At 39.2% G+C, this 60948-nt stretch overlaps 3 protein-coding genes and 1 long non-coding RNA gene across 5 annotated transcripts; 1 reads left to right on the top strand and 3 right to left on the bottom strand.

The window, feature by feature from the left end:
- Positions 1-2750: 2750 nt before the first annotated feature.
- nudc (nuclear distribution C, dynein complex regulator) lies at positions 2751-8442 on the bottom strand. Its single transcript, XM_023344436.1, has 8 exons — positions 8244-8442; positions 7081-7158; positions 6142-6351; positions 5972-6049; positions 4647-4760; positions 4205-4483; positions 3981-4099; positions 2751-3039 (listed from the first exon to the last, which is right to left on the bottom strand). Exons 1-8 carry the CDS (start codon positions 8316-8318, stop codon positions 2988-2990), a joined length of 1005 nt encoding a protein of 334 aa, XP_023200204.1. The 5' UTR covers positions 8319-8442; the 3' UTR covers positions 2751-2987.
- A 1087-nt stretch (positions 8443-9529) lies between these two features.
- On the bottom strand, positions 9530-14668 carry LOC111610636. The gene is made up of 5 exons (XR_002753739.1): positions 14568-14668; positions 14304-14449; positions 12664-12766; positions 11573-11709; positions 9530-10935 (listed from the first exon to the last, which is right to left on the bottom strand). It is a non-coding gene; the product is annotated as an uncharacterized LOC111610636 (long non-coding RNA).
- Positions 14669-18683: 4015 nt separating this feature from the next.
- On the bottom strand, positions 18684-26318 carry LOC102238143 (keratinocyte differentiation factor 1-like). Of its 2 annotated transcripts, none has more exons than XM_023344421.1 (4): positions 26118-26318; positions 23649-24559; positions 23471-23557; positions 18684-19713 (listed from the first exon to the last, which is right to left on the bottom strand). In XM_023344421.1, exons 2-4 carry the CDS (start codon positions 24547-24549, stop codon positions 19619-19621), a joined length of 1083 nt encoding a protein of 360 aa, XP_023200189.1. In that variant the 5' UTR covers positions 24550-24559; positions 26118-26318; the 3' UTR covers positions 18684-19618. The 2 variants fall into 2 exon arrangements, with proteins under 2 accessions (XP_023200189.1, XP_014326951.1); XM_014471465.2 differs by having other exon boundaries at positions 23649-24555.
- Positions 26319-27432: 1114 nt separating this feature from the next.
- LOC102237883 (palmitoyltransferase ZDHHC18-like) lies at positions 27433-42768 on the top strand. Its single transcript, XM_005806190.3, has 9 exons — positions 27433-28456; positions 30687-30847; positions 32301-32450; positions 32642-32779; positions 34009-34060; positions 34333-34435; positions 35238-35347; positions 36099-36201; positions 40006-42768. The coding sequence occupies exons 1-9, from the start codon at positions 28200-28202 to the stop codon at positions 40363-40365; spliced, it is 1434 nt and encodes a 477-aa protein (XP_005806247.1). The 5' UTR covers positions 27433-28199; the 3' UTR covers positions 40366-42768.
- The last annotated feature ends 18180 nt before the right edge of the window (positions 42769-60948 follow it).

Raw genomic sequence — 60948 nt, 5'->3', positions numbered from 1 at the left:
ATTCTGGTACCTGGGTGAGACATTGCTCTCAGCTGAGCAGACTCTGGCTGCTCTGTGCCCTCGGCCCCTGAGCAGTCCTGCTGCCGCCCCGCCCAGCCACAGAAAACCCTCTGGGCCTCCAGCCTGGACTTTCCTCACACTTATTTGCAGCTCTGAATAGAACCTCTGGAAAGCAAACAAAACAAATAAATCTGATACTTCATTGTCTTAATGAACCAAAAAGTTCATAAAGTCTGCTCTAAATTTATTAAAATCAAAGATTTATTTTTCTCAAAGGGAAGTTAAGGATCTTGGTAGCTCATATCATCAGCTCATTGTAAATGTTGATGAAGGACTTCCATTAAAACATCCAAATATAGTAAATCCCATTTTAAGGCCTCAGTCTGTCTCCGTGTCACTGGGGCTCTTCAGGATTTCATTATTTGTCATGTTACGTCTCTAGAACTAGTATTTACTCCTCTCAAAGTTTTGGCTTTTGCGATCACTTCTTGAAAACTTGGGAAAAACTCTAACCCCGAGTAAACATGTTCACATCCTTGCCAGTGGTGGCGCTGCACCAAGAATCACTGAAGGAAATATTATAAAAACCTCAGAAGAAGACATTGAGCGCAATTTTCTACTTTGCAAAAATTAAGTGGCGATAGACAGGATTTCTCTTTAGTCGTTGTTAAAACAGTAATTTCTCCCGCTAGCGTTAGACACGCGCGTTTGTTTTGGTTGTGTTTACCCAGAATACCCTGCGGGGCTTTTTTCAGCGGTCTCCAGTCTGCTTGGCCTCCACGCGCATGTTTTCAAACTGAAACAAGAGATCACTTCAAGCGAGACCGAGGTCGGGACTAGAGTTTCCTTTTTGATCCGTATTGTGCATTCACGCCAGCTCCGCTTTAATCAAACTCTGGTTCGTTTCAGGAGGTGTGAATGTGCAATTGAACTCTGACGCAGATCCAGTTTCAATATCTTTTCCACAATGACAAACGAAAAGTGTGCTGTACGCCACACTGCCTAAAGTTTCCAGTTTCACCATGGTAACCTGCGTCCTGCACAGATACTGTATCTAGTCTCCGGTTGAACACCAGAGGCTCAGGAGCTGGCTGTTTGAGGAGTGCTTTTGAACTACATGAGCAATTTCACACATTAGGAAGAGTTGCTAGCCAGCATAAGCTAATGTATGTTCCTCTGGTCGCTGCAGTGATGGTGACAGCCTCTCACCATCCTGACATGCCCTGTCCACTGCGCCGTGGACGGTCACACAACCAGACAAAACTTGTCTGCAAACTGGAGCTCTGTGATGTAGCATTTAGCAGAGGCTCATGATATCCAGCGTGACTGGAGAGAGCAAGAGAGGCCGGGTTTCACTGATCTGTGTTAGCATGCTGCTACTCCTCATTGTCACTATGTCCTCACCCTTAAAGATTTAAAGTACCATGTGTGGATAAGTTGAGCTCTCAGTGGTAAAAAGAGAGCTGAAGGTTATTCAAGTTTCACAAATCAGATAAAGGTTTCACAAATCCCAACCATGGTTTTAAACATTCTGCTATCAATTGAGAATAATCTAGTTCAGGTTTGAAGAGTCGAGGTGTTGTAGTTTTGGAATTAGAGAAGTTCTATCGTGACTAGAAAAAAAGGACAAAAATAGTCCTTTAATGAAGTTTCACAAATCAGAAAAAAATTCACAAATCCCAAACATGGTTTTAAATATTCTGCTATTAGAGCAGAATAATCCAGTCCAAGTTTGAAGTGTATAGGTGTTGTAGTTTTTTTTTTTTTTTTTAACTAGAGTAAAGATGCGTAAGGTAGTGAAAAATTAGGTGGAGTCGCCCTTTAGCCATTTCCCGAATCGGAAGCTGGAATTAGAAACTAACTTCAGCTTCGTCAAATGAATCAGGATTTTTTTTTTTAAATTACAGTAAGGTTGTGAGGACGGTCTGATCTCGCCTGATTTACACGTCAATCACATTCCTTCCATTTCCTGATCATTGATGGAAGTGAACTCGAGTGGACAGTCACTTCCTTAATCTGTATCCATCCTTTCTTTTCAATAGCCTTTCTCTGATTGGTTGACATGTTCTTTAGTGTTCATATTTGATGTTTTAGTTTAAGGTTGAGCAGGTAAAACAAAAAGCACAAAATTAGTAAAAATAAATAAATAAAATAAAAATAGAAAAGGGAGCTCAGATTTCTGCACCCCACAAGTTTGATTTAATGAATTTGGATCATGTGGCCAAAAGATTGGATGCCTTTGATCTAAAGTATTTAGTTTCATAAAAACACTACACTACATTTCTCCACATTCAATTTGTTAAGATACTATATTTAAAATATTGCATAAATCCTGTTCTAATTTGAAATCCATCTTGTGCTTGTTGAAATTAGACAACAGCCACGTGGCTGTTTGAGTATTTGAATTCAATACTCAAAGTCAATTCCAAAATACTTCATTGATCCCAGACCACTCCATCTGACACAGGCTCAATTTAAGACATGTAGGAAAATACTGCCCTCTGGTGGCCAAAAGTGTTCATTTCTGGCCTTTGCACTCACCTGCACATAATTTCTATTTCCCCATGAAAAGAAAGTTCTATCTGTGTTACTTACATGTGGAATCTCCTCTCATACAAATGTCCAATTAGCTTTTGGAAACAATTTAAACATAAAACACAGTTTACTGCTATGCGTCTGGGTTTGAGCATTCAGATTTATTAGTAGGTAAAACTACAAAAGGCCACAGGAAGTACAGACTTTAAAAGCTCTTTGAGTTTAAATTCCTTTATTTAAAAAAAAAAGCAGATACCTTTAAATATCAGACATGTTGCAGAGAAGAAACGCTGTGTTCACACTTATCAAACACACTCTCCAGCAAAACAAACACATGAATCTAAACATTTAAGACGTGGAAGTCAAATATACCGCATCCATTAAAGAGATGATGTTTCAGCGCTCCACGACGGCTGCAACAGGAAGCAGGAAGTGGACTTCAACAGCAACTCTCAACTGAATTTGGCTTTAGAGAAATCCATCTCTGGGTGCTGGGCCATGAACCTGCAGAAAGAGGGAAAAGTCACGTTAGGAAACACAGAGGACGAGCGTTTTTACCAACAGCTCACTTCTCAGACGTTATTGTGGGAAGACCAGACCCAGAGGGAAAACGTCACACAGCTGACCTCCAAGTTCAGTAAAACATAAAGTCAACTTTGTGGCATGTTTGGTTTTGTTCCCATCAAACTCCAAGTTTATCATTGCAGGTTTGTTTGGTTGTGAAAACTAAAAGAAGTTTCCACAGCTGACAATACTCTGAGCTATGACAGTCCAAAGAGTGCATTAGTGAAAAAAACCCAAACACATCCAGAATCACTTTTTCATACAGGGCCATGTTTGGATTTTTTTCCTCATTAACGCCTTTAATTAAAAGGATTTTATGTTTACTTTTGTTGTCTTTGGCTAATATTTGGACGGATTTGATGTTCTGAACCATCAAACCACCAAACATTCTGAAATGTGCTAAAAAAATAGAAAACCAGGAAAGAGGCAAACACTTTTTTACACCACTGTACACTGGAAGCGCTCCAACAGTAGCTGTGTTTCCATTGACCTTAAAATTGCACAATTTGAAAATACATTTTCTGAATGGAACCACTGCAATTTGTTGATAAAAAGTTTTGCTACTAGAAAGAGGTGGATTTTTCAGCCATGTCAAAACTAGCGTATTTCGCCAAACTGCTATGGAAACACTTTTTTAGCATCACACATCACATGATCAACAACCGGACGTTACTACTGGTGGAAAAGATGAAGAAGACGACAGGAAGTGGTAGGAGGATCACAGTGCAGAATGCTTTTTAATGACTACTTGCGTGAACAAACGTATTAGTGTGTGATTTTAATAGCGTCACAATTTTAACGGAAACAGAAATTTGTGCATTTTAAACTTCAGCAGAATATGGACAAGGTTTTGCGTTTAAATCCAGCTGGTGAGGACTCACTTCTGCAGAATGTCTTGTTTCTTCTGGTCTTCGGACGTCGGCAGTCCCATAGACTTCTGCCTCTGGTCGTACATCATCTTCTCCACCATCCCACGCGTCTCTCCGTCCAGGTCCGACAGCTGCTCAGCGGGTAACAGAAGAACAGCAGAGAATCGGCGTTACGTGATCCCTGTTGCTTAGCAACAAACCACCCAGCACAGAACGCAGCGCGCTGCTGTTTTTACCTTTGAGTTCTCGGGGCAGATTTTCTTGGTGTTGATCTCTGGGTCCGTGGTAACGATCCTGCTCCACCACTCCATTTTGTTAATCTTCTCCAGGTGGACTGTGACCACTTTGCCGTCGTCAATGAGCCAGGAACTCTCCTCCACCTTGACCTCGCTGGAGAGCTGACCTTCCATAACAGGAGGGTGACCTTTCAGGCCGACCTTGATGGAGCGACGCTGGATGTCCACCACCACGTCTCGGCCCTTGATGCGGAACTTCACGTCGAAAGGCACAGCAATCTGCAGCAAGCCAAAAAAAGATCCACTAACTAGTGAAGCATACTTTCAGCACATTCTCTTAACAGACTCCTAAACTAAAAGTTTAACATTTCACACTCTCTACTTCCTTTGATTGTCCTAAAGGAAACAGTGACACACAGTCAAGCACAAAAGACACACTTACATCGATTTCTGACAGCGTTTGTGTCCATTTGTAGTTAGGAAGGTCTGCTCCGTTTCCTGAGTTGGGCTTCAGTTTGTCTTTGTCCTTCTCGTCCTCCTCTGCGTCCGAGTCGGACTGGATGGAGGAGAAACAGCTTTTAGTGCCGTTCCACATTATGGAACCATCTCCTGTTGCATACTCTGGGTTTCTGAACATTTCAGCAACCCACATTTAAGACTTTTTAAGACCTTAAGACTATGATGACTGAGATGTAAAATCTGTAACACCACAAATGTACACAAGAAAAATCACGTAACTCTTTTCACATTCTTACTTTAATTGAAGATACTAATTACTGGTCCTTTTAGTTTTCACTCATCCTTCAAATTCAGTTTTCAAATGCTGCTCTTAGTAGAGGTGTGTGATGCTGCATATTTTAGCATCAGTCCAATAACAAAGTAAACACAGAACCATTATCACCAATACTTAGTGTGATATATGAAACTTCTGATCTCTAGACGTTTTTATGGTTTTTCCTTTGAATTCATTTTGTTAAAACCTACAACACTTTAGACACAGCTTATAGGTGTCTAAAAAATACCTTAATAATAACGTATTAACACAATATACGGTAGAAAAACAAAACAAATTTTAGTGAATTATTTTCTAAATAAAATACAAAAAACTAATGATCTGAGAGAGAGTTGAGAAACTAGAAGAGAAAAATAAAATACAATTTCAAGAGCAAATCTGAAAGTATCAATCTTATCACGCCGGCATCGATCCAATACTGATACCCACAATGCCAAGCGTTTCTACACAGAATTCATGTAGCGCCGTATGGGCTGGTAGCAGAAGTGAGCGAATGGTGAAGACAGACGCTGTCCAAAAGACATCCAGCTAGCTAGGGTATGTTAGCAGCTAATTAGCCGCGGCCTCAAACGAAATAAAGAAAGATGTCTGCTGGTGACAAACGTTTGACAAAAAAGTCCCACAAGAAAAAGTGAAACAAAGAACTACAGTACAAAGAAAATGTGAGATTAGCTAGTCCTGCCACAACATTTGTGATTAATGTATTTATTTAAGGCAAACGTGACTCTTTTAAAATGCCTTAATTTTAGTCCATGAATCCTTAAAAAAAAAAAAACTTTTTAAGGATGAGTGGACACTCTGACACTAGACGCTCCACTTTTAAAATTCCTCAACACTTTTATTCCTTGACTATGATATGATTCTGAGACTTCTGTTTTATTACTCGTTTTGTTGTTTTAAATGCATTTAAATTTCTGAAATGTTCATTGATTGTACGTGAAGCAGTGCTCCAAAGTGCCAACCGGTTCACTCACCCCCTTCTCTTTGTCAGAGCTCTTTTCTTCACCTCCTGTGTCCTTCTTTGTCTTCTCCTCCTCTTCCTTCTTCTTCTTCTATCACATATAAAACCACAACAAACAAGTCAATCACTTCTGGCAGTGGTTTGGTTGCAAAAGAAGCCTCGGTGGAAGCGGGCAGGTCAGACCTTGTCCAGCTCAGACTGTAGCTTCTCGGCCTCCTCGTCCGTCAGCTCCTGAATTCTTGGACCGTCCTCCTTCTTCTTCTTCTTCTTCTCCTCGGCGAGCTTGGCAGTTCTTTCTGCTTTCTCCTTCTTCTCCTTCTCCTGTTTCATTTGTTTCTCTCTGTGGGCCTTCAGCGCCAGCTTGCTGTGGTGCTCGAAGGAGTCTTTAACCAGCTGGAAGTGACGCAGGAGTCAACATTGGACAGGTGAACACATTCGTAGGGTTAAGTCTGACCAAATGGTACCAGAAACCAGAGAGTGGAGGTGGGACAAGTTACCAAAAACCTAACCCTAACCCAAACCCACAGTTTGGTTTGGTAAACATTTTTTAAATCAATACAATACATTAACAAGAGATGTCTGTTATGAAATAGACATTTCCTTCATTGACCCACACTTATGAAACTCCGGTATTAACAGCAGATGTAGGTTCAAAAGATCAATTCTCCAGAATGAGACATGTAGTCCAGTGATATTAAAACTAAAAAAAGACAGTTATCATTATCATAACTGATACAAAATAGAGTTAAAGTAGGATGTGATTGTATGATCTCAGAAAACTGAATAAGGTTTTTTTTTTGCATCTACCAACTTTTACTTTATAATATCACAGAATATTTTTGTTTTAATGTGATAATTTTCCTGCTTTAAATCAAGGAAAATGATCATTTCTTTCTTGCATTTATACCTAATGAGATCAGAGGATGTTCAAATGTTTTCTAATAAGCATTTAGATATTCTGCTTGTTTATTATCCAACTACTTTACCCCCTCACTGCTATTGGTCCAATACTATTTTTATGCATGTGCTCATCTAAATTTTATATGCACTTATAATTACTTTATTTTTTTATTCTTTATTTTATTTCTCTTTTTAGCAACAGTTCCATCCCATCTTTCTTACCTTCTCTGCAGCTCCTTGATCTCCGCCTATGAAGAAATCCGTCTTGCGTCGGAGGAAACTGAAAAACGTATTTACTAGCTGTTGGCGGGTAAAAAAAACACATGTATTATTAATTTTCTCGTACACAGAAAGAGCATGAAAGGTTGTGCTTCAGTACTTTAAGTCTGTAGGAGTGCAGTGTCGTTATAGCCACAGTGTGACACATTTTCACTCTCTGGAAATTAGGAACACGTGTGTCCTACATTTACACACATTGTAAAAGTATTCAAACTCATAAAACCTTTCCACACATTACAGCTAAGCCTATTGCAATAATCAATAAATCGATTAATTGCACGATTAAGTAAAACAAACCCAATCATTTCAATTTGCATGGTTAGTCTTCTGTTTTCTCTCTTTCTACTGGATGGCAAAGTCAGTGGAAGGAAAACTAGAGTTTTGAACCATTTTGACTTAGTGTTGTCTACTAAGTATGGACTGAGAGCTAAAATTGAATGGCTAAGATGTTTATCAAAACGGCCCAGTTAAAGTCTAGATCTCAATAAAAAATTGCAGTCAAAACCTCGGCGCCGGTAGAATCATAACCAGAACATTTTTACCTTTAATTGAAGCTATAAAAAATACAAATATTCTGAACACTAATATAGTCCACATATGTATTTTTTCATTTACTAAAAAACTAAAACATATAATCATATGAAGAGCATATCCATAATTTGTGTTGGTTTATCAAATAAGATCCAAAACCAAACAGTTTTTGATGGTCATGACAAAATGTGAAAAAGTTCAAATGACATCAATACTTCAGGAATCCACTGATATTTGCTGATAAAAGTAACGGACCCTTATAGAAACATCGGTCTCCAGTCCAGAACAGCAGCATCACACTAACATGAACATATATTATCAACCTTACATTCACAGTTTGTACCGTCTGAATGATTTCAAGGGCTAATCTAATTTTGTAGCCATTGGTACGAAGAATTGGCCACAAAGAGCTGGTGGTTATTGTTTAACGCGTCCCAATATCAACGCGGTATTAATATTTACATTGTATGACAGGCGATTAATTTAAATGCCTCAGTATTTCTGCCAGTACAGGTCGAAACGTGTCTTAGCCTGTTAGCATCATAGCATCAGATATTAGCAGCACGCTGGTTTACCTCCTGTACTCCTCCTTCGTGTTGCTGAGCCATGACGAGCAACATACCGTCATACTTTTCTTCTTCTTCCCCCATATCGCTAGAGGTGAAACACTGAGCTTATCGTTAAGTAAGCGAGTAACAAATAAAGTTAAAATAACGCTAAAGATGCGCTCTTGCCTGACCCTGTTGTCACGCGACTCACTTCCTGGAAACTAACCCCGCCTAGGCTAGTTTGGCCAATCAGAAGGGCGTATTTTAACTGACAAGGACAATCATCCAATTGATTGAGAGTATTTGTTCGGGGCGGAGTAAAGGACCCAAGTAAAACAGAATTTTCTAGAGAATATATATCTATATCTATATAAAGCTATAGATATAGATATATATATATAGTTTGGTGTCTCCCAATGATAATTTCCCCCCCAAAAATCCAACTTTTTCTAATGAAGTGAGTTGCAATATGAATAGAAAATATACTCAGCACATTGACAAGGTTAGAAATAATATGTACACAAAATAATTCTCGTCCTTCAAACCTTGCAGTTCTGCTTCCTGATGGACCTCCTGTCCACCTCTAGACCACTGCACTCAGAAGTGATGTCGTAACTTTATTTTGGAAAATGGAAACAAGTCATCGTGCTTTGAAACAAGATTTTCAGAGTAAACAAAAATTAAGGTTTAAGTTCAACCAACTTTTACATTGGTTGAACATTGGTTTTAATAATAATACTTTTTTCTGATTGCAAAAGTAACAAAGTGCTGGTCTGTGTGTGTGTTTGTGAAAGGGGAAAAAGCAAGCAAGGAGATTCTAGACCAAATACATTTTTATTCAAATTACAAAAACAATTCATTTGTTCCAGATTTAATATGTAACCAGTAAAATATTTGACCACAGTCATTGATTAAAAAGCAACCTTTTGAATGTGAAAAATGCAACAAAAAGCCCTATATTTTCAACCATTACATTTTAATTGACCCAAGAACATTATATCAAACACAAATAGTAATCAGTTTAGCAAGAAAACATAAACTATTTATGTTGGCAATAGGATAAGAATAAATCAATTTCATACCTGAATAACACATCAGATTAAAAACAGTAAGTAAATAAAAGCTATATTAATTTCACCACAGGTTTCCCATGTCATGTTATTGCTGATAACCAGCAATAACTGCTTACTATGGTTGCTGTTAAGTAATGAGAGATTAGATGCAACGATGTGAAAATCTTTTAACTAGGAAATTAGATTTGCATGTTGTATATTTGTATGATATGTTGCTGTTGGCAACTATTTTGTGCCTAGCACTCTGAAAATACATATCTACATACAGCAACAATTAGGTATGAAATACAACTGACTAAGTGTCCAATGTTTTTAAAGTAATGTAGTTTTACTCTTTACCAAAATATATGTTGTCTTGGAAAATAAAACTTTCGCTTATTTACTGTGAAGAATGAACTGATAATGAAGGTTTCTGAGCAGGTGTTATACTTATGGAACTGATGAACGAGGTTTCAGTGAAAATGGTTTTTCTTCTCTTTCCAACCAAAGTTCCTTTGAACCAGATTTGATTTAGGAACAGAATTGCAATTCACCAGAGCCGGGAGAAACTCAGAGAAACTCCCTACAGGAGAGAGATGAGTGGAAGGCACCGTGTATGAGACTGATAAGATATAAAAGGAGAATTATATGTTTTAAGTTTCACTTCTCTCTTGCTTTTCTTTTCTCACACGCTGATCTCTGATACTTATTCTGAATTTCTAAATAAAATGTCTAAAGACAAATGCGCATTTCTCTGATTGATTCAGTGTTTCGCTCACTCCCGAAAATAAAAAAGATTTTTCCTAAACAATGTCTAAAAGTTGTGCCATTTCTGGAAAAAGATTTTTAAATGAAACAAAACACTGATTAGATATCCAATAGAAATAAATTCTCACTTACTAGTTGTTAACAGTTCTTAACAATATTTCCCTTATACATTTAAAAAATTATTGACACACATTACAATTGAAAATAATCTGGTTGTTAGTTATACAGTAATACAGTTGTTGAATTTGTGGATGGAGCAGAAGCCAAGAGGCTTTCAAAGACTCGAAGATTATCACCAAATATAAACATAAAACCAGAGGAAACAGGCAAAACGCTTTTTGATTTCTGAAATGACAATGAAGATTTTTCCACTGATTAATAGCACACATTTCTGGCATGTCATTTTCTAAATAAGATGCAAAGAAAACCAAACAGATTTTTTCAATATAAAGGCTAATTTTACTTTGGTTTATTGTCTTTTGGGAGAGGTCTGTCTCATTTCCTATCCCAACTCAAACTATCTTCTTGTTTAAATTAAATTAATTTAAATCCATATCATAGATGTGTGAATGATTTTGGTCTTAACTGTTTATTGCCTTAACATACAATAATGAGACAAAACATAAGCCAGTGATTGTGATGCTTATGTCATTGACTTATGTAACCTTAATAGTCTTCTTGTTTGAAAGACAAGAAGATATTCTACTCACAGAAAGGTGAGAATCTATGTTAAAGTATACACAGGGACTGCAGTGATGTGATTGAAGTTGTTTGGTTAAACGTAGGTCTCAAGTTGTCTTGTACGATGTGCTTTCACCCTGGACTTCATTTCTTGGTCTGGCTTTAGATCAGTTCTTCTAAGAAGAACCTTTGGTTCAATAAATGGATCCCACTTGCACCTGTAAAAGAATACACAGTCATTGACAAATTCTACAAAGTACTATTCTTAACTTTTTTATGTACCTTCCCTGTCCTGTTCAAGGTCAGAGTCTTAGTTATTAAGACCCAGACATACAGGTCATCTGGGTTCCTGCTTCCACCCAACTGTGAAACTGTTCTCTAAGTAAATGCTGCCTCTCAAAATACACTTAAAGAGCAAAACCTCAGTGCTAATTTAAGTTATTATATATGCATTTATCCCCCAAAATCCACCCATTTTGATTACAGTTTATGCAAATTAGAGCAGGAACTATTTGTTTTAGATTCTCCATGACTAGTGAGCACAGATGACACCCGATGACAGAAACCACAGATCTTTTCTATTTACTAGATAAAATAATAAGATGGCAGCAATTTACATTTGAGATCCGATTTCTTAAGTTGAAAAATAGAACTTCAGACTCATTGTAGGACTTGTGGCCTAAGAACCTAAGACTGTGAGACTTCAGTTGAAATGTTTTTAGATTTACTTCTGACCAACATGCACCAGGACTCTCAGGAGACAAACAACGTTTTAAAATGTTCACTTTACAGAAGGTAAAAATACAACTCAAACTCTTCAATGTGTTTCAGACACTGTATGTATCTTATACTCACTTTTTCAGATGTTTTTCAATGGCTCTTCGTTCATACACTGCTCCGCGATTTGTTTTCACTGGATCAGTGAACATCTTCTTGCTCAGTGGACAGATGAGAAGTGGAGGTATGTATGGTTTCTCTTGCTCCACTAATTTCTTTAAAATATAAAGAGGCAGCAAATTATAAGCATGTCATTTTGCTAAATAAATAAATGATCTAAAATGATTTAATTTATATTAAACATGGTCCTCCCTGTTTTTATTGAACAGGATATTTTAAGAGACTCAGATGAAAATATGTTTATTTTGAACTTGACATGTTTTTATGTTGGAATCTTATTGCGAAGCCAGACAGGAAGCTGTTAAGTAGTTACTTTTACTCATCTGCCTCAGAGATATTCTGTTAGCACTGTGGGATATTAATATTGAGGGAATCTTAAATAAATATTCAGATGGAAGAAAATAACAACGAGGACACTCTGCCTGGTGAAAGCACACAAGAACGTCTGATTGATTTACTTTTTCCCTGATGACTGTAAGTCTAGCTAGTCTACTAGAAAACTTATAAACAAACTCATCACACATTCTAAAAATACAGATAAGTATTTCAAATGCCTTGAAATGGTGATAATTTCAATACATTTGAAAAGAGCGTTGTCAGACAATCTAGATTTTTTAAATTCTTTTTTTCCTTTTTTGTATCAAGGAATACGTAAGGTTTTCTCCTACCCTGAAAGCTCAACACTAGAGTGTAGAGGACTGGGTTGAGGACTAAGTTTATTAAACAGACATGCATTAATAAATATTATAGTAACTCTCCCACCTCCAATCAGAACACACTATCTACACTGGCTAAATGTCACCCAAACTCCACATTTGCTGTATTTATGTTGGGATTGTTATTTGAAAGTGAGACATTTAGTAGTTCACAAATGTCTTGTTACTCAGAGTGGTTGTGATTTAAAATGTTTCATTTTTTAGCCATATATAAAAATATTTGCAGATCCTGACAACACATTAAAACACACTATAATCACAATGCACAGTGATTATAAGGTTTGGTTTTTCTCTCCTTTGCCTTGCAGCACAACACAAAGAATAATAATTTACCTTCTCCTTAGACTCCAATGATTCTGCTGCAGCTTCTTCAGTTTTTTTTCTGGCTTCTTGATCATATGATTCCTTATTGGTTATGTATTCCTCTGCCAGAATGCTTCAATAGAAAACAATACATATATTTGTAAGAATTTACAGATGAGTATTTTGCATTATTGGAGAATGTATGTAGCCTATGTTTCATGTTACAGAAAACACTTACAGTTTGAAAATTGTAATGCAATGAATAAAGCATTATATGTCTGACATTGATGACAGTCACATTACAAATAATTTTACTAATTTCAAATTCAGAAAGACCAAATAAATAAATAAAAAACACAGTTATTTAAAGAATCTTGTTCATTTTTTCCTAACATTATTTAGTCTGTATGGTTTGGAACAATGGTTCTCTATGTTTCAATCCATTCAAAGCATAGAACGTTCCTTGGAAAGAAAGGAACGTTCAAATGCAGCTTTCCTTGTGTCAGTTTAGGAGATGTAATGTTTTTGATGAACCCCCAATGCTGACATGCTCCTCTGTTCTGTATGGTACTGGATATGATGAAATACTTCTGGTCAATATGGTTTAGGTTCATTTAACTTACATCCAACTTATTTAGTGGCCTAGAAACGTCTTAATTTGCGTTTGACCATTATAACAGCTGGTAGAGAACATAAAGAAGGTAACAGAGATAAAACACTTTTCAGAAACAGAACGTGTCATACGTCCCACAATATGGTGGTGATTTAAGACCGTGGGCTGATTCACTTCTTGAATTGCCATAATTGTAAATTTAAGTTTTGCTCTCAGTCACATCCTGGACTAGAATGTCTAGCCATCATTACAGTAACTTAAACCAGGTCACACTTTGACTATGCAGCAGAATAATGAACCACAGGAAGACCACCTGAGTGACAAGGCAACCTCAGCATAACCAAAGAAAAACAAAATGAAATTTCTGAGTGACCTAGTCAAAGTCTGGACATAAATCCAATGCAGATATTGTTGCATAACATTAAATACACTGTTCATACTCAAAACACCATCTAATGTGGCCGAATAAAAACATTTCTGCCAAGAAGAATGGGCAATAATTCCTCAGTGGTGAAGTTGAAGGTTCAATGCCAGTTGCTGAAAACTCCTGATGTCAGTTGTTGCTGCTAAGGGTAGCACTGCACCATTAGCAGCAACAACTAGTTTGTGTCCTAAACTAGTGAGGTTTAGGACACAATTATTTCCTCCAGAGCACCAGGGTCGTTTTTTAAATTCCCTTAATGAATTAAATCGTTATTTGAAAACAATGTTATAATGTTCCAAAAGACAGAAAAGTTTGTAAGGGGGCAAACAAACCCTCTCTCACACAACTCTTAAGGCATGCCATGGACAGGTCACATGTCACACTCACTTTTTTCTACACACAATTCATTTCATTTGTCAGTTTGGCAGGGAAGACGCCTCCTAAATGATGTAGTTTAGCTTGGACTGAAGTCTGTATTACTTCTCTAAAATACTCAGCAAAGGGCTCTGAATAAAGTGATGTCAGTTAAATAGGAACAAACCTTCACAATCCTATGGGAAGATACTGTTCCTCTGCAGCAGACTGTTGTCTGCCAGTTTCAACATAGTGAATACTATGTAGCAGTAATGTTACCTGTCCAGTGGATCCTCTGGTTCAGGATGCATCAGCAGTCCGAACACAGCTTCAAGAATTTCTCTCATGGTGATTAGAGAATTGTAGTTCCGATCAAGAATATTGTGGCAGATTCGCCCCACGTTGTTGATGTTGCAGTGATATATCTTTAATTAAATTAAGGAAATAACTGCACAAATATTAAGACTATTTATGCATAAAACAATTTACATATGCAAATTAAACAGCAATGATTAAACATGTCCTGCTTCTTTGACAGGATACTGGAGTCACAAAGCGAACTGTTGGAGGCTTCACTGGGTATTCAGTGCCAAACTGACAATAAAGCTCAAATGTTCCTTTCTCATATGGAGTGTCAGCAGGGCCCTCCAAGATAATCTTCCAGAAAGCTGCAAAGCAGAAAAAACTATTAAAATAATAAAACAAAATGTTTGTTTCAGTTAATTAAGAGATAGGAGGTTTTTTTTAACTACAGAAGTCTTTGCTTCAACTTTGTTTAGGATAACAATTACAACTGTTTGCTTCAGATACCAATTCAAGAGATTTCCCACTGATAATTCTTCAAAAGAGGTCTGTGCATCTGTGCAGTAAAGTATTTACTCTGTTTAATGGTAGACCACGATATATATATATATATATATATATATATATATATATATATATATATATATATATATATATATATATATATATATATATATATATATACAGTACAAACCAAAGGTTTGGACACACCTTTGAATTCAATGAGTTTCCTTTATTTTCATGACTTATTGACATTGTAGATTCACACTGAAGGCATCAAAACTATGAATAACACATGTAGAAATATGCACTAAACAAAATGTGTAAAACAACTGAAAATAGCCCTTATATTCTAGTTTCTTCACAGTAGCAACCTTTTGCTGTGATTACTGCTTTGACACACTCTGCATTTTCTTGATGAGCTTCAAGAGGTCGTCACCTGAAATGGTTTTCACTTCATAGGTCAACCTGCCCTGTTAGGTTAATAAGTGGGATTTCTTGCCTTATAAATAATCATGAAAATAAAGAAAACCCATTGAATTAGAAAGGTGTGTCCAAACTTGTGGTCTGTACTGTATATATACTGTATATATGGCCTGCTTTACAGTCTGTATGCTGCACTTAATGATTAAACAATGACCATTAATTAAATAATTGATTTATCATAATATCTGATCAATTGTTCCTGCCCTATATCGTGCATGTGTGTGTGTGTGTGTGTGTGTGTGTGTGTGTGTGTGTGTGTGTGTGTGTGTGTATACATTTTATAGGTGTACAGAAGGAGATGCTATCACCTTGGGGTTTGTAAATTTATTAAAGACTAACAGGTAAATATTGTCACTTACTTCTGGGTCACAGTCACTTTTGTTTGCAGCTGACTTGGTAATACAGCCTCAGGAAGTGAATCGTAGCCATTTGTAGCAAAGAAGCCATTCAAAGCACTCTGTTAAAAAGTGAATAACAAAGTAATTATTTTTGCAGTGTTCAAACAGTCAGATTTTTGTTTTGCAGAGGAAGTCTCTTAACCTCAGTGATAGATGATGGGTCAGCTTTGCTTCTGGGCTTCCTAATCACCAAAGAAAGAACAGTTTCAGTCTCAAAAAGCTTGAGACCATCTTTGCTCGTTTCTGGTTTGAAGCAGCACCCCCCTAAAAGTGAAAAATAAAACCATAAATAAATAAGTCCACAAAATTAATGTATGTCATTTACCAATATAATCAGAAATAATGTGGAACACAATACAAAATAAAACTACATAATTACTCAATTATATGATTTTCTGTTGCTTATTCCACTGCACACTTTCATGTTGATGTGCTTTTCTCAGTTTCTTTGAATCCTATAGAGACGTCAAACAATCCTGGTCTGACATGTTCAGGCCTATTGGACATTGCTGCTTTCAAAATGAGATTCATATCCTAGGTCTATGATACCAAATTTGAACCATCTGTAATTTTCCATTGTCTCAGGGAAGACTCAAAATCTTACCTTAGAGAAAAGGAGTACCGTATTTCTAAGAGAAAACTAATTTTGTTATTAAGTAAAATATAAATGAATTGCCATTTATTGACTTTTGTTATTACTAAAATTAATTCAAGTACGAAAGACAAAAACATAAACTGGAAGAACTAGTTACTAAGGATATTTGGTCAAAATAAAATTAGAATCATGCTAAAAAATACAATGTTTACAGCATTTATATACTGTATGTACAGAGATAGTATGCTTATTTACATAAGACTACCTGTTGCAATGCTGATTCCATGAAGGATGTTATTTGCCACTTTTCCAAGAAGAATTGAATCCACTATTATGTTGGACTTTATTAAGTCTGCTGCAACATCTGCAGACTTTTTGACGGATCTGTTTGAAAAGATTCATATTTGTTATTAAAGACATCTTGCAATGAGTTCTGTGCATTCTTATGTAATTATTCCACAGGCAGAGCAAAACTACCTGAGCTTTTAACTCCAATACCAACAATGTGGCTGCTGGACTTGAAGGAATAATAATGAAAAGTTTTTATAGAACTTCTCTCTTATTATAAAGAGCATCTAAACTAATAACCTGTAATCAAGTATTTTCTAAAATTACATACATATAATTGCTTGCAATTATTAATTATATATATTATTACACTATTAAAGAGTAGATACAATTAACTGCTTATCAAATCTAAGTATAATTTACTTAAAGGTTGAGCCAAGAAAATGTATGTGCATCAAACAAGTAGCCCTTCCTGTTACTCTGAACCCATGAAGTAGCTCCCAGTTTCAAAAAGGTACCGTCCAACAGCTTCAGTTTCAGTCCAACAGCAGATGTCACTAAGTGAGCAATGACAGCATCCAATACTGAACCATTGGTCAAAGTAATGGCTTGGAAAGGCACATTGCTTCATATGGCTATTGCTAGCTGTAAGTGCACCTGTGATAAAAATGCACATTTCAGTAAATGATTGAAATGTATTGAAATAAATGTCCCTTGCATCTGAGGTGGCAGTTTGACTGCTGTGGCACTGTCAGCACTGCTTGGGGCTTGAACACGAGGATTCAGCTGCACCCAAAACTTTTGCATCTCTGTCTGATAATTACTAACATCTAAAGAAACATCAGACTTTTTTCGCTACTGTCTGTTCTTAGCCACTGTAACAGTGGTCACTGCTGGAGTTCACTTTACATGTCATAAAAAAGCAGGACAAAGTTGCAGAAAACTAGTTTGAGAGGACCTTTCTATTACATTTTGAGACCAATTATAAAGAAAAAAAATAAAAATCTGTGCTTACAAACTTACATTTTAAAATATGTTATTGAATTCACACATATATATTTTTTACTCATAAAAAGATATGTCACATGCACTTTAAGGCCACATGAGTGTAATGTGATGAATTTCTAACATTTTTAGATTTCATTCATCCAGAAGCTTTTCTGTGGAACTTTTCCTATAAACTGTTGCATGTCTCCCTCTTGTGGTCATATGTTAAGTGGCAACAAAAGAATGCTCACTTCAAATACCAATTAGTTTTACAATCCTTTTATTTATATACTTCTTTATCTCCAATGAGATGACATTGAAAAGACTCATTTTCAATATCTTCGTTTTCAAGAAGAGATTGAAAACAAAGATATAATTCAATACACTCTCAAATATGATGCAATCAAGTAAAAGTTAATCAACTCAGTTCCATTTTGTGCTTTTAAAGGAAAAATCAGAGCCAGTTTTACATTTACTTATGACAACATGACTAATGCAAGAAAAACATCAAACATTTAAAATACAAGAAAACCAAGAATAACCACTAATTTCACACACAGAACTGAAAAAAGTCTAAGAAGATAGACTGGGCTGTTAAACTTCTACACTTTTAATATTGATATTGACAAGAAGTTTGATTTATTATTATTATTATTATTATTATTATTATTATTATTATTCACCTCCTCAACAGAGAAAAATCAGAAAACATTTGCTGTTTAAGGGACAGAAGCTTTGCAAAAGGCAGAAAGTGAGAATTTTAGAGATTCCCCTTAACAAGCAAGAGCTACCTGTTAAATATGAGCTTCATATTTTAATATATTGCATACTCCAATCTCTCTGAACATTAAGTATAGTTTTATGTGTGTTTTAATCATTATATATTACTTACAAAAGACAGACATTCAAGTTCCAGAAAAAGAAATGGAGTTCCAGCATGTTAGCTTAGTTAGCTACAGGGGTGGGCAACTCCAGGCCTGGAGGGCCGGTCTCCTGCAACTTTTAGATGTATCTCTACTTCAACACACCTGAGTCAAATAATGAGGTCATTAGCAGGAGTCTAGTGAACTTGACTGCACTTAGGAGGTGATTCAGCTGTTGGATGTTGGACCAGGGAGACATCTAAGAGTTGCAGGACACCGGCCCTCGAGGACCAGGAGTGCCCACCCCTGGCTTAGCATATTACTCTGAAAAACGGCAGACAGGGTAGGATATTTTTCTGTCAACTGTTGAAAACAACCTTAACCACAGAATGAGGTGCTGACTTGTGATTAACACACTAAAGAGGTGTGTGTCTAATAAAGTATTTCTATTGCACTGTTAGTAATTGACAAGACGATTTAAATGTTTTTGTACAGGATACCATAAAAAATGAGAATAAATTAATGGTTGGCCATGATTAAAAATGTTTTATTAATATGAAAGTGATGTAATTTTGATTCTTACTTATACTGATATCACTTTTAAATATTTGAAAAGATCTTCAACAAATTCTTCATCTCTTAGACTATTGACATTATGACCACTAAAATGCCTCTAACACAAATTAAATCAAGAAAACTAAGAATGTCATTCATAAACAAAGAAAGCAATAATTAAAATGAATTAAAATCGACTCTATGAAGGTAAAGATATGGTGAAATGTGTACTAACAAAACAAACAAACAAAAAGCAAAGAAAAAACTGTGAACTGCGTAACAAGGGCACGGGTAAAGGACAAAATCAAACTGTAGAGCCTCAAGCTCTTCACAAACAAGCGGATGGTTAATTGTCATAAAAAAATTAACAACTGTTTTACAGACGAAGTCCCAATTAGGTGATCCTTCAAATGCACAGATACAATATTTACATTCATAAATATCTGCATGCAGAACCCTGAGTTCACTGTAGCCTTCACATAATTCCAGCCTTCACATTTTTCTCCTTCCTGTCAAAGGAGCTCGGCTCAGACGGACACTCCAGTGCAAGTAAAGTCGTCCTTCCAACACCCAGTGCGTGACCTGAGAGAGGCAACCGGGTTGATCCGTCCCGCTGCTTCATGTCCTCACCGAAGCGTGTAGCAGTGGCACACCTGAAGACTCCATCTCTGAGTGAGAGGGTGAGTAGGTTGATGGAGAACTTGAAGTGGGATCTAGTAGACCAGAACCACAAAAATAAATAAATAAATGCTGTCAACCTTAAGTGAATGTCAATCTGTTTCATTCTGACTTGCAGAATTAGAATTTGAGTATTGATCCTGGGGAGTTGAGATGTTCTTAATCTGCCTCTCAGAACATTAAGGTTTTCAGCCAGGGCCGGCCCAAGCCTTTCTGAGGCCCAAAGCAGATTTTTTTCTTTTTCTTTTCTTTTTTTTGGGCCCTCCATACCAACATGTCAACACCAGATGCTTTATCATTTCTAAGCATGTCACATACCAAATATCATTAGCATAATTTGTAATTAGCTTCCATCATACCAGTGTTATTATGGCTACTGATTTTAACTTTATTGGAGTAACAAGCTAAAGAAATTATTTGGAATTTGAAATGCAGAGAGGCATTTCAGTATGTCATATTATTTTAACTATTTGAAAGTAACATCAGCTGATGAACAGTAAATATACGGTAAAAAAAATGGACAAGTTTGATATCTTATATTTCCCCACAGGGGCAGCAGCCATGAACAGGAAGAGATTTACCATTATTTATGTAGCAACTATAAAAACAATACGGAAATTGGTTTTACTTATGTAATAGCATGTAGTTTGTATTGTTCAATATTATACATATTTCAGCATATATGTTTTCCTGTAATTATTGCTGGTTTGGTGCTCTGGGTCATTTAGCTCTGAATGATAACCCACACAAAAGTAAAAACGTTGCTAAACTGTGAATGCACCATGAATATCCTACACCAGGGGTCTCAAACTCGCGGCCCGCGGGCCAACTGCGGCCCTCGGGACGATAGTTTGTGGCCCCCGCCTTAATATGAAAGTTTAATGTTAGTGCGGCCCGCGAGTTTGATATAATTGGCACTTTTCAGTGTTGTGTGCGGAGCTGAACGAACTTACCAATCACGGTGGAGTATATTGCTCTCGGGGGCGGGACATCGGCCGGGCCTATTTGCATTTTCTAGTTGTCATTATTTGCATGCGGTACATGCGCAATTTCCGCGGCCGCTTCCGCTTCACGTGCTTCAGCATCCAGTCTAGACCCGGAAGTTGCTGATCAGTGTAACGTAATTAAGGTTAGGCGCTGTAATGCTTGGGTTGTGTTTAAGGAAGGAGAGGAGGCGGCAGATTCGTCAGGACGGTCAAAAACTCCCAACCACACTGGTACTGGGAATTCCCCAGTGTTGTCCTTTAATAAATACGCTCTTCACCAACCTTACAAAGCCGGTTGAACGGCTGCTATATTATCAGACATGAAAATTGAGCAGCGTCCAAACAACCCGTAACATTACTAAAAAGTTAGGGAGCTAACATGTCCGTCTAGCACGTTTCTCCCACGCTCTCTACAGAGAAGCCTTGGCGCATACTTCTGACATCATTAGCAATATTAGAGTATCTTAAAGAGACACTACACAATTACGGCTGTTACAGCGCCTGACTACGGCCAAATATGGTAATAGGCAATCAGAAAGGTTTGGCTGAGGAGACAGTGTGTGTGAATGTGGCCCAGCCTCACCCAGACTCTACCTCCAGCGGCCCCCGGGTAAATTGAGTTTCAGACCCCTGTCCTACACAGACTCCTTCCACATAAACATTTTCATGTTTTCTTCTCAGAAGAAGACAATCTGTGTCTCTTTCTACTGACATTTTTAATAAGGTTTTTGAGAGAACTCCTGATCAATAAAACACATATTTGATCTTATTTTATTAGCATAATGCTGATCACTGAATTACCAGCACCCGAGGTGAGCCCTGCAGCAGTTTGCCCTTTGTTCACTTTCTGTTACGCAGTGTATGTTTACAGTGCAGCTGTGTAGTAAACAGCAGGAGCCTGCCAGGCATGACTCAGGTGTTTTATTCCAGCAAAATTTTAAAGGCTAACACCTTTTCTGCTGACACAGCAGTCTGTAAAGTCACAAATTATTTAATGCTTCTTATGTGAGCCTGCGAATGCAAACTGTTCAGGCTGGTTTTGTTGTTGTTGTGTTGATATTAAAGATATGTGCAGCTGCATTACACTCTTACATTTAGTGAACACAGAAGAGGTCATGAAAGTTAACCCTGTTTATTGTCTTAATCGAAATAGATTCATGATCAGTCATAAGTATGACAATAAGTTATACATTTATGTGAAACGCCGAAGAGTGTAAAATACTCTGAATGTGCAAAAATATTTGGTATGCTGTTTGAGTCAGTGATCTTTAAAGAACATCTAAAATCATATTAGTTGGACCACAATGTTAAACAAATTAACAAACATCATTCACTAAAATCAGTAAGACAAGACCTGAGATAAAACAAAACAGACGCAAGTTAAAATTCTTTGGATCCTGAGTTACCGTGCTATCAATTTATTTGTTATCAATCAACTCAATGCAGTTTTTATATGTTTACTGCCAAATTATATCAATCAGTCCCTCCAGTTTCTTGAGAATTATTGTGTAAATTCACGCAAAATGTCACTTTTTTGCACTAATACATAACTGGGAGTTTATTGCAGATTTTTCTCAAAAATTGTCAAAAGCTTGTACTAAACAGCTGCCTCATCCTTAGCTGATGTCAGATTACAGCCCACGATCTATATAAAAGGTCTCATTTACAGTCAGTAATTAGTGCAAATATCACAAATATTTCCAAATACAAATACTTTCATTTTTATTACAAAACAAAACATCACAAAAAGTATCACAAATTCCTGGAGGGACTGAAAAGATGTTCAATAATATATTTTTTTAATTTTAAGAATTGATATTTTAACAGTTTGCAAACAGGTTTTATCAACACATTCTGGCACAACCGGCCCTTTAAGAGCATTCATGATCTTGATTTGGCACAAAACCAAAATGAGTTTGGCTCCCCTGCTTTAATGGGTCCCTAGTCAAAGTAGTTGCTGTGGTGATATGGGCCCAGGTGGGACTGTCAGTCGGGAATCAGGCATCAGTGCCTCAACACCACCCCCTCCTCCGCAACACAGGCAACACCACACATTGGTCACATCTTGGGGTGTGGAATGATGGACCTCGCAGTCACGGGGGGCTAAGCTGGGCTCTAGTGGGCATCCCACCCATCCGACCCTCCCAGGGCTAGCTCACCACTAACACATTAGGGTGTTAATGTATTCTTACTAACTTGTTCGTTCTGAGTTTCGCCTACAGCGGGGGGCTGGTGCCTGTCTGCCATGTTGGTGGGTCTAGAGGTGAGTCTCGCTTGTGTACTGCTGTGTGGTTTTGCTGTGGGTGGATCTGTGGAGGAAATGGGCCACCACAGGGACCCGGTTCCAGGCTTGGCCTACTCAGTGACCAAGCCACTGATGGATAGCCCCTCTGTCGTTTGGGGGGAGCGGGCTGCTGTTCCTGCGCTTCACTGAAGATCTACTGTAGCTTTTTGAGAGTTGTGACTGTTGAGTTGGTGCCTAGTGTCTGTTTGAGGCAGCTGTGACCTTCCAGAGCCGTGTCCACTTATCCTTTGCAGCTCTTGGGTGTTAAGTACCTCCCCTATTACATAAAGCTTTTCGTTTTAAATAACATCTCATTGATACTTAAATTGCTAACTTTAAGTGTTTCTGTAAGCAACATCTTCCTTATTGAAGAGTTTTCCCAACAGGGTCTGGTAAAATGCGCTTACTTACACATCATGCTGAGAATTATTAAATTACAGTCACACCTTTCTCTTTTTCCCTCTAATAAATGCAAATATTGCAGATATTTAGGTATTAAAATGAATAAAACATAACCCTTACCTCCATTCTTCCTCCACATGTTTCTGGCAAACTTGTCAGTGGAAGTCAAGTCGGATATTTGGATGTTGGGATTTGACTTGTAGTCGTCTTGAGGAAAAGAAAACAACCAAACACTTTTCTCTGACACCAGTAGGTATTACATCGGCGAGGATGAAGGAGAGAAAGCTGCCCAACTTACTGTTGTTGCTTGAGGGAAAGGAGCCACTCCCAATCATGGTCTCGTGCCCACTGTCCGACATCGTCCTCTCCATCCTGGGAATGGGCGGCCGCTTCTTCGGGCTCTTCCGAGTGCTGATGCGGATGATGCCCCGCACCAACCGGCACTCCGCTTCCTGCTCGTCCATTTTGTGCTCCTCTGCCAGGGAGTTGATGAGTTGGGTGATGGCTTTGCTCTTCCTCAGAAACACAGAGTCTGAGGTGCACCTGGCCAGCTCTTCGATTTGATACTCAGAGTACAGCTCCAGTAGCTTCTTGGTGATCAGGGAGTCCACGTTCTCGTCGCCGTCCTCCCAGTCATGGAATGACACAGAGTCATGCAGGGAGGCAAACTCTGATGGGGTTTGAGCAGGCAGTGGCGCATATGGTGAAGATTTGATGTCGTAATCTAAATCATCTTTCGGACCGACTACTTTGACTCCGTTAATGCGAAAGTCTGACCATTCGGTGTCAGCCTCTTCTTTGTTGTTGTCTGGGTTAACGCCTCGGAGGCTGATCTTTTCTGGCTCATCTGGGGAGCTCTCGTTCGGCGCCAAACGCGGAGCGTGGATGCAGCGCTGGCACACCTTATACAGTCCGAAGGTGATTACGGTGCACACGAAGGTTTTACAGCTCTTTGGAGAAGAGCAGGGATTGCAGCTCGATGCTGCAGATGAAGGTTCGGCTACACTGGGACCGAAGTCGATGGTCTCAGACTCGTTCCCATTAGCATCTTTAAGGCGGCCTTTGTGGACTGGCTTTGGCTGTGGGGTTGGCTGCCTATCCTCCACCGGGTCCACACACCGCTCCTCGGTAAAAGACACTTGCCTGGTGCTCTCCAGCCTCTCGCTGCGCCTCAGACTGTCACTGGTGCCAGCAGACATGACTAACTAGCTGCAAGAATCCAACGAGAAAAGAAGCACAACAGAGGGGTTACATTAAAAATGGTTATACAATATTACCCCTCTGTCAGGCAGAATATCAAATCCCGTTAAACCGCATGAGGGCATCTGGCTTTTAAAAAAACCAAACAAACGAATCCACTATTACAGGCAGGCAGGTGATGTGACCCAACAGGTTTCATGGATGATGCACCTGGTGAGAGACAATCACCCATTCATACATCCGATTATCTGTGTGATGTCATGGAGTATTCCACAATGATAAACAACTCATTCAGTTTGGTCACAACTGAGAAGTGCGTAGTCAAGACAATAATAACAGTGCTGAGTAAGGCACAAAAAAAGTCAAAACAAACATTAACTGAGCTGCATTAATATTATTAATAATAATAGCATTAATAATAATCCCGACAATATTCATCATTTGTATTATTATCATCTTTATTGTTATTATTATCATTGTCTCACTGCAATGCATTAGCTTATCTATGGCAACTTGTGATAAAAGTCAAATTATTTATTTTAGTCTTGCTATTGTAGTAATATTCAAAAATTATATCAGTAGTTGCACCAACACACAAGCTACTATTCGTAATAGCAATATTTTATTACACTAATGTTAATACTGCTAGGACTACTGCAGTACGACTATTACTACTAATAATAATATTAGTAAAAAACAATCAACTACAAGCCTCTACAGGCTTGTAATATGGAATAGCAACAACAATGATATTCATATTTTTATAATGTGGCTAATTGGTATAATAATCATTTTATTAATAATAATAATAATAGAATTAGAAGTAATTCTTGTCAGTAATATTAATAATTAGTATAGCTATCATTTCAAAAAGGTGACAATAATAACAGTGAACATGTTATGTGTTATTGGTGGTGTTAGCCTACATAAGGTGATTTATAATAATATAATATTAATAATGATAACAATAGCACTGTCATTATTAACAACATAAGAAATTATAATAAAGTAACAATAATGCACTTTGACTTAATTGTTATCATTATAAAATAAATAATCGGGCATCTACAACCAAAATAACAACAACAATAATAATTATTATTATTATGATACTTTTTGTAGTGAGATTAATTAGTATAATAATGATGTTAATAAGATTGAATAGTAAAGTTATGTGGTACAACTGGCATTAGCTTAGATATGGAAACTTGGAATAATGTCAATTATTTTTAAATATAAAAATAAGGTTATTAAAATATGAACACTATAATATTCTGGATGAATTACGCTGTATACGGTCACCAGTAGTTGAGCAGTCTGTTCTCAGTGCTGACGTCCTCTACGACGACGACGACTGTTTACGGCTCTCTAAGCAACGTCGCTTTAATCTCGTCCACTCAACGAAAACCTTTCGCTGTTTATGTAGCCTAATTACTAATTCAGTTAACAATAGGTTAAGGTACTGGAGACATTCGCTCGCGGTCACTTTTTTGAGCGTGTATCAATATTGTTTTCATGTTCATGGCGACTTGTCATTGCGTCTCTTCCTCCATTACAAACTTCTCACCTATAGCCAGAGTACGCTGCGTCCACAAGTCGACTCCCCCCAAAATCACGGCTTTCCCTGTGCCAACAAGTCAGCATGTATGTTTTAATCCATCTGTGACAAGGAATTGGGTCCAAAACATTCCAAAATGAAAGTTTAAGGAAAGTCTGGGGGAAATCCGTGTACCTGAGCGTCAAGGTACAGGAAGCGAACCAGGTAAGCTGAAACCGGAGTCTGGACTTCCGGTTAGAAGTGGCTTTAGAAAATAAAACTCAGGTAAAATGACAAACTCTGTGGATTCTAATGCACAAGTAGCCGCTCATGTACGCCTATATATATATATATATATATATATATATATATATATATATATATATATATATATATATATATATATATATATATATATATATATATATATATATATATATATATATAGATCTATGAACGTGCAGGAAATAAGCTTTTTAACGACAAAAAATAAGTTTCAGTGGCGCATCCTACCATTCAAATTGATGCAAGTTTATTTTGAAACTCCATTTATGGACTGACATCTCCGGAAAGCCGTAACAACATTCGGGGAGTTTTTATTATGCTGTTGATATGCTTGGGCTATACTTAGACATGCCGTGAAAAAAGAAACTGAAAACAAAAAAACAGATAAATAAATAAATACAGCAATGGCTTCTTAAAACAAGAAACATTCTAGTTTTAAAATATCTTAGAATAATGAGGTATAAAATTATACAATTTTAAAACTAGTTTAGAACCATTACAATGTCGTTTAAACAATTATTCGTAACACAGCAGAAGCTCACATGTTATTTTAGCGACATAAGCTCGCTAACGACAAATGTCTAATTTTAGTGAGTTTTATATCTGCACATCAGTTTCTGGAAGAGACTACGTTCAATATTTATTTTGTTTTGTTCACTAGTGTTCTTTCGAGGGCTTCACAGAACAGATTGCTTTAAACTGAGATTAAATTAAACAACGACAGACTCTACTTAGTTATCAGGTAACTCATAATTATGCTGCAAAATACTTTATGTTAGCCCCTCTCACAGATACAGAAACGCTTTCGCTTTTAAAAGAAAAACAAAGACACGAAGAGTCGTTTGGCGAAGCAGTTCTTTTAGAAGAGCTGAGTCACATGATATGGATCTCGAAAATGAGCCGCAATTCCCACTGTTAAGCCATTAGGTTATAAAAAAAAAGGTTTCGAGGTCTAACTGGAAAGAATTGAGAGCAACTTAGGTTTTTATGTTAAGTGTCATCTATACACACAAGGACGTCGAGACCAAGAAGTGCTGCAGGTTAGCAGGTGTGGGAAGCTGTGCAGCCAGCAGCGCGGATGTTGCTCAGTGTTGCTCAATGTTGCTCAGTGTTGCTCAATGTTGCTCAGTGTTGCTCAATGTTGCTCAGTGTTGCTCAATGTTGCTCAGTGTTGCTCAGTGATGCTCAGTGTTGCTCAGTGTTGCCCAGTGATGCTCAGTGATGCTCAGTGTTGCTCAGTGTTGCCCAGTGATGCTCAGTGATGCTCAGTGTTGCTCAGTGTTGCTCAGTGTTGCCCAGTGTTGCTCAGTGATGCTCAGTGATGCTCAGTGTTGCCCAGTGTTGCTCAGTGTTGCTCAGTGTTGCTCAGTGTTGCCCAGTGTTGCTCAGTGTTGCCCAGTGTTGCTCAGTGTTGCCCAGTGTTGCTCAGTGATGCTCAGTGTTGCCCAGTGTTGCTCAGTGTTGCTCAGTGTTGCTCAGTGTTGCTCAGTGATGTCAGGACACATCTGGATGAACTGGCCGCGCTGCTGAGTGGAAGAGCTAAGCTAACGATGTGCAGCGGATTATCGCTCTAGCTGGGATTCAGTCTTCCTGTAAACGGAAAAGAGTCGTTAATGAAGCGGCATGGAGGTTAAAAATGACATTATTTGCAGCCCGGAGTCACACACTGATTTATTGCCCATCCACAGAGAGGTATCACTAGCTTGCTCTATCCGTGGAACGACGACGCTCGTGACGGCCGTCCACCTCAGCAGAGTGGTCGGGATCCGGTGATGGTGTCGCTCGGTGCCCTAATCGGGACAGAGCTCCCACTCTGCGTTAGAAACCATGAAAAGCCGTGAGTATCAGCAGATCGACCCGAAGGCGCTGCCGACGCCCAGCCAGAGCCCCCCGCCTCACCAACACCTGGCTGTCGGCGGTGACGGGAGGAAGGAGCCGATGACAGCCAGGAGAAAATGGGAAGTTTTCCCCGGGAAGAACCGCTTCTTCTGCGATGGACGGATTATGATGGCCCGTCAGAGTGGGGTCTTTCCCCTCACGCTGGGCCTTATCCTCGTCACGAGCGGGTTATTTTTCATATTTGAGTGAGTTGTGTTTTCCACTCTGTTCCTTAAAGCGACTGAAGTTTGGTCAAAATAATCTGACGTCTAAAGAGCGCACATCATTATCATAGTTTATTTTGTTTCAATAACAAACATTTACTCAAGATCATCTTCACTCCTAAAGCGAAGCATCACGCGCCCTTTCCTGTGGCGACATCGCACCAGGAGTTATTTTGATCTTTTTTTTTTTTTTGCATGTTTTTAATCAAATTATTTTTGTTTGTTTTCCATAAAGCTGCAGGAAATTGATGTATTCATAAGTAAAAGCACTGCATGGGTTTCAGGGAGACTGAACAGAAATAAAACATGTTTTAGAAAGAAGATTGTCCAGAAAACTCGGGAAATACAACGAAAAATCTTCAAAGGAAGCAAATTTCACCAAACTGCAAACACTATTTAATTAGTTCTGATCTGTCCTGTGAGTCATGGGTGTAAATCATAAATTGCGACTTTCAAACATTGTTTTTGGTCGTGCTTACAGGTCTAATATAAATTGTGAAATTCAGACAATATTAGCAATATGAGGTCAAATTGATCGTTGTCCATACTGATAAAAAATATGACATCGAATGATTAAAAATAATTATATTCCAGACTGACTTTTGCTGCAAGAAAAAGTATCCTGATGCCAGTGCCGCAAAAACAGAAAAAAAGGATATGCACTACATGCAAATAGGGGCGCTGCGCTGCAGGGGGCGCCAATATTTCTGTATTTAACAGCTGTTTGTGCATGTGTAAATGATGTGATGTAATCAATAACAGAGGCCCATACCTATAATGTAATGTCTGCATACACCTCAAAACACAAAGTTGTGCCCCTGCTTGATGCAGTAAATTAGTGGAAGGGTCTGACTTAATGCCATTAGAATTATAGACATGCGTTTCACACTCGTAGACAGATTTTTTCCTCATTGGGAACCTTATTTGGACTCCATCAAACCTAAAATCTTCAGGGATTTGCTTAAATTAAAGTACTGGTTATTTTACAGTACATTAAAATACTGCTAACATAAAATACTGGTTATTTTATGTTAGCTCTTTGAAGTTTTCTATAAAGCAATGTTGAAATCTCGTCACATCTTGTTGCCATGAACTCAATATCGTGTCTTGTCTAGGGAGTCCTGGGTGTCGTTACACCAATAATCAAAAGTCACTCATCTTTCATAAGCCTGCCATAATAAACAATGAATCGAGTAGCCAATTCATTTCATGTAAAATTAAAATAAGCTTGATAACTTCCATTCTGATGATCAATGGATTTTGAAGGGCCGTTTTGTTCAGAGACTTCATGATCCATTTTATTTATCGTTTCAGTTGTGTGTGGCTTTTATTTTATTTTTAAGCATTGTTTTTGGTTGTTGTGTTTTATTTTGGATACTTAAAATGTCTTCCGGTTTCAGTGTTAAGTGCTCTTAACAAGATAAAAGTTTAGCGAATTTGCATTTTTATGCCATTATCAACAAAACACGTGTAAATGGTCTAAAACAACAGAATTATTGTTTTTCACAATAACTCCTGGAACGATTTATCAACAAGCAAAATTTGATATCACGACAGGCCTGATCGTACCTTGTATTCATCCATCAGCTCATATGCCTCTTGTGATGTCATCAACCCAAACACATAGAAAGCAGAATAATCTGTTTTTCTTTAATGTGCTTTTCCAGGACTTTTGATTTTGACTACCCCTCCAATCAAATTCTACAATTCATTATGTATTTATTGACAGTGTGCATTTGTTAGTGAAAAGAAAATACACCAAAGAACAACAACTTTAAAGAAGAAGTCTGAAACCATCTCTTATGATTTACACTTCTTAAATTTGAGTCGTTTTGAATTATTAAACCACCCACACATGCCTGAAATGTGAGAGATCCTCCATTTTTTTCTACCAAAGTGAAACTGCACCCAGAGATTACGTACTTCCTGCTTCTTCCCTTCAAATGATGATGCTTCTCCTGGCTGCCACCAGTGTTGTAAACCAACTCTAAGCAATTCAGTAACAAAACAAACGCTGCTATTCTCTCAGCGACCACATGGTGGAAAGTGTGTTCTGTCTCACAGGGCTTCAGACGGTAACTAAAAGCCAGAGTTATTAAATGAGAGCAGATCGTCTGTAAGTCACAGTGCTGATCTGTTTCCAGCTCTGGTTGAGGTCAGTCTCTTTATAATCCCTCCTCTCTCTCTCTCTGTGTGTGTCTGATTGTCACAGCTGCCCGTTCCTGGTCAAACACCTGACCAGATGTATACCTGCTGTCGGAGGGGCCCTGTTTGTGTTCGTGCTCATCACGCTGCTCCAGACCAGTTTCACTGACCCCGGCATCCTGCCTCGAGCCACTCCAGAGGAGGCCGCGGACATAGAGAGACAGATTGGTAAGAAACGACGTCTCTTGGATCTTTAGCGGCCTCTTGACACATCGCCGCCTTTAGATTAACAGTTTATGCTGTCAAATATGGAGGACGTTTGGCACAAGGGCTTTTAAGTGGCTTCCTAAGGCGTCGTAAATGTCAAGTCAACTTCATATACAGCTGTTTAATTGCAATGTTAAATTATTCAGCCCTCTTCCAGTTTCTTTGCTCCATGCTCTTCACATGTGTTAGTAGTTCTCCAGTTTGTTGTCAAAACCCCCCAAAGTTCTGTTCCTGTGCGCCTCGGAGCCTCCTACACAGGACCAAAGTTTAGCCAGCAGTGATGTAAGATGGCTATCTTATTCAACTGTGCTACTTTTGTTCAAGTTATTTTAAGATTACGCCACAAGCAGGAAACTTTTACTCAAAAATTTAAGCTATGTTCATTCATTTTCCTTCATCTCTTTACATAGTCAGTCCCTCCAGGACGCAATGTTTTTGTTGCGGCTTAAAATGACTGAGTTTGTGGCACCTTTTTACAAAAGTTATGGTCAAAGTTGCAATTTTCTTAATACTTTGTTTTTGCCTTAAGATGGCCTTACAAAAGAGTGAAAATTGTTACATCCAACCTTCCCAAAAAAGACAGGATTTTACCATGGTTAATGTTTAAAGTGCAAATACCATTTACAAGTTCTTGAAATAGAAATAGCATCTTATACAGGTAAAATCATGTTCTGAAGAAGGGTCAAAGTGCAAAAGAAGAATTCCATATCGATCATTCAGGTTAACATGAACTGTTTACGGGGTAGAAACAAATCAAGCAGAACATATCATTATGGTTTTTGCAGAAAATGAAAAGGATAAATATGACCATTTCAGCGTCACACATGCTTTCATCACTCAGCTTCGGCTTTCAAGAGACGTCATGAAACAAGAAGTTAAATTAGTCGGGGGTCCAGTGGGATGGTGAATCCCCTGAGCCAAGATTGGTCTGACCAATCTTTTCTGTGATTGGTCAGAAAAGAAGGGAAAACAGAAAACATGAAGGCGATTGGTCGGATTGGCAGAGAAGTTGCAACGACTGGTGAAAATTGCAAGCCCACTAAGAATTTTGTCAATGATGAATGAATTTACCTAAAAACTTTGTAGGTTTTGGATCTATGATGAATAACATCCCTTACAAAAAACGAAAAGAAAGAACAACAACGGACAAACATAATCAGACAACTTTATTTGCTTGATTTTAGTTTTGTACTATTGCCTCGACGATTTTGGCCCACGTGACAGAAAGTCTGGACACCCTGTTCTAGGAGGGAAAGAACCATGAGGTGACAAGGAGCAAGAACTCTAACTTTTTGTATCCATATCAGTACGTATCCCCAGGAAGAGGTCTGATCAGCTGTGTAAGGGCATCTGATGTGAGTTGGGGCATCAAAGAGAATCATGTTAAAAAAAAAAGCGATGCCTCTCTCCATAGATGACACGGGGAACACCAGCTATCGGCCTCCGCCGCGCACCAAGGAGGTCCTCATCAACCAGCAGGTGATCAAGCTCAAGTACTGCTTCACCTGCAAGATGTTCCGGCCTCCTCGCACGTCCCACTGCAGCCTGTGTGACAACTGTGTGGGTGAGCTGTGGATACACTCGCTAGACACCACGAGACATTTTATCAGCTGTCTATAACGAAAGAGGGTTCACAGTGTTGGAGCGAGCACGGCTCCACATGTTCCGTTAACAGAGAGCATGTTCTGGAAGGTTGATGTGGGCTGTTCTCGTACTTTTTCAGTCAAATCTCATCACATTTTCCTGAACTCGCAGAGCGTTTCGACCATCACTGTCCTTGGGTGGGGAACTGTGTCGGAAAGCGCAACTACCGGTTCTTCTACAGCTTCATCGTGTCCCTGTCTCTCCTGACGGCATTCATCTTCGGATGTGTGACCACACATCTGGCTTTGAGTAAGAGCGACTTTTTCTTTCTTCAGCCATCTGGAATCCCACGAACACCACCTGAATGGAGGACTCTCTGGTCTCACATTGGCACCATATGACACGATTCACTTTCCAACAAACAGTAGATCATTGTTACCTAGAATGGGGAAGATGTGAATCCAGCACTAGCAATGGCCCAGCCATGAACTGTAAGAACATGTTGATATCTGTGCATGATTTAGGGTTTCAGTTTTGAAGGAGTGGTGTTAAGTATGTTCTAGGTACATACATAACACCACAATCAAGTAACTGTTACCTTCAGTTGTTATAAAAATGCTCTATATATCAATCATTATGTGAAAAGAAATATGACTTTGTAATTTGAGAATTGGGGCTCTGTCTCTTTAAGACCTTACTCCTTCCAACCCTCCACTTTCAGCTCATCATCTCAACAAGCTTCTCATTAACAACAGTTCTTAGGAGCTAAAATGAACAATGTCAGAATTTTTAATGTACCGCTCCAATTTCTCGAAGACACAGCACCTTGGCAACCTTGCAAATGCAACTAAAAGACATCCTGCAGTCACATGGACTATCTTTGAAAAGCTAAAATTGTTTGGGATACAAACACCCATTGACACCATTAATAGTTTCATTAATGTTCCTGATTCATCTCATGTCGCCCCCATTAAATAAAGTCTTACCATCATTTTAGTTCATTAAAAGTGAATTACTTCTGGCAGTTTTACAGCTCTAGTCGTTGTGAACACATGGTAAGAGCAGTAGGCAGGCAGTGAAGAGACTAGTTAAAAGCAGGGACAGATTACTGAACTTAACTGGGATTTATGGCCAGGGCCCCAGGAGCTCAGGGACCCCTAAAGCCTCGGGCTCCGCCCAAAGAATCTACTGTAATTCAGGCTCACATTAGGTTTGTTCATGTCCTGTCAGAATGTTGTCTGTTTGCATTCACACAATTCACCAGAATCGTAACATTTAAGGGGATTTTTTTCAACATGTTCTCCCAGGGCTTATGCTTAGACTGCCTCTTGGCAACATCTATGTTATACACAAAAACCATCTGGGCCCAGGAGCCCACAAACCCAGAAACCACCCGAGGGTTAAAAGGGTTATTTTTATATACTATTCTGTGTTATGTGTAAAAGTGCGTTGCCTCCTGGGCGTGGAAAAAGTTCAGGCTCAGGATTATTTTCCACTATCAGGTCTGTGAATACAATAGTTTGTGCTTTTTGTTTTAGGGGCCAATGGAGGAAAGGGCCTGATTTTTGCCCTTCAGGAGAGTCCTGGCAGATATCCTTTCATGGGGTTTCATTTTCCCTGCCATCTGTTTCATGCTGACTCAACTGATGATAAGTCAGTAAAGCTGGAGAAGGCTGTATAAAATCTTCTGATTCTTACGTTTGGGTAGTTTCATCTTTTATGACTCAGAATCTGACACAATGTTAAATCATGACCAGCTTCAATAAGTAAATCAGTTATGGCATTTATGTACCAAAGAAAAGGAAACTCCTCAGTGGATCATTTGAACCTCCTATGATGTTTTCCTTGACTCACTCGTTTACTGCAGTGGAGTTGGCTATATGCTTCTTCTCAGTCTGGTCTATCTTGGGCCTCTCGGGCTTCCATACATACCTTGTTGCTTCCAATCTGACCACCAATGAAGACGTAAGTACACTAAACATCAGAGTATGTGCTATTGCTCAATGTGAGGGATGAAAGTTAGACAAGTGCAAATGTCAATATAACAAAAATAATAACAAATGTAAAACTGTGGTTTCAGGAATTTGATTTGAGTGCTTTCCATGTTTGGATAAATGGGAAAATATTTTTACATTTCCATTTGTTTTTCCATATCCCTTTGGTCTAAATTGTGACCATACATACTTTCTTTACTCCTCTGTTTATTTCCTGAATTTCTTTCATTCTTTGTTTCATCCCTCTCTTGTGGCCAACCTGTCTTTCCTTCCTTTCTCCTGTCCTACTACATCCAATCCTTCCTCTCTTCTCCCATCATTCATTAGCATTGTCTGTTATTGTTTGCTTGTTTTTTCTTTCGTCTTTAATTTTTCATTTTATTCCTCTGCTCCTTGAAGGTTTTAATGTTTTATTTGTTAGCGAATTGACAGAAAAATGGGTAACGAAAAAGGGGTTGAAGGCCGGGACTCGAACCTGTGACGTCTGCATCGAGGACTGAGGCCTCCATACGTGGGTTGAACTTAACCCCAGTCAGTCATTGACTTTTGCAGTTTGCCAAGTGTAGACATAAAATCCTAGGGAACAGGACTTCTACAGCCTGTGATCTCTACACCGGGTGGATTTAGTTTTGGCAGCAGAGATGCCAAAAGCTCATAGACACAGATGTGGGATGTGAAATTGTGGGTGTAGTTGTTACGTAATGGAAACCATTATAATATCGGCTTAAAATAAATGACTAGTGTGTAACCATGTATTTTTATGTATTTTTCAGATCAAAGGCTCCTGGTCGGGGAAGAGTGGAGACGCTGTAACCAACCCATACAGTCATAAAAACATTTTTATTAACTGCTGTTCAGTTCTCTGTGCGCCCATGCCACCCAGGTCAGTCTCTAAAGCTTCAAAGATTGTTGAACTGACATTATTTGTATTAAATCCTCGTCAGGATGCAGGATTTGCTAAAGCAGTATTTTTTGGAGAGGTTATAAAAAAACTCTCTAATTCTTAGTTTTATAGTTTCCATTTGGTCATTTAGCGGTTTGCTGTTTGCAGCTTGAGCTGTCAGCCAGCAAATTAAATGTATTTCTATAGACAGCGCAGTGTGGTCGAGCAATCCCCACCTGATGCAGCATCCTGTTGATCGTTCATATTATGATGAGGTTAGATTAGGTTATTATTAGATCAGTGCTGTGGCATTAGCTCAATCTTTAATTATTTGGTGTTTAATTCTTCAAAAATGAGGGCTTGTTCAATTATTTTAGTCTCTTGAAAGCCACAGTTTGCCAAATCAACAGTGACTTCAATGTCGCCTTAATAAGCCAATAATTTTCATATTACATCACTACTCTGGCATTTGGTAAATAAAAAATAGTTTTGATGAACCTTACTGACCTAAAAAAGGGGAAAGTTTAGTCTGATAAAATGTCAGACGAGGAGGATAAAAAGTTTCATACAACGTACGTAAACATCTGGTTTCCTCTCTCAATCTTCCCGTTCGGAGCGTTTTTCTTTGTTCCGTACACATCTTCACCAGAGCGTATTCCTTACTAAGAATACCCACGATACAAGAGGTTTACTCTAAAAAGGAAAATGCACTTAACCCTAATTAGTTTTTTTTTTCTTTCTGGTTTTAAAGCTTGATCGACAGACGAGGCTTCCTGCCCGCGGACGAGCCGGCCAGGGCGAGCGGCGCGGACTTAGAGCTGCCCAATCCAAACACTAAAAGTGATAGAAACGTGGTAGGAGGATCATCCATCTGGTCCTTGACTTGCAGGAATCTTCCGCTGATTTTTCCCTGCTCCTGAATCAACCCAAACCTGCAGCCCTGCCTGTGTGAAGCCTTGCTGCCTGCTGTTGTCCCAAAGCGGTCTCTGTCTGTCTGTCTGTCTGTCTGTCTGTCTGTCTTCCAGTGTCCTGTGGAGGTTCCTCCCCTCTGTGCTGTATTCAAACTGCTGTCACTAGTCAATATTCATCGGGATTTCAACTGGATGTGGGCTTGATGCTTCTCTACAGTCTTATTATCAATGGCAGCCACTTGTATTTCAGCCAGACTTGCGTCATAGAAAGGCACTGTTTGTCACTTAGTAAATGCACAGAAGTTGCTGTACTTCATTGTTCCTGATGGTTGTTTAAAATCCTTCTGTAGCTGGGTTTCCATTACAGATGGTTGTAAAACTTTGTCAGGATACCGTTAATGTAGAAAAAACACAATTCTGCAACTGCGGTGTTTCCATTTATGAAGAAACGCAATTACAATCACATGTGAATAAGTTTGTTCATGCGATGTCACTGGAAAACATGCTGATGTCATCCTCCGACGATTTCCTGTCGCCTTCTTCTTCGTGGTTTGCGCGGCAACATCCGGCTGTTTGTCATGTGACTCGTGTAATGCAAAAAAAAAAAAAAAAGTATTTCCATTGGAGTTTTGCAAAATAAAAGAAATTCCATACAGCCAAAAAAACTCATCTCATAGTTGTGCCAAAACGTTTTTGGTTTTTTTTCCGCAATGGCCGTGTTTCCATTAAGCAAATTCATTTTCGAAATGTCATATTGTGTAATCATATTGTCAATGGAAACCCTACTATTGTGTATTTTAATTGTTTGGAATATTTTCAGAATGTTCAGGCATCGTAAGAAGGGAAAACTTTAGCTTCCTTTGTTGTTTCCTTGTTCTCCCAGATCAGAGGTGGATACAAAAGGATTTCTGGAGGCTTGTTAGGAACTTTTGTTTATAGTAGTTTCTGCACCTTAGGCACAGTTTCAGTCTACTTTGATATCAGACAGCTGCTTTTTGGCATTTGAAGGTGGGCTTTTGTTTACACTAGAGGAACGCCTTTCAAGCCATTCTGTAGTTTTTCTTCCCGTTGTGTTTGAGTGAATGTACTGTCCCTTGCAGAAGTATTCACATCCCCGAGGCATTTTCACATTTCCTTGTGCTACAATACAACCACAAATAATGTATTTAATTGGGAGTTTATGTGATAAACCAACAACACAGAAAACATGTAAAGGGAAAAAAATACCTGGTTTTCGACTTTTTTATAAATACAAATCCAGAAAGCTCACTCTCTTATTTTGATGTTCTTAAATAAAATCTAGCACAATTATTCAACATTTGCCTTATTAGAGTATGCAGTAGAGGTGTGTGATACAGCATATTTTTGTATCAATCCAATATCAAGTGACTACAGTGTCATCGATATCAATACCAATAACTTTTACTTAAGCTTGATATGTCATCAGACTTCTGACCGTTAGACGTTTTTGTGTTGTTGCTTTTAATTATGCTTTTTAAAACCTACGATAGAATTTAAATAAAGTTTATAAGTGTCTACAAAATACTTTAATGAGATATTTACTTGATACAGAAAATGTAAATAAAGTTAGTTTGATAAACTTCATTTGATTACATGTCACAAATTAGCACATTTTTTAAGTTGAAGCTTCTTTTTTATTGTAGAAACGAAACTCATTTATGTGCGTTGTTTTCTAAATAAAGTGCGGACATCAGAGCAAGTCACAGCAAAAAAAATTTGAAGTAGAGTTGGGAAACTACAATACAAAAACAAAAAAACATTTCAAGAGGGAGTCCTAAACTAAAGTATTGAGCTTACCGTCGATACCGATACTGATACCGATATTTTACATCACAACCTTCGTACCAGGTTTAGTCCCCATTTTGTTTGTACTCCACCTTTATAAGTGAGACCCCAGATCTGTCACATTCCTTCCATGCTCCCCTCCCCGTTCCGTTGGTCCTTCCTCACCGTTCAGACTAAACATTTCCACCATGCAGCTGACCTTCGGTCCACACCCGGTTTGTGTGTCTTCAGCTGCGCCCCAACTCACTGTTGTGTCTGTGGTGTGTCTCTGTGCCTGTATCCCATTTCCATCGTCAGGAGGAGTCGTGTCTGGACTTTGCAGTGTCCTGCGCTGGCTAATAAGCTGCTTTTAGAGCAGAAATGACGAGACTTGAGCATGGTAAGCATGTTCAGATAGAGGGAGAGGAAGCATGTTGATCCGGTACCTGTTGATGTCTCTCTGTGTTTCCCCGGCTGCCCTGCATGCTTGTCCACCAGCAATCCATGAATAGGAGCATGAACCTTCAGCATTTTACATGTTGCACTGTAAAAGTATTTGCCCCTTCACAGGTTTCTTCTGTTTTGCTTTTTTGCTCCAAGACAAAATCTTATCTGTTAGACAGCATTGGACAAATGAAACCAAAATGTAGCTTTTTGGCCTAGACAAAAGCTCAATTTTGTCTCAAAGTTTCTGCCTCTATGTGTATGTAGATACACTCCCAACCACCAAGCTCTACCCAGGTGGCAAGATGTAGCACTCTTCTCATTAGGAGACTGTCTTGGACCTTGCTGGACACTCTTGGACATCCTTAACTTACCTGCATAAGAACCCTTTACCTTGAATTTCTGTGCGCTCATTTTGACATTCTGGCGCAACCGATACCAATGCAAGAAGACAGTGATGTCAGGCTTTCCATCCGTCCGTCCGTCCACCTGCCCCCACGCCCACCCTCTTGCCCACCCACTTATATGATATGAGGTCAGGTTGTGGATGTAGCAGTTTAAGCAGTGAGACCCAGACGTCCCTCTCTCCAGTCACTTGGTCCAGCTCCTTCATGCCAGCCGAGAAACATAGTCTCTCCAGTGTGTCCTGGGTCTTCCTTTGGGTCTCCTCCAGGTGGGAGGTACCCACCTTCAGGAGACCCAGGTGGGCTCTTGGACACCTTCTATAAGGATGGAGTCCAAGAGGTGTCCTAACCAGATGCCCAAACCACCTCCACTAGCTCCTCTCGATGTAGAGAAGCAGTGGCTCGACTCTGTGTCCCGCCAGGATGTTCAAGCTTCTCACCCGATATTAAGCTGGTGACCATAGATGAGAGCAGGCAGTCAACCGTTGATTTGCCTTTTGACTCTACTCTTTCTTCACCACGACAGGCCGGTATAACACCCATATCACTGCAGAGGCAGTGGCAATCTACCTTTCGATCAACCGCACTATTTTTCCTTCATTCATGAACAAGAACACAAGATACTTAAACTCCTTCACTTGAGGTAGGACGTTTTCCCTGACCTGGAGAAGGCACTCTACCCTTTTCCAACTCAAGACCATGTCCTCGGATTTGGAGGCACTGATCCTCATCAGTTCACACTGAGCTGTGAACCGCTCCAGTGAAAGTTGTAGATCACAACCTGATGAAGCCAACAGAACCAAATCATCAGCAAAGAGCAGAGGCTTGATCCTAAGACCATCAAAATGGATCCCCACAGCACCTAGAAATTCTGTCCATAAAATCTATGAAGAGAATCAGTGACAAAGAGTAACTTTAGTCCAACTCTCACCAGAAACGGACCAGACTTGCAGTGTGAACCAAGTTCTGACAGCGGTCCTACAGAGACCTAACTGCCCGTATTAAAATTAGGTCTCTATTTTCCGCAAACTAATTTATTGCTATGTTGTCTGTCCTGTAAGTTTTGCTGCCTTTTGCCTTTATTCTTAACTTTTGTTTCCATCCCCCTCCACAGTGCGTACAGGGACCTAAAGGTTTGCTGGAGTCGGCAGCTCTCACTCCTCTTCTGGCCACCTCGTGTCCTCAGGGGAAACCTCAGACAGCTCTTCCTTGCCCAGAAAGCATCTCGGCTCTGAACTCCGACCCCTCCCTGGAGCTCTCCCAGAGATGCGGCGGCACCCACCACAACTCCAAGACCTATGGGAGCACTTCTCCTCCGCTCCCCACCAAGAGTCGCTTGCACAAGCACAAACAAGCCTCTTCACATACTCCCAGCCCCACCTCTGACGACCACCTTACCCCTTCCTCCCATGACGGGAACCATCGCTCCGCCGCCAGGGGCCACCGAGGAGCCAAGTTTGCCACACTGCAGTGACTGACTCCGGTTATATATGGGTTCAGAAAGCATATTATACACTTAAGCTTTAAGATGTCACAAGAGCAGAAATGGAGGCATGTCTGGGGTCTTAATGGTTCTTAGGTTCAGCTGCATATCTAGCAGAAGGGTGGTTCTATGTTCGAGGAGTGATTGAACCTGTTTTGACCTTTGCCCCTTCTAGGACCAACAAACGTGGATGAATGCAACAAGAGTTATCTACTGCCAGTAAGAAATGAACTGCTTACAACCTTTTAAGTGAACCTCCCTTCAAAATGCCCCCACCGTCATGGCAAACAGTTTTCACATAAAATCTGTTTGATTCCAGATATCTGAAATTCTTTTTATGACCAGACATATTTTTAAATCATGATATCGCTAATTATCTTTTTTTTTTTTTTTTTTAGATGAAATACCTTTTTGAGACACCTCTAATTACATCCTGACTAGTGTATACGATTAATTTGTAAAGGAGCTTTAATTCAAGATAACTAAAAGTAATCTTTTTAAATGATTGACATCTGAAACATATATTTCAGATATGAACAATTAAATTATTACTAGTCCAAAAATAAATTTAAGCTGTCTCACTTTTTGTTCTGACCAGTCATAATTGTAATTAAAGATATTTTGAATGACAACATATCTTAAATGTAGTTTTAGATATAAAAATTCGCTAGTGCAATTTAAATTCCAGGTATTTTGAAAGCAAATAATAATAAGACAAAAATACATTTTAAATATCTAGAACTATAATTTCGACTAGTTAAAATTCCTTTTAAGATATTTCCAAATGAATCAGAGATGTCTTTAATTGGACAGCTTTTCTAATTCAGATACCTTGAATTAGCATTTTTTACAGTCAAAATGACAGATTTATGTAGCATTTTGACATTTCAATATTACAATGAAAAAAAAAGGTTGACAGAAGCACGTTTTTCTGTTCAAAGCCATTTTTACGTGCATTGTGTTACTTGGAGGAGAATATAGAAAATTCTTTGCAAATTTCTGAAGCAGTCTTCAAGTTAACAATTTTTGTTGTTGTTGCGTTTTCCGCATATCCTGTAAATATTTTTGAACTGAACTGAATGCCACTGAACCCTTTCTATGTTATGGTATTTTCTGCCAATTTTCTGCAGGCACCTTTTTGGACAGCTCAATGGCACCACAGGGGGGTTTTCTAAATTAATTCAAAATTGATTAAGAAATCTAAAAATGTAATTCTGACTGTTTGAATTACAGTCAAACAGTCATTTGACTGTAATCCCTTACAGCTACTTTACGGATGCGTGACATTTGAGATATTGCGAAAGGTATTTTGACTCGTCAAACCAAAATTAAAGATATCTTGAAATATTATTCTTATTAGGCAGATGTCCTAAATTGGGGATAATTAAAATGTAGTTGTGTGTAGTCAAAAGGCATTTTTAGACATCTGGGGTGTAATTATTGATAGTCAGACAAACCTGATTTTATGCTATAGAACCAAATCTGCCATAGAGTGTCATTTTCTTTGGGTTCCAACTTAAATGGTAACTGATGACAGCTTGGAATTGATCTGCTAACCTCTGCTCTGATTTCTTTCCTTCGTTTTCAGGTTTTATGTTGACCACCATTAATCTCCTCGTACCTATGATAAACATCCAGCTGGCTTATAGAGGTCTGCGAGTCAGAATAATGTCAGTCATAGTTCATTTTGATGCTACCTGGCTGTTTTGTTCAAAATTGTGAATATAGCACGACGTGAGTTTTTTGTGGATTTTCCCTTTAAGCTTGCTGGGTTAGATGTGTCTTATCAGCTGCACAGGTGTGTACCCCTTCAGTGCTACACAAATGACAGAGAATGCAACTGCATGGTCATAACTAAACATGTATTTTATTGTATAAGAACGTCTTTATTTACATCTCTTAAAACATGAAAGCACCTTTTAAGTAGAGCCAAAGCAGCTCAGACCCATCAATTTGTTATCATCCCCTCTTTTATAAATACCTGCTTGCACTTTCAACTCTGGTCTATCAACAACAAAACCTGTTCCTGACACTTTTATCTCTTAAATAATTTGATTTTGTGTCTTTTAACAGATCTGTTTTACGTTTTCCCGGAGAGATTGGTTCTCAGGTTGCAAAATTGTACTTGAAAAGCAAGTTTTATGCGACACTGTACGATGGCAATAGCTGCACAAAAATGCAATGACCCCATTGGTCATGTTGGCACAATAAGCTGTTGAGACACATGCATGAACTTCTCTCTTCGTCTGTGTTGAAAGCTCCATCTCAGCACCTTCAGTGTGAATGAAAGCAACGCATTCAGAAGTAGAAATGTAATGTTTCCTTTTTGTATGAACTGTGGGCTTATTTAAGCCAATGTTCCTCTTCCAATAAAAGCAAGGAAAGCAAACTGCAGTTCAATGAATCTGCCTTTTATGTTAGCATAGTACTAAATATTTACCACCAGATGGCAGCAGTAAGCCAATCCTGTAAGGGGACAGGCATGGAACATGTAGATTGTTAAGGCATTTAAACCTCTGGGCATCCAGATGTTTGAACCTTTCTGTTTGATTTTTAAAATAAAATAGATCATCATTTTATTCTCCTGTTCCAGGAACCCGTACAATGAGTCTCAACAAAACACTGTCTGGAGTTCCAACTGTACCCAGTTAGAGAACATGGGTCTTATCTTGGACGGCTCAGAAGAAAAGTGAGAGTCTGACCTTGATTGCAGGATGGACTGTATGAAACCAGGCAACGAGTGGCAGCGTCCACCAACACAAACTTTATTGGATTGCACAAATTGATGATGGTTGAACAAAGTTAGGTGTTTCTTATGATGTAAAAACATATAAAAGTAAAAATATTGTGCAAAAGAGCTGTATTTCCAATCATAATAATAGATCCAAGAGGAATGTTCTAGAACAGGGATCTTCCTCAGAGGTGTGGTGCCCTGCAGGATTGAGACGTGTCTCCACTTCCACATAGCTGAGTCAAATAATCAGGTCGTTAGCAGGACTCTAGAGAGCTTGACTGCACTGAGGTTGTAATTCAACTATTTGATTGAAGCTTGTTGAACTGGGGACACATCCAAAAGTTTCTGGACACCAGCCCTCAAGGCCTGGATTTGGGGACCCCTGCTCTAGGAAGTCTGAGCAGCATATAGCTCAGTGATCATCATCTTGAGCCAGAAGATCTTTGTCATCCCTGAAATGACATCCCCCCCTGATTCTCCCATTTACAAAATTTTGTATCAGCACCAATGCATCCATTGTGCAGAAGGACACTCAGGTGTCACAACCAGTGACATGCACAAATAGACACTAGGTGGTGCAAGAGCACCTGCCATTGTTCCCTTTTAGGAAATAAAATGGCCCCTTTTTTAAATAAATTTTTTTACAGTGTATAATGTGAGGTCAATTTCTGGATACAAAAGCCTATATTACTGGTGCCGCAAATTTTTTACATTTTTCGTGACAACACTCCTCTCTCTGCCCCCATGTCCCAAACACACACGCATGATGTGCCTCTTTCAGTGTGAAAGCAGAGCAGGCAGTTTGACTCAGGAGCGCGCTGTGTGCACCTCTTCTCTCCTGTCCTCCTCTGTCAGGTAGAACCCTTCCCTGGTGATGGGTGGCTAACCATCCAGGTACCAAACAAAACGCCTTCTAAACCTCAGAAGCAGTAGCCAAGACTTTACTGGCCTCAAGTCTGTGCAAGCTGAGCTACTAATCAGCGGCATACCATTCCTGACTACACCGTCTACGGCTGCCACCAGCTGCCAGGACAATGTTTAAAATGTAGCTTTTAGATTTAATCAGAAGAAAATACTTATCCACCCGCCTCAGGCCTATTAAGCCCTCGCTACGCCTCCAGATTATGGTTCCTCAGCTTCCAGAAACAGCTGCAGTTCAGCTGTCAGCCCCAGAAACAGTAGAAGCTCCTCCCCAGCTAAATGAGTGCAATCTGGAGCACTTTCTATGGGGACAGGACAGATTTCTTTTTATTTTTTAATACTGGCCAATGGCATCCTATAGGACAACTTCCACTCCGTGATCCATCCTTACTATTACCATCAGAATACCATCCAACTTCTCCACTCCTTGACCCGACGTCCTCCTCTGTCTTAAATCTTCGCCACATTGGCATCAAGGTACTGTGGTCCCCGTTTCTTTTCCTTCAGCTGCAGCAGCAGGATTTCAGCCGCCCAAAGTGGCTGCTCAGCTGCCCAATGCAGGTGGCAGTAGAACCAGCAGCCTCTCAACTGGCAGCAGCTCAGCAGTCTTTGAGGAGCTCTACCAGGGGCCCTAAACTGCAGAACTTCCTGGTGGACCTTAGCCTCTTTAGAGCCTACACAGGTTCCAGCATGTAAAACTTCCTTGTAGTTTCCATTCTCTAGGGCCCCTCCAAGGCTTTCCTCATCTCCAGGGCTCCTGAGCTCCATTGCGGGTCCTCAGATCCTAGGCTACACTTGGAGACCTACTCTCCACTTGGCTGGCCTTCAAGATTCCTCAGTCGTCAACATAGTCTCCAGGCTTCCTCAACCACTGCCTAGATTGGTCTCAAGGCTTCCTTCACCGATGTCCTCAACACCATCGTATTCGTCCTCCACTGTTGACCTCTAGGAGGGTCCCTTCTCCCTCCATGGATAGTCGTCACCTGAATTCATCGTCTTCCACCAGTGGCCATCTGACTTTCTCCCCAGCTGGCCTTCAGACAACCTGAATAGCCACCCAGCAGTCTCCATGCTGCGCCGTCAAACTTCAGACTCAGAATTCCTTTGCCGCTGGTCACAGAGGTTCCAGTACCAGTGCCACAGATCTACAGTCTCCAAGCTCCTCTGTTCCTCCATCGACCATTGACACTGCTGGCTAGTGTCAAGGTTTGTGGCATCATATTCAAGATGATGTTGAGGCTGGAATTACTGGAATTCAATAAAGGGTGTGAATACTTTATGTTAATGGGAAGTCTGGAGACTGTGCCAATTTTTAATAAATTTCCAAAAATCTTTTCATGCTGTCATAGTAACAGGGTATTTGTGTGTAGAACTTAGTAGAACGATTGTTTTGCTGCATTTTGGAATAAAGCTGTATTGTAACAAAATGTGAAAAAAAAAAAGAAGTGCTGTGAATACTTTCCAGATCCACCGCATATAGTTGAAGCATAGTTGTTTGGAGTTTTTCAGAAACTGCAGGATTTGTACACACAACTCTCTTTTAGGTTTTGGTCAGAAAAAAGGAAAAACACATTCAACAAAAATACCTTGTTGATGAGGTCAGAGGTCAAAACAGTGTGCTGTTGTCAGGGAGGATCCCTACTCTCCCCCTAATAAGTGGGACATTTGTCTGGGCTTCAGGTTGAAACTTTTCATCACCCTACATTCAGCGTTCATTCTATGGCACTGATAACATATAATCAACGTGACTTACACTCATTTAGAATCAGAGGCATTGAGCACTTGGGTTTTTTGGAACATCAAAGGTAAATTTACAGACGGGTTTAAAGATTACCAATCTTAACAGATGATACTTGACGGACATAGATTTTAATGTCTTTACTTCGTCTAGTTTGCATAGCTGGTGTCTTTTTAGTTCTCACAGAGATCAAAATTTCAAACATCAATCACAAATAACCAAAGAGAGAAGAGTTGACAAACTGAGAGGAAGCTGGCCTTGAACCACAGCCAGTCACCTCTGGCTCTGGCACACCGAGTCCAAACGGGAAATATGTCTAAATGCCTCATCTTTCTCTGAGTTAACCTGAGGCAGTAGGTTAACTGTGTTGATGCCATAGTTCATTAGTGGAAGTGGGAGTGTGGAGGGTTCAGTTTACAACATCCAACACTGAATTGTGACAAAAAGGTTTTGGGTGTCCTTCGATCCATCCCGTAATACTTTAACACCTATGAGGAAACGAGAAGCTGGCAGAGCAAAACTTGTCTCTAGCAAAACCTCTCACGGTGACTGCACAATGAATCTTACGATCACTTGAAAAATGAGCAAGAGTGTAAATGTTGTGCGTGATTGAACTGCAACAACATCATGAGAAACGTTCTGTTATCCCGTAGTGTGTATTCCTGTGCGAACGATACCTTACTGGAATAGCCTTACACAGCTATTCTGCTTTGTCATCTGAAGAACATTTTCTTTTGTAATGCGGTGTAACATTCTCACATTACAGTAAGTGACGGTGAAGGTATTACTGGGTCTCTAAAGAGCATTGAAACTGGAGAGACTCGTTCTTCTCCTTCACTTCGGGTCACTGGTGACTGTTTTTAATCCCATGACAAAGAATTCTCTAGACCAGGGGTCTCAAACTCCAGTCCTCAAGGGCCGCTGTCCTGCAGTTTTTAGATGTGCAACAGGTACAAAACACTGGAATGAAATGGCTTAATTACCTCCTCCTTGTGTAGATCAGTTCTCCAGAGCCTTGCTAATGACCTAGTTATCCTATTCAGGTGTGGTGCAGCAGAGGCACATCTAAAAGTTGCAGGAAACTGGCCCTTGAGGACTGGAGTTTGACACCCGTGCTCTAGATTGTTTCTCAGACGATCTTTGGTATTAATAACCATAACGTTTCTACACTGTAACAGGTTTGCTGACCTTTGAGGGTTTTGAGTTACAGTGAGGATTGTTCTCAGGTTAAATGGTGCGCATACGGGTAGCTTCATTTATGTATTCATTATTTCATACCAGCACAGTCACAAGGTCTTAGAAGTGCAAATGTGTCATTAATGCCTTGGCAATATTATGCATTTTCATACAGGACTGTGATGTTACTGTTGATCATTTTATGGACTATTGAATGTTTTTGGTTTTGCTGTGTGAGCAAAACTAAACAACATGTTCTTGTCCACCCTAACCATCACTCAGGTTAGTCTAGTTAAGCTTGTGTCCAGAGATGTTACATTTACTCGATTAGATTTACTTGAATAACTTTCATGGGTAATTTTACTTTTGCCTGAGTAATATTATTATGAAGCATTGCTACTTTTACTTGAGTTAAAATTTCTGGACACTTTATCCAATATAATGAAGAAAAATAAACATATTTTAACCAAAAACCAGATGAGACACAGACACACACCTACAGTTTACGTCTGAGTGAGACTTCTTGTTTCTAATGTTGTTAGAAACAAACAAATGTTGGACCGTTTGAAGATCATTAAAACACAGAAAACACTATTTATTGTCATTGCATGTATGCTGCTGTGTTCTACTGTACATATTACCTATATTGTCAGTATGGAATAATGTATTTATGTCAAATTTAAAACAGAAAAACTGATGTGAAAAAGTGTTTCCTCCGCCTGAATGTGCTGTTTTGTGTTTGTTAGTATTTTCTTATTTCAGTCTTTAAAATGTCAGAATTGTGTCTGTTTAAAAATATTAAATCGAGTTTGATGATCTCGGTACTTGAGGTTTTTTTTAACTAGTGCTACGTCAAGCTCATAAATATTTTTGTGTGTGTATTTAGCGAAGGCAGCGTACTATTTCCCTTGCAGACAGTTCACTTCTCACCCATCATTGTCTGATTTTTCATTTAAAGAAATCCTTCCCAGATTGGAAACATTGGTTTCTTAGATTTCTGCAATATTTGAGCTAAAGTTTATGGCAACCTGAGCCGAATTACTCAGCTTTTTCTGGTGACTCATGCGCACTTTCATGTCTGTTTACGATTATTGTTGTTCATATTGCATTAATGAACAACATAGTTATTTCATTTGAAAGGTTACATGAATACGTATTTAATAAAAAAGCCCATTTATCCCATTTATTTCGGAGGTATTAAGGACTGACTGACTGATGGGATCCTAGTTTAATTGTTCCCAATAAACACACAATAAGTGAATAAAACACAACACAACAAGTTATATCTAACCAAAAATTAAGACTCGCTTTAAATAAAAACCTAAACTGATACGCAAAAAGAGATAAAAAAGAGAGAGAAAAAACCCTGAGGAATGAACATAGGAAAGGAAACAAAGTGATCCAAATGAGAACAGAAATCAGAAAGACCAATGAATCACAGCAGTTTATTATAGTTCGTTTGGGTTCATGTTTGCTGTGTGCCTCTCTGCAACCCTGTGAGTTAAAACTTCCCCCTCTCCACATTAAAAACGACATTTCTATGTTTAAAGGAACTTTAAACATAGAAAGCACTGCAACTTGGAGAACCTGGCTTTGCTTCACAGGCAAAAAGAAAAAGGAAAAGAAAAACCTCCACACACTCCAGAAACTACCGTCTCGTGCAGATCTTAATGACAAAGGAGTTACAGCCCGAGGTTTTCGCACACTGCTTCAAAAACAGAACATGGACCCGGGTAGACAGAATGGCACAAATCGATGAGTCTCAGAGGAGCAGCATCAGCCGTCACTACAGCTTCCCCTTTAACCGGCCGAGTCCAGAGAAAAGCACAAACACACACAGACTAAAAATGGAAAGCAAAGAAAAGAAATGGAAGAGTCCCCCCCCCTGCCAAACCTACAATAAACACACAAACATTATCAAGCGAACAAAAGCTGTTTGACAGGCAAGTACACTGTTTCCACTGAAGAAGAAGTCCATGCAGTTTAACTTTGGCTGGGATCTTGGCAAGAAAACAACTCCCATGAACCAGAAAATGAGAAGCCTAAAATAAGGCAAAGGACTGCAATTGTGTCAATGAGCCGTGTTTTGCGAGTAAAAATAATTCAGTGGGAAAACGTAATCAAAGGGCGCACCGCTCCCTTTTTAAAAAGTTGAAATAAGGCTGCTTTTTGAGAGCAGCTCTTTGGATTTTCCTCTGTGTTTTGGAAGCGCTGCTGTTACGAAAGAGCGGCTCTAGGGAAACAGCTGACCCACTCTAAGAGGAAGAGTTTTTAAGCTGTGCAGGGGAACGGAGAAAGAATTAAAATAAAAAGTGAGAAAACCTCCTTCCTCCGCCCCAGAAAAAATGCAATAAAATCCTGTTATCCACACACACACACACATATATATATATATATATATATATATATATATATATATATATATATATATATATATATATATATATATATATATATATAAAAGCTTTGAGTTCCACTTTACTGTAGCAGGACGGAGCAAACAGGAAGCGTGTTGCGGTGGAGACGGTGGATGTGCAGGTACGCTGGCCTTTAATTCATTCAAGTGTTGCCGTTTCACAAAAACCAAAGCCTCTCCCTAACCTTACCCAACAACTGGTTTAGTTAAACATGGCCACAGCCTCGCCCTGGCTGTAAAAACACTACTTGCAGTTACTCAATTTAACTGAAACGTTAGTCACGTGAACCAGCAAACACTGTTTGTACTTAATGTGGTTGTTTAGGTTTGTCATCGCGGGGTTTGTGCGGAGAGGTTATTTGTGGTCAGTGTGTTACCTGTGGGATCCAGCCGTCTGCCTTGTGCTTCCTGCGTACGTTTCGCTGAAAGCGAGATCAGGTGAGCCAACAACCGGGCTGAGTGGGAATTCCATCTTATAAACATCTGACCTTCAACAGAATAACAAACCTTTAATGACTAAATCGAACATAATGTTTCTTTCTAATTCTACTGAACAGACATTTTCCACAATCTGTCTTAACAGGGTGGAACTTTAAGGTTTACTCTTACAGGTTTAATATATTTAAGAAAAAAAGTAAGGAGATGGTGACAGTTGAAGCTTGCCTTGCTTTCCATGGTTGAATTCACATCAAAAACCAATTGATGTCACTTCCATTAAATGGCTTTTATGGAATTTTAATCTTTTTTAAGGCAAAAAGGAAACATTCGAACAGGGTGGAAATTTAGGACTCGGACATGTATAATATGAAGAAAATATCAAATAATATAGTTTCAACAGATTCAGTTGCATATTTAAAAAGGTTTAGTACAGTCAATCAATTTATTGAAGAAAAACAAAAATATATACATATTTTATAGTTTAAACTTCTTGAGGAAGTCTATTACACTGCACTGTGGACAAAATGAAATTGAGCATGTGTGTCACCAAAACGGTGTGTAAAGTACAAAATAATATTTAAAATGCATTTAATTAATATTTGAATGATGGCAAACGTCTAAATGTATAATTAAAATACATGGCACACTTCAGAAAAAAATCATTCAAAGCAAAGCATGTGGACATGGAATGTTGGCGCAAGAAAAAAAAAGAATCACTGAGCTATCGATGAAGATGGTGAGAGACAGAAAGAAACATGTCAAGTTTTGTATTTGAGAATACGGAAAATGTTGCTGTCTGTGGTATCTGTCTGTCTGTCTATCTATCTATATCTATATAGGCTATATATATATATATATATATATATATATATATATATATATATATATATATATATATATATATATATATATATATATATATATAGACGGTGGCGTATCTAGGCCTGTTTTACTGTATATGTATCTCAGAAAACTGTACCTCAGCACCCCTGAATCAGGTCGCCACCCTTCCCGTAAAATACGGAGTCGTCCCATATTTGGCCGTTAAATGTGCGTCCCGTATTGAACCGATAACTGTTCGATAGAAATACCTATCATACATACATCAACACTAACTTATAAATAATGACAAAAATAAAACACAGGAAATATTAAGGTCACCTAAATTGTCGTGGCGGGAGCTAAAGGACCCCAGAACGCTACGGACCGACGCTGAACGTCACGGTTGCCTAGAGACGGACACTACGCAGCCGCGGTGAGCTGCTATCAACCCGCGTCTTTTTAAAACGTCCTCGACCCGATTCACTGTCCTTAGAAGAAGAAAAAAAGCTTTTAAAAATACAGACGTGAGTGAAAAGACGCGAATTATAAACTGAACAATTTCAGAGAGGATGGAAACTGTGGACATCGAAAGACCAAAAAGTGTCCGTCGTGGCGCCGTGTGCTGCTGTATGTCAGACAGAATGGATCAGGAGAGGAACCGCAGAACCTAAAGAACCAGGTATCAGCGTCTCTTCATCCTCAATCATCTCCTGACGCTGACATGGTACAGAACATTTAGTTATAATTGATTAAGTTTCTTATTGTGATTTTAGCTGACTATTGCGGTCTGATTCTTTCCTTAGGATGTTGAGTTTGGATGATATTTAATAAATAATAGCATTAGCCAAAATAAGTGGCCATTTAAATAACAAATCATACGAATAGATTAACAGTAAATACATAAATATTTCCTACATTACATTACTTTATATATATATATATATATATATATATATATATATATATATATATATATATATATATATATATATATAGTACAGACCAAAAGTTTGGACACACCTTTCTAATTCAATGGTTTTTCTTTATTTTCATGATTATTTATAAGGCAAGAAATCCCACTTATTAACCTAACAGGACACACCTATGAAGTGAAAACCATTTCAGGTGACAACCTCTTGAAGCTCATCAAGAAAATGCAGAGTGTGTGCAAAGCAGTAATCACAGCAAAAGGTTGCTACTTGAAGAAACTAGAATATAAGGGCTATTTTCAGTTGTTTTACACTTTTTTGTTTAGTGCATATTTCCACATGTGTTATTCATAGTTTTGATGCCTTCAGTGTGAATCTACAATGTCAATAGTCATGAAAATAAAGGAAACTCATTGAATTAAAAGGTGTGTCCAAACTTTTGGTCTATCTATCTATCTATCTATCTATCTCTCTCTCTCTCTCTCTATACATATATATATATATATATATATATATATATATATATATATATATATATATATATATATATATATATATATATATATATATATATACATCTGGTTTAATTATAGAAAAACGATAGATAGATTGCGTTAAACCAGGGAGAGAACTAAATCAAGCAGGATGCCAGGCCTCCAGGATCGACTTTGGGCACCCTGGTTTACCCTTCATTCTTTCATCCCCTTCAAACATGACAAACAATCATGCACACACACTCACACACACAGACCTAAGGAGAATTTAGAGAGACCAATTAACCTGACACACATGTTTTTGGTCTGTGGGGGGAAGCCGGAGTACCCGGAGAGAACCCACCCCTGCACAGGGAGAACATGCAAACTCCATGCAGAAAAAAGGCCTGGAATTGAACTCAGAACCTTCTTGCTGCAAGGAGGTTATGAAGGTTATGATGCACAGTGGCGCAGTTCTACCAACTGCGCCACTGTGCATCATGCCTTCTTTTCTAAATCTTTAAATTTATATCTTCGTGGTGTGGTCTGTGCGTAGTGTGGTCTGTCTTGAAATGAAGTCAATATGTTAACTTAAGTTCAGGAGCAGGGCCACATCCAGACCACATCTCTAATTTTCCAATCAGTTCTTGGCTCACTCATTCTTCTCAGTCCGTTACGTTTCGTCAACCCTCTACCTCCTTACTCCATTTGCTGCAGGTTTCGTCTGGTGGTCCTATGTGGACTCAGGAAAATAAAGAGGAGTGATTTTCCCAAAGACCGTACCCCCACACTGAGTCTTTACCTCTTCACCTCCTTTCATTCCCTCATGCCTTGTCTCTGTGATGGACTGGCGACCTGTCCAGGATGTACACTGAGTCTTCACCTCCCTTAATCCCCTCATTCCCTCATCCCTTCTTCAATAAATCTTTAAATTTCTAACTGTATGAGATGGTCCTTGCTAGTGAATTACAAATCTTCATCCATCCATTATTATACGAAGCTTGATAGTTTTGATCCCTAACATGAACAAGCGTTACACATTTTCTTCAGAAGCCTTCTTTTTCTTCCATTTTTCTGGTTTCCTCAAACCCAGAGCATGCCGAAACTTTTTCAGTAATGGCTTCTTTACTGGGAGGGGAGCCTTTGCTTCAGTAATCTGCTGATCCTTCTGTTTTAGCTCCTCAGAGATCTTAAGATTGTGTGCACGTTGCCGTTCAATTTCAGCAGTCGATGCATCCAGCTCTTTATATTTTACCTCATTTAAAAAGAGCTTCTGTTTAACTTTCTCCAGTTCCTTCTGGAGAAAGTTCCTTCCTCTTCTCAGCGTGGAGGAATTTGGTTCTCTTACCGTTGCGTATCTCTACCTGCGCTTGACGATATCGCTCACCTCTGTGTTCCTGCTCCATTGTTTGTATTTCCTCTCTAAGGGCTAAAATATCAACTTCATATTTCTGGACCATTTCTAGATTCGCGTCTTTGACTTGGTCCAGCTTCTTCTGGATGCATCTTTCCGCCTCTCTGGAAGTGTCTTGCATTGAAGCCATTTTTTGACGAAGCGTTTCATTCTCGGCTTGTAACTCTTCATAAAGCATTTTGTTCATTTTTGCCATCTCAGAATGAGACTCTTTGTCGTCCTTCAGCTCCAGTGAACACACCCGCTTTTTAAGGATTAAAACATCTGTTTTGAATTTGTTGGCCATTTCCAGGTTTGCCTTTTTGATTTGGTCCAACTCACTCTGGAGACATGTCTCTGTCTCTTTGGTGGCGTTTTGAAGAGATGACAATTGATGACGAAGAGCCTCATTATCTGCTTCTAAGTCTGCATAAAGCATCCGGTTCCTTTTCAACACGTCAGCATGAGCTTCTTCGTCATCACTAAGCTTCTTCTGGAACGACTCCACTTGTTGTCCCAGGACTTTAACAGAAGTTTGATAGTTGCATTGTAACTCCTGGTAGGACTCTGTCATCTTCTTCAGCTCTTCCTTTAAATGCCTCTCTGCAGATGTCTTCCTTATTGTCCACTTAGAAGACCCATGTGCAGCAAAACAGCCCACAATGTGATGCTGCCACCACCGTACTCTGGTAAACTGGAGATCCTGGGTTCAAATCCTGGCAATGCCTCCAACTGTAAAAGTCCTGAAAAGGGGAATAATTCAATAGATGAGCCACAGACATGTTCTTTCCTTTGCTATAGTGTGTACTGAATGAGTTATTGTTGCGTACATGCATTCACACAAAACGATGACTCCAAACTTAAAACAATCACATGGTTTTCTTACAAGCAACTATTTATAAGAGACCTTTATCGTAGTGCACGAACATGAAGGTAGCAAATAACAGATGCAAAATTATTTAATTTACTGTAATAACAAATATTTCTGAATAACATATTTTCCAAAGCCCCAAACTATGTTTGCTCAACAATGCATTAATTTATGTCAGAAAATATTTGCAACGTTAGCATTGTCTGCTGTGAGGTTCTGACTGACTGTGGTAAACTTCATCTACTAACAAGAAGTATAAATGTAGTTAGCAACAAAACGTATTCACAAGCCTTTTGCAGTAAAACAACTTACAACAGTACGGGTAAGTTTATGAGTAAACTCACACCTAAAAAAGGGGAATAATGCAATAAATGGAAACGTTTTGTCCTCTGCTACAGACGAAGGCTGCGTTCACACTGCAGCCTGAAGTGACCCAATTCCGATCTTTTTTTGTCAAATCTGATATGCGACCTGTATGTGTTATGCAGTCTAAACGGGCAATGAGCTGAAAGTGTCCCGCATGCGCAGTAGAGGGTGCAATACGTCAGCGTTCTCAGTGTTCTGCCAACCTCCATAAAAAGAAGCAGCAGCGCTCAGTGTTTGTGGAAGTAAACATGGATGCTAACGGTGGAGCATAGCTTACATTTTTGAAGTTGTTGTCCGACCGGAGCAGCATATTAACAACTTAATCCTCATTATAGTCCGCAATGGTTGTTGTTTTTCTTCCCTCTTGAGCGCATCAGGACGCAGAATAGTGAGATTTGATGAGTATCAATGATGTTCATTTTGGAGGTATGCGATCTGGACGACAGGTCGCATTTGAATCGGATACATATCGGATATGTGTCGCATTTGAAAAGAATCCGACCTGTGCTGTTCAGACTGTCATGAAAAAATCGGATACAGGTCTCATTACGTCAAAAAGATCCGAATTGAGTCACTTCAAGCTGCAGTGTGAATGCAGCCAAGACGCTCTGTGCTCTTTATAGATTTCAGCAGTGCTAGACTCCCCCTGGTGGTCGAATAGGCTATTACATCTACTAGATTAGCCGATAAAATGTGTGTGAGCAAGGCAGCCAAACTTTAATCTGTTTCTCCAGTTCTGTTAGGAGGAATGGGCCAAAATTCAAGCAAACTAATGTCAGAAGATTGAGAAAGGATCCTCAAAATGTTTCACCAGTTTTAAAGACAAAGGGAAAGTGAGTAAACGGCATCTGAATATTGTCTGAAAATCTCTTATTTAGCTAAAACTAATTTAGGTAAATCTCTGTGACTTAAAACAGGAAAGGTTTAGTTTGACTTAGGTGACATAAAGAGAGGTTTTGTTTTATGCATTTTATTACTATAGAAGAAGATTAGGTCCAGTGGAAAACAAGAATTCTGACTTTCTTTCCTCACAATTGACTATAAACTCAGAAATCTGAGTATAAGGTCAAAATTTTAGGAAAAGTCAGAATTATGAGGAAAAAGGCAAAATTTTGACAAAATCAGAGCTATGAGACAATATACATTATGAGCGGAGGCGGGGAAAAAAATCCAACGTTAGTGGAGCGGTGCGCCATAATACGGATATTTACAATAAAATACTAATACCGGAACATGGCAGAAAGGGCAGGAGGAGTGTGGGTAAAAACAACGGAGTGTCCCGGCCAAAACGGGAGACTTGACAGGTGGAATACCTCAGAAGGAAACTTCCACTACATGCTACTGTGTGGCTGCTGACAGGTGACGTTTTTGTTCCCTGTTTGTGTGACAGTTGATACAGAATCTGGTATGTTACATGAAATGCTTTTCGGCTAACATTACATGTACTCACTAATCAAGAAAAGTATATGACGTAAATAAAAGTAAACAATTGATTATAACAGTTTAATAAAATGTTCTATCATTCTTCAAACCTAAAACAAAAAGGAATCATTTTGCATTTTAACCAGTTAAACGTTTTAAAAAGGTCCAGCTCTTTTTTTTTTTTAAAAAGACATGTGTCGTTTTCTACTAGCATTTCCTCTTTTATGTTTACTAGCTTAAGAAGCAGAAATAGTAGAATGATCGATCGATCACTCGATTACAACATCCCCAAAATAAGCTTCAAGTTTTTTCTAATACGAGTATTTTGATGTCTTTGGGTAAAATCTAAAATAAGCATAGTCTATCTTGAGATAAACTACCCTTCCTCTTTGGTTTTTTTTTCCTGAAACATTTAGCAAGTATTATTATCGGCTAATTTTCGTAGCGTTGTGTAGCTTAAAGAAAACCATGCACATCTGTCTGAGTAGAGCTGACCTGCTGGTTGCGCTGCATGGGTGAGTTTGCTGTGGAGCTTAAAGCTAAAGCAGATGACATCAGGTCAATGAAAAGAAAGACTTCAGCATGGTGTTCCCCCCCCCCTCTTTCCATAGGAAAGTAATTGTTCCACAGCCTTTCCTGGCATTCGTTGTGCACTTGTGAAGCCAGTGTGGTGCCATGTCCCATATCATCTGCCCACAAGCGTTTTGAGAGCGTAACCAGTCTGCAGGGGGCTTTAATAAACGAGGACCACCCCTCAAGGCAACAGCGATTCTTACGCTTAACTGCTACGCTGTGGAAAAGCTGCACAAAGCTGCATTGTGTTACCCTCGATTTCACGGGGAACAATTAGCAAGCACCCACCTTAATGTTCTGATTAAGACATTTATCAGTTTTAATGTATTTTAATGGCTGTTAAACTTCCTGCTAATGGCTCCATTCGAATAATCTGAAAGTATCCAAACACCAAGATTGCGGGTGAAAAAAGTTCAAAGACATATACTTTGGATATCCTCTGACATATACTGCCCCCGAGTAGGATCAAACAAATGGACTCTGATGAATTTATGTGGCTGTAAAAGAGGGTTTGGGGCTGAGCATCTGGGCCCAATCTTCACTGCTGCGTGTAATGAGGATCTCAGAGCTTTGTTCTTTTCTTGAGGAGAGAAAAGAGCCAGGTAGGGGGGCCTGCAGCTCAGGTAAACCTGTGCATGTGTCTCACAGCTAATGGAAAACATTAGTGGAGTGGCTGTGGAGAATCGGGGCTCTGCAGCTGAAACAGTAGTCCCATCATCGGTAGCCGTTAAGTCCACGAGGCTGCGGATCACCGGGACCAGGCCCAAAGCTGGTGGGTTTTCACAAACGCATAAGCTTGGTGTGAAGTGTCAAACCAAATGTGGCATCATTTGTTTTACACAGCGCAACTGGAGCCACTCAGTGCGGTTTGTGTGCCACGGTGCCAGCAGGTCGTTCAAATCTTCCGAGACTGCACAATGCACACAAACCACACAGCATGTGTTGTTTCTTCCTGGAAATAAACCGAGCAAACAGTAGCTGCACTATCATTAGCGCAACTTAAAATTCCAAAAATGAATTTGCTTAGTGGTGACAATTTCCCAAAAAATATAGAAAAACTTGATACAATATGGCAGAAAAGTGTCGATTGCCTCCACTTACAGAGCGAGCAGAGATTTGATCCGAGTGGAGACAAGTTTTGAGCACGAGGAGAAAAGTTTGAGAAAGCGCAGTGACTATTTGAAAGAGCAGAAGTTTTGAATACAAGCTTTACAAGTTTTGAGAAGAAAGACATGAAATCCTGCTTTCAGACTGAAAATGTGGGCTCTCGAATTATGGCTGAAAAATTCCCCCATATGAGGTAGTTTTTTTGACTCCATCAGAATGGACATATTGCTAGGCCTGTCACGATAGCAAATTTTGCTGAGCGATTAATTGTCTCAAAAAATTATTGCGATAAACGATAATATTGTCTGAAGACCTTTTTACATTGATTTAATGGAAATGACGTAATAATGCATGTGATTTCCTGCCAAAGTTAGATACACTTTATTTTCAAAAGAATATTTAACACTGGAGCTGATAAACTAAATAAACAAAACAACCAAAAATAAAATGGATTCTCAGTCTCCATTAACAAAAAATGTACTTGGTAAAAACTAAACAACATAAAGCCAAAGTGGAAATAAAAACTGCATTCAACCAAAAGAGTGCAGATTATGAAGTGTATATTATGTTGCCCTTCAGTAATAATTAGGTTTAAATAGAGAAGACGGGCACATCGACTACCTGATGCAATAATTCACACTACATGATTTTTTGCTCCTATTTTTCCCCTTACAACAATCTTAGAACGTTGGTCTTTCTAAGATTGTGTGGTGTGTTACGGTAGATCGTCGTTGCCGCTCCGATCTAAATCAGGGGTTTTTCCCCCACTGGGATCTTAACGCAGCATGTTGAATGTGACAGGCAGCCAATCAGAAAGCGTGGATTCTCCTCAGTGTTTTCTGAGGGGACATTACGGAGGGGAATCCCAGACAGCTGATACGGCGAAACCTGAAGTCCAGCGGACATTGGAGATGATATGTGGAAACAACATTAATGTTTATTCAACATGCAAAGAATATAGAAATGACAAGAGGAGGAGTTGGAGCGAAATTGCTACCGCAGTTGATAAACCCGGTAACTTTTCAGCTGTTCTTCGTTAACGTGACATAAATAGGTTCTAATGATTTTCATTCAGTCAGGACTGACACTAGCCACATGCATTGCAGGTAGATTGTAGTAATGCATTGATTAATGCCTGGGTTTAAAATTAATTCACTGAATTTGTAGCCATTATTTTGTGCCCATTGTTGGACACCACACGGCAGGAACGAACCCGATCGAACCGTTATACCTAGGATTTCTGTCGGCTAATGTGTGGTCTCAGGTTTTAAAAATGGGCCGACAATCGGCCCACAGCTCTAAGATCGTGTAGTGTGCTCTGGGCTTTACACTGAGGAAATGAGGAAGGGGGGGGGGGGGGGGGGGTCAGTGGAGAGCACTGGAGTTGAGCCTTTTTTCATTCGGTGTCATCAACAGAAAGAGAAAAAGGTCGGAAGAGACGATAATGCCGATAATTGAAATGACGTCGATAGTTTTAATTTATCGTACGATTAATCGATTTATCGTTTATCGCGACAGGCCTACATATTGCTTTTATTTTCCCAGAATGCCTTGCACTGGAGTACGCTTCCTGCCTTTGGGGGGGGTCTCTGGCCCGTTTGACATTCACATAGGCATTCGAACTGTGCCAGAGTTCACTTCAACCGAACCAAGACCGGGGTTTGTAAGTGGATCAGAGTTTGTTCTTTGAGTTCAATTACCCATTCACATCTCCCCAAACGAACGGGACTCTCTAGGAAAAACAACTTTAGCCCACGAGTAATAGTCTAGTAGTCTGCTAAATTGATGGCATCTCAATAAGACTTCAACATAGCAGTCCTGCACAAACAGTGGCTGAACATTAAGGCCAATGGGAGTTGAAGTAATAATGTAGAAATCCTGAAGCAAGTCACGTCTTATCCTTGGAAGATGGACCAGATTCTGTGCTTTGGCAGCTTACAAAGTTTCAGGCAGGTGTGTCCGCCCTGCGGCTTAGATGAGCTTAAACTGATAGAAGTCTGATAAGCTGATAGTAGTCTGATCAAACCCTCAGATGATTTGGCGTCATAAGAGAAACTGCTTTCTTCGCACAGGTTTTATTGCCACTACACCTTAGAAGAATCTCTACTAGCCCTGTGACAGCAACACAAAACCCTTCCAGCCGCCAACAAACAACACAAACCTAGCAGGTCTTTACCATTAAGTTTTTAAAGGTCAAAGGTCAAGGGTTACTCGGCCTTTGCTGGTAAGTAATTTCTAAAGCACTTAGTAAGGCAGAAAAATTTAGCCTTCAGCAAATAACTAAGCGTTCTGTTGTTTGAAACGTACAAAAATTCTGAACGACACTTACACAACTGCATCTTTAACAGATTTCCAAGAGTAGATGCCTCTGTTTGGATGTTTTTGTGTGATAACAGGTTTACCTCTGGTTACTTTTGCTGTCCAAAACAGACCCTAAAACCTGCATTTACTGGATGTAAGTCTTTTTGTTACTCGTTGTGTTGTATTTTTTTTCCCTAAATAATATGGAAAACCTGTTCAATATTCATTGCACAGGCGTGTGCAATGAATATTTAAGTGGGTTTATATGCAAAAGGTCAAAGGTTGCTTGAGTTTTGCTGTAAATGATCTAGATTCTGAAGTCTGTGGTTCTGAGAACCTTTGAGAGACTGGTGTTGAACCATCTGAAGGTCATCACAGGCCTCCGGCTTGACCCCCCAGCTGCTTCCTTACTGGGCAAACAGGTTGGCAGGTGACAGTTTTTGAAAGATCCTGTTGTGAGCAACAACTACGAATACAGGCAAGTGGATAAGAACTGTTTGGGTTCTTCTGGTTTTTGGGGAGGATTCTGGGATGGCACGGATCAGGAGAGGTAAGTGACTGTCTTGGAAGCGGTACAATTGACAGGTGACAAAATGATGAAGTAGGGGAGCTTGCAGGTCATAGAATGTTTCCAGGTAGGAGTTTCCAGGTGGTGGTCGTGATCATTGGAAGGAGGTGAGGTGGATGAAGGAGTGTTGGAGGGCAGATGGGCAGGTGAGTATGAGACCTACCTTTTCCTCACAAAGACAATTTTTCCCCCCAGTCTGTCTCTCTGATGAACACAACAAACACCTTACAGCCAGAGCTACTCTTCTGTGAAACCAAAGAAGCATACTTGCACTACCACAACCTGCCTTTTTAAAAAAATTTCCTTGCTGTACATACACATGCATA

This window comes from Xiphophorus maculatus, chromosome 13 (assembly GCF_002775205.1).
Source record: "Xiphophorus maculatus strain JP 163 A chromosome 13, X_maculatus-5.0-male, whole genome shotgun sequence".
Lineage (NCBI taxonomy): Eukaryota > Metazoa > Chordata > Actinopteri > Cyprinodontiformes > Poeciliidae > Xiphophorus > Xiphophorus maculatus.
The sequence above is the reverse complement of the archived record's forward strand: the minus strand, read 5'-3'. Positions and strand labels throughout refer to the sequence as shown.

Excerpts from the sequence above, each read along its gene's own strand:
- LOC102237883 (XM_005806190.3), top strand. The coding sequence starts at position 28,200 with ATGAAAAGCCGTGAGTATCAGCAGATCGACCCGAAGGCGCTGCCGACG. Across the intron at positions 32,451-32,641 it reads CCTGTGTGACAACTGTGTGG|AGCGTTTCGACCATCACTGT; the intron begins GTGAGCTGTGGA and ends CTGAACTCGCAG. Across the intron at positions 32,780-34,008 it reads GACCACACATCTGGCTTTGA|GGGCCAATGGAGGAAAGGGC; the intron begins GTAAGAGCGACT and ends TTTTTGTTTTAG.
- LOC102238143 (XM_023344421.1), bottom strand. The coding sequence starts at position 24,549 with ATGTCTGCTGGCACCAGTGACAGTCTGAGGCGCAGCGAGAGGCTGGAG. Across the intron at positions 23,558-23,648 it reads CTTTCCCTCAAGCAACAACA|ACGACTACAAGTCAAATCCC; the intron begins GTAAGTTGGGCA and ends CTTTTCCTCAAG. Across the intron at positions 19,714-23,470 it reads CATGTGGAGGAAGAATGGAG|ATCCCACTTCAAGTTCTCCA; the intron begins GTAAGGGTTATG and ends CTGGTCTACTAG.
- nudc (XM_023344436.1), bottom strand. The coding sequence starts at position 8,318 with ATGGGGGAAGAAGAAGAAAAGTATGACGGTATGTTGCTCGTCATGGCT. Across the intron at positions 4,761-5,971 it reads GCTCTGACAAAGAGAAGGGG|TCCGACTCGGACGCAGAGGA; the intron begins GTGAGTGAACCG and ends TCCTCCATCCAG. Across the intron at positions 3,040-3,980 it reads AAACAAGACATTCTGCAGAA|GTTCATGGCCCAGCACCCAG; the intron begins GTGAGTCCTCAC and ends CTCTTTCTGCAG.